General features: G+C 37.8%; 3 protein-coding genes and 1 pseudogene across 3 annotated transcripts; 3 read left to right on the top strand and 1 right to left on the bottom strand.

Moving 5' to 3' along the window:
- Positions 1-44,127: 44,127 nt before the first annotated feature.
- Positions 44,128-45,603, top strand: LOC114312601 (peroxidase 5). Its single transcript, XM_028258844.2, has 2 exons — positions 44,128-44,462; positions 44,650-45,603. Exons 1-2 carry the CDS (start codon positions 44,220-44,222, stop codon positions 45,082-45,084), a joined length of 678 nt encoding a protein of 225 aa, XP_028114645.2. The 5' UTR covers positions 44,128-44,219; the 3' UTR covers positions 45,085-45,603.
- LOC145803850 (peroxidase 2 pseudogene) lies at positions 45,094-45,426 on the top strand (annotated as a pseudogene).
- Positions 45,604-52,289: 6,686 nt separating the features above from the next.
- Positions 52,290-52,856, bottom strand: LOC145803849 (uncharacterized). Its single transcript, XM_082897222.1, has 2 exons — positions 52,729-52,856; positions 52,290-52,674 (listed from the first exon to the last, which is right to left on the bottom strand). The coding sequence occupies exons 1-2, from the start codon at positions 52,854-52,856 to the stop codon at positions 52,290-52,292; spliced, it is 513 nt and encodes a 170-aa protein (XP_082753348.1).
- A 10,512-nt stretch (positions 52,857-63,368) lies between these two features.
- On the top strand, positions 63,369-64,151 carry LOC114286796 (uncharacterized). The gene has a single exon (XM_028230005.2). The coding sequence runs from the start codon at positions 63,369-63,371 to the stop codon at positions 64,149-64,151; it is 783 nt and encodes a 260-aa protein (XP_028085806.2).
- The last annotated feature ends 7,938 nt before the right edge of the window (positions 64,152-72,089 follow it).

The following is a 72,089-nucleotide window of genomic DNA, read 5'->3' as shown; positions in this document are numbered from 1 at the left end:
AGGTGCAAATTAAATATTACTGAACAATCTTTTAATTAATTTTAAACTCTAAATAATTTTTTTTACGGAAGTCCACAATTTTAAAGACTATTAATAATAATCTTAATAATAGTAACAATAATAATAATATAGTTAGTAAGGGGTCATTTTGAAAATTTATTATAGGAGGATAAAACCCTAATGGTGAGATATCAATTCTTTTCTAAACAACCTTAGCAGCAGTCGTGAGATATAGAGAAAAGAGAGAGGAAGGTGTCTTTTGTGAAGGAAATTAAAGAAGGAAAAAGGAATTGTGTAGGTAAATATTTTTATATATAAGCATGTATATTGTTTTCTTTAATTAAGACTATGGTAATCATTGAGTTGCTGAAGTCATTGTTTTGTGTGGATGATAGACGGTGGTGTGAAGCTTGGGGTTGGTGATAGGAAGTTTTGGGTTACAATGGTGGATGGAAATTTTGATCCTAAAATCACAGACTTTAAAAATCAAGAAAACATAGTAAGAGGATGAATTTTAAACAAAAATTTTTACAGTAGATTAATTACATATTGAATTTCATATCTGAATTTTCTCATAATTTTTGGGAGTCAAAATCCATATAAACTAATGCGTTCAAATCTATCCAGAAAACTGATTTAAAACAGGAAGTTCGGAAGCATCGTTCTCTTTGGGTATAGATTCGAAAATTATCAAATTAGTGTCATTAGAACCGGTTACGAGTCTAGTTTCTTACATTTTTGGCCTTTCATTGATTGCTCGTGTATACTAAGAGAACCATTATAGCGATCCTGGTTCTTCCTTCTTCGATTGTTGTATTCGGACTTAGGTTCCGTGGAGTTGGTGGTTGTATATATCTTGTTGTCATCCTTTAATTCCATATATTTGAGTTTTAGGATGTATTGGGCGTGTTTCGAACAGGTTGGTTGAGCTTAAGTCCCACTCCTAGTTGTCCAGATTTTTGGTGGTCCGCTCGAGCAGGTCCATTTGCGCTCGAGCGGAGTTTACACACTTTCAGCATTTTGTGCCTCTGCAAAACTTCTGCAGGTGCGTTTTTCACGCTCGAGCGGATTTCCTTACGCTCGAGCGGGCCTCTTGGCGCTCGAGTGGATTTTCAAAGTCTGAAAAAAAATACTGGAAAGGGGTAATCTACGCTCGAGCGGATTCCCTTTTGTGCTCGAGCGGGTACTTTTTGATTTTGTTTCTTGACGCTCGAGCGGGTCTCTTTTCGCTCGAGCGGGTCCAATTTTTTGTGTTTGACGCTCGAGCGTCCTATTCTCCGCTCGAGCGGGTCATACGTATATCAGATCGCAGCTGGGTCATTTTAAATCACTTTTCAACATCCTTTCTCTCTCTTACTTTTCTAAACCTCCATTGGAGAACTCCTCTCTCTAAAAACCCAACTTCTCTCTAGGTATTGATCTAGTTAGAGTGATCTCCCACCTTAGTCCATTTGTAAAAAGTGTGGAGTTTGTTGTGGGCTATCTTTTGATCTGAAAAGTTCTTGATTTGGAGCACTTTGAGATTTCTACATCTTCTTCCTTTGAGCTCCGAATTTGAGGTAGGGATAACTACTCATTTCTATGGTCTTTGACATAAACTATTGGTCATTTTGATGTAATGTTGAGTTGGGTGATTTTGGGTGTTAGAAATGTGTTTATTGATGTTGCTGTCGATATTTGGGCCTTTGGGTCAAAGTTAAGCAAAATGGGAGAAAGCCCTAATTTTTGTTAATTTGGGAATGTTATGGAAATATGAAATTGAGTTGGAAAAGATGAAATTGGCATAATATGAGGTAGAATGGTGGAGTAGGATTTATTAATCGCTCACTTTTGAAAATGTCAATTATATATCTGTTGAGGCATTTATTACCTGTTTAGAAATAACTTATTTGGGTTATCGGTGGAGGATAGTTTTGATTGTTGTAGACACTACATGATGATTAGGTGAATTAAAACTAATCAAGTTGAGTATTTGAATACATGGGTACCGAATCCCGCGGATGAAATTTCTGTAAAATGGCCATTCGAAAATAATTATACATGGGTGCCGAATCCCGCAGATGCAATTTTCGTAAAACGGCAATTCAAAAATATCTATACATAGGTGCCGAATCCCGCAGACGCAATTTCTGTAAAATGGCAAATCCGAAACATCTATACATGGGTGCCGAGTCCCGCAGATGAAATTTCCGTGAAATGGCCATGAGAAAATAATTACACATGGGTGTCGAATCCCGCGGACACAATTTCTGTGAAATGGTAGTTTGAAGTATTGTTAGCTTGAGATGTAGTCTCGCCTAAGTTGTTTGGCCAGGTTCTAAGCCGTGTTTATAAGTTGAGTTTTGTTATGTTAAGGATTATGGAACTGGATTGCACTGTATGTTGGTTTATATGAGTTAACCATTTATTAAGTGCTAATGTTTTAATTATTGCTCATATTATGTTTAGTATATCTCTATTGGGCGTTGGCTTACCCTATATGGGACATCATTTTCAGGTACAGGTGTTATGCCACATCCAAGGACGTAGCTTGGGAGGCTTGAGGCTGTAGACTTTTTGTTGTTTTGTTTGTATTACATGTATATCAACCCAAGGGCTTATTTGTGTAGAGTTAGTACTCTCATTTTTGTAACCAAGTGTTGACTTGGAAAGTTGTAAGCCTATAGGGCGTTTACTTTTATTGTCAACATGTAATACCTTTTGTAAGAATATTCTGACGATTGTAATATGAAAACTCTTCTATTTATCGTGAATGTATGCTATGATGGGTTTATTTTTGAGGGCGTTACAACCATTAAATTCTTTAAAGTGCTGCAGAAAACAACCTGTTTAGATATAATTAATTGTAGATAATTATTTTGATAAGAAAATCAAGTAAAACCAGTGGGTTTTGTAATTTTCAAAGTTAGCGAATAGATTGAAAAAACTTGTTTAAAATTCTGTTTTATCTTACAGTTACTTTTAATTAGGTTTTGATTTGAACCCATGTCTTGGGTGATTTTAGACATTGAAGAACATTAACTTAGGTATTATTTAAGAGTAATGGTGAGTGGGGTTGAGCTGTGTTAATGCGCTTTAGTGTGGGGTGCTTAGTTTATTGTTCTCTTTAGTATTTTTAAATTAGTAGTGACGTGTAGTCTTCATACTTGGTTCAGGGCACTAGTTGGACTTTCATACTCTATTCAAGGATTATATTATTTCATCTTCAGGTGAGTAGTTTCATGCTACATATTTTTATAAATGTTCCCCTACCCTGAACTGTTGGAAAATTAAATTGTTGTTTCAAGACTAAACTGTTTTGATAAATTATTATATTATCAATGGAATCAAATTATTTCTGAAACATGTGTGAACTTGGCATACTGTGAACTATTTTTTTTGGTCTCATGTTTATAATGGTGAACTACTATGTTTTGTGAAACTGATGTGTATTGATTATTGGGACCATCTGTATATTTTAGTTCAGGGAAATTATTCCATTGTGTGTGGTGTCTCTAGCCACTAGGGAATAGATCCGGGTTGGGCCGTGATGATTCTAGTGCTCAACGATTGTAAGGAAAAGACCTAGGTTAAACTAGGTGACCTTCAATCGGATTGTCTTAGAGAAAAGGACCTGGTTGCCACCCTGAGGATGACTCTTAGTTCGGTATTGGATCCAACGGGCTTATAGCCTTGAGAACTGTGTGGCATGTTACTTGTTATTTCTTGGTACCTAGAAAATTATTGGTGTTCATGTTATAATCTGTTTTAAGTGAAAAATTTCATTTATCATGTTCTTGAGAGACATGAGTATTTTAACTGTTGAACTGTGGAACCTTCTTTTTGAAACAAATTCTCTTTACCAAACTGTATGCCAATCTAGTTTCTGTGATATATATCTTATTTTGAAATTGAATCCTGTTTTCAAAACTGTATTTACTATCCATGTTGCTACTCACTGAGCTATTAGCTGACTTAGTTGTTTATCATTTCTAGGTGATAGAAGGCCTTAGAGTGGACTTGTGGCGTAGTGAGGACTCAATTGCATGGACCTCTAGGACATTCATTTATTTTGTTTTAGATTGTTATGTCAAGTTTGTACATATTTCTTTTTATTCTTGTTGAGGTTCATTTAGGATTATTTTGATATATGGGCAGTTTATATCCCATAAGTTTAAATGGTATTGATTACGGTTGGTTTTGCCATTTATACTTGTGGCATGTCTCTGGATTGAGTTTTGGTTATTTATTATTGGACTATTGTATAGTTGTTCAATGTGATTATGGATTCATGTTTAAGGCTTACGTGTGCCTTGGGCTTAGTCCCTGTGGGCCACGACCGGTCATGCCTAGATTTGGGGTGTGACAATTGTGGTATCAGAGCTATAGGTTTATTGAGTTACATACCTTGCATTTCATCATTTAGACGAGGTCCGAGTCCCTTTAGTCCTTAGTAGTGTATGGTTAAGTTAGTTTTGTTTAAGCTTGTATTGAGCTTTTCTCGATTTTAGTTTGAAGGTTAAGAGTTGGCACCTAGATATTTACATAGATTGTCTATTACTTGTTGGCCTTTGGATGTTTTTATTACCGTGTTTACTCTATTAGGAGAAACAGTAGTATTGGGAGATGTTTGTAGATCTTGTGAGGTAAACTTAGATGGTAGGATTTTTTCAGTGGATTTGATTTCCTTAGAGATGAAAGATTTTGACGTGATTTTGGAGATGGATTGGTTGACGAAGCATCATGCTTCTGTTGATTGTTTTAGAAAGAGGGTAATTTTTGCTATGCCGGGGCAACATGAGTTTTTCTTTCAGGGAGATGGGAAAGGTCTTCTATTTGTTTTATTTCTTCCCTTTAGGCTAACCGAATGTTGAGAAAAGGGTGTCATTGTTATTTAGCTTATGTGGTGAGTACCAGACAGCCATAGCAAAAGTTAGAGGAGCTGCCTGAAGTGAGGAAATTTGTTGATGTTTTTAAGAGGATCCACTTGGTTTTCCTCCAAATCCTGAGGTAGAATTTTCCATTGACTTAATCCCCAATACAACACCTATCTCTAAAGCACCCTATAGAATGGCACCGTTGGAGTTGAGGGTGTTACAAACTCAGTTACAGGATTTGCTAGACAAAGGTTTTATTAGGCCTAGCGTCTCACATTGGGGAGCACCTGTGTTGTTTGCAAAGACAAATGATGGGTCTATGAGATTGTATATTGATTATAGAGAACAGAACAAAGTCACAGTAAAGAATAGATATCCTTTGCCATGCATTGATGACCTATTTGACCAGTTACAGGGAGCGCAAGTATTCTCTAAGATTGACTTGAGGTCAGGCTATCACCAGTTGAAGGTAAGGGAAGAGGATGTTCCTAAGACTGCTTTTAGAACCTGTTATGGGCATTATGAGTTCTTTGTGGGGCCTTTTGGTCTCACAAATGCACTAGCCGCATTCATGGATTTAATGAACAGAGTATTTAAACCCTAACTAGATAAATTTGTGGTAGTGTTTATGTCATGACCCGAACCCGCCCCTATAGATTAAGGTCATAACCGACCAGTAATCATGAGATTACCTATGGCCTCAAACCAAAACAAACATATAGCAATAGAATGAAGGGGCCAAAACGGAAGCAAACTTAAAATTTTTTGTCCAATGAGCTATGCTTACATGGCATGTCAAAACATTTCACATATACTTAATAATAACTCACACTACCTATCAGTAGTTAACATCCTGTATACACAGGATCATTCAAACACATAGTCAGCCATGCCAAAAGCTTATACACATAAATGGTCTATCATGACCAATAGAAGTAGCAAAGAAATACAAAAGATCATAAACAAAGCCTCTTGCGTGAGACACCTGGGCTAATTTCACAAAACTCAGGTTCCTTTCTTAAATTTCACTAAGGGTGGGGTTAAACGTCCCTTTGCTCACCTACATACATATAAATAAGAGTGAGCTAACGCCCAGTGAATAATATCAAAATAAAGAGGTTAATGAATAAGGTTCGTTCATAAATGAATCATACTTATAACGTACAAATTTGAACCACACTTCTCATTCACACCAGATTTACAAATCTCAACAAAGCAAAACGACCTTAGGTCCAACACATCATATCCATATGCAAAATGACCTCAGGTTCAATTCTTATATAAAACAATACGACCTCGAGTTCATCTATAGGAAACGACCTTTGGTCTAGCCAACTCTTTATTCAAAACGACCTTTGGTCCAATTCAAACATATCAAACGGCCACGGGCCCAATTCGAATATATCAGGCGTATCAAACGGCCTCGAGCCCATTTTCTTTATATTTATATCCATACGTATTTCATATTCATGATCATGATCCCTTTTATTCAAACGGCCTTTGGCCCATCACGGTGTTCAAACATATCAAATGACATATTCAAACGGCATTTGGCCCATCTTTGCATTCATGTCTAACGGCCTTTGGCCCAATCATTCATGTCCATCGGCCTTTGGCCCAATCGTTCATGTCCGTGGCCTTTGGCCCAATCGTTCATGTCTGACGGCATTTGGCCCAATCATTCATGTTCGACGGCCTTTGGCCCAATCATTCATGTCCAACGGCTTTATACAAAATTAGGCATATAGAATACTCATTCATATTTCAAATCAACAAATCCATGAAGCTTATACAGAAGTAGCATTCGAAAAGTAACATACTTGAAAATATCTTTACTAAGATATTACTCACAGTGTTCTGCCGGTGGATTTGCCCTCGAGCTCGACCCTACACATTACATAACACATATAGGTCACAAACGATTCAATCCGTTCTTAACTTGTGTATTCCTCTTAGACCTCTTTATTATCTTCTTAATCCATTTATAGTGTTCAATGCATGCCTAAGAGTGCTCAGAAATGGAAGAGAACGGAAAATGAAACACAAAACATCTTTGCAAACTTTATGAAATAGGGTTCCCTGCTCGAGCGTGGCTTTGGCCCCTCGAGCGGACCCTTTAGGTCTGCAAAAGTACTGGTTGCCTCATTTTTGTGCTCGAGCATAAATTTGGACGCTCGAGCTGGAAGTCAAACTACATGGCTCCCCGCTCGAGCGAACATCCATGTCTGCAAAAGTTCTGGGAACTAGCATTTCACGCTCGAGCGGCGCTTTCCCGCTCGAGCGAACACGCCAAATTCTGGAATTTCCAAAATTGTTCTTGATGTTCGAACTCAACATTCAAAGTCCCAAAACTCATGTTCTTGGTTCAAAAACGTGGAAACACAATATATATCATAAGGATATAAGCAATATGAGGCCAATTGTTCAGAATCATGATTTAACTCTCTAATAATTCAACATTCTTCTTGACATGGTCAAAGCTCATGCATTCTAGCTTCATACAAACTCCACATCTTCATGAATTATACATGCATGTGAAGTATAAGCTTCATTTTCAACTTACATAACACAATTGATGATCATCTTCATGAGATTCAACATTATCATACTTGCATGTGCAATTTGGTGCCAAATCCTTAATCTCTTTAGATGCCACCTTTCAATTCCTCATAAAATGCATGTTTGAACTCAAATTCCATTTCAAATAGTACAAATAATGTTCATACTCATGGAGCTTAACAAAACCATGCTTGCATGTATGACTTAGCACTCAATTTATCACATTTCACTTGTTACATGTTTGATTATGCAAAATCATGACAATTCTATACATGCATGTGCATATAAACCTCAAATTCACCAAATTCAACATAATCCGCATTCTTGATTACAATGTAACTTGAATTCATAGAATTACAAACTCAAATCCATGAACTCATGCCCAATTACTCACTTAGGAGCTTTAATCCTCACAAAGGTAGTTAAATCTTGAGTGTAGCTTGCCAAATTCACAACCTTTGAGCCAAATTACATAATTCTTCCTCTCTCTCTCTCTCTGGAACCGGCTCCTCTCTCTCTCTAGATTGTGATTTTCAGCCAAAAGAGAAAATGAGCTCAAAACAATGCAAATAGGCCACTTATATACCTTGGCCTAATCAAATTAATTAAGGCTAAGTAATTGAGCCTAATTTAATCATTCTGAATCTAATTATTTTGATCCGAATCAATTTCTAATTAAATTTCACCGTAGGCTCTAAAAATTAGCTAATCACAATGGCGTAGTCAATTTCGTTTTTTGTAGCCGAGAAGGCCTTCAATTTTTAGTTCAAAGCACAGATTCTAATAGATTTTCCTACGGTGAACAGATACAAAGCCAAAATCACATATAATCATGCAATTAACACCCAAATTCAAATTAAGCACATAATTACAGACATAAACATGATTAATTAACATAGCACAAGACAGGGTTATCACAATCTTCCCCCTTTAGGAAGTTTGGTCCTCCAAACTTATTTTACCTTTAGTCGAAAATAATTCGGAATACTTTTTATTCAACGGTTCCAATCCTCTTGATAGTTATTTTCTTAGTCTCAAAATCAAGCAACACTCTGTTCTCAATTAGTCAGAGACTTACCTTTTTCTCCATACAAGCCTTGTATGGTGCCACACCGAAACTAGAGTGTAAGCTGTTGTCGTAAGCAAAGTCTACCAATGATGGATAGATTTTTCCAACTTCCCTGAAAATCTAATGCATACATTTAGACCATTTCTCCCAAAATCTAAAAAAAAGTTCTTTCTGATTATACATCGATTTGTGGATGGAAAGCGGCGTTGAATCACAATTTAGTTCCCATTGCCTCTTGAAGGCTTGTCAGAGTTCAGACACATTTTAGGATTCCTGTCTCTATCCTGAAATAGAGAGAGATTGAAGTAGCTCTGCCTATATCTGATGTTCAACTTCGATTTGTTGACATCGAAAATATTTAGACACAAATTCAACAATTTCCTCGTCACAGAAGTTCAATTTGGTATTTGGTTTAGTGACTCATCACAATTATCCAAGGCCAATCAAAAGTCTTCAAGAATATAAAGTGGATCTAGATACTGATTCCCGAGTCAACAAAGGTAACATCAAAGCAATTGTAAAGTACAATAATATTGAAGCGGTCAATTTCTAACATAATATACGTGTTCTCAATTCATTCAACAGTTTATAATTCAGTTCAATATTCAATTCCCTGTTCCATCGAGTCTTTCCACATTATCTAATAGTCATCAAAAGCATAAGACAATTCATATATTAATCCCCATGACGTCAAAGACAATATCAAAGTAGTCAATCACATGTTAAACACAATTTAAACATCCTCAAAGCCCTAATTACAGAATACAATGGCACTGAGCAGTTATTTACAAGGCGTACTGAATTCACACACTTTCAGATAATCAAGGTTTTCTAATTCCAATAGTGTTCACAATCAAAACAGTTCACGGTCAGCAGTCACCATAACATGATTTCCCAAAATCCGATAACATTGAAGCAATTATTCTCCCATACAAAACATATTCTGATTAGTCAAAGATAAATGTTCAGTACTGTTCATAATCAAATCGATTTGCCGTCATCGATTCCCATGGTGTCAAACAAATAAGAAAATGGTAATACAGAAGCATCGTTCCTTAAGACACCCAATCACTGGATTTGCACAATTCAGTTCATTTATAACACATATGTCCCCCATAGTTGAAGGTTGGTTCTCAATGGTGTTCATGGTTAGATCAATCTGTTGATAGCCGCCATAAAGTCTTTTAAATAAGTCAAGTATTCCAAACGGATTCAAGTTTTGGGTCTATCAGTTTTCTTGCCAAGAATAATCTGGTTATTTATTCATAAGCAATTCTTAATCCCCTTTAACAAAATCAAATTAGATAGAGGGTCTTATCAAATCAATCCAAGAAAAGGTCTTGTCAAGTTAAATCAAACAAAGGTCCCATCAAATTATATCCAATGAGGGTTCTATCAGACCAAATCAAACAAAAGTTCTATCAGATCGAATCAGATAAAAGTTTTCTCAAATATGGTACATTTGGTTTTGTAAGGCATACTTTGTTTGCTTAGGTACATAGCCAATAGTTTCACAACTATCCTAAGTTCATCAATTCTCAAAGTCATATCAGAGTCATTCATCACAACTGTTCATATCAAAGTATTTCAGGTCATGTACAATATGGCATTGTCTACATAAGTTCATGTGTAGTTGCATATGCATGTAGTTGTTCATATCAGGAGGTATGTATCATAATCAATATAGCAGTTCCCAAATAAGTCTTATATGCAAGTACATGGTGCACAGTAACACATTGAACAAAGTTCCCCGGTTGCACATAGTATAGGATTTGTTACGCAAAAGTTCCAAATCAATCACAAAAGCATAGGTTTACGAGTCAAGCTTAGTATAGTCACATAGTCCAGTCAATTTTCTACCAATCAAAATACATGATCTCGTAATTTATAGAGTTCATTATTTGGGGTGTTCAACTCAGTCACACAATCACATAGTCATAATTCTAGTGGTTTAGTCATTGAAGACAGTAATATAACAAATCACCCTGAGCATAGGTTTAGATGTATATGTGCATGTACAGAGTCAATTAATATCCCAATATGTATTTCACAAATTTCCCAAATGGGGCAGATACATACAGTAAATAAGGTATTGATCCTCTGGGTCTGACCAATCTAGGTACACATATATCAGGTATGAAAGAATGTGTCGAATCGAATCAAATAATATCCCTAGCAAAGATGTACACATGTACCAGTCCAGAATCAGTCAACATATAGGCATTCGTTTATAAATAGTATAGATACCTGGGATAACGGTTGCAGTATTCTGAGTGCTTTCTGGGACAAGTGCAATTACTCTATCTTGATTAGCAGTTCTCGCCATTGGTACGAATCCAGCTGAGACAACGGGTCTATTCACGTTTTGTTCAGTCCGGGGACAGTTCCTTACCATATGGTCCATTTTACCACACCTATAACAAGCCCTAGAAATTCGATAACAAACTCCTCGGTGTTTTTTACCACATTCATTACATGTCGGTGCTGTATTCCTTGTAGAGTTTGAAGTGCGCGATGATCCTGTATTTTGCTTTTTAAATGACCTTTTCTTTGAGAAAAGGCCTTGTCTCTTACTTTTCGGTTTAGAAGATCGGTTCATGTTAGCTTCAATCATCAGTGTTCGGTCTAGCACCTCAACGTATTTTGTGACTTCCAACTCATTCACTTGGTGCTCTTGCACTGGTGGTGGCAAATGTTCTTGTCGTAGCGGTAACTGATGTTGTTGTCTTAAGATCTCTGCCATTTCTTGTACTATTCTTTCCAGTCTATCAAGTCAGGCTGTGGAAGAGCCTTCCAACTCGTATGCCCTTACTTTATCCATGATCTACACAAACTCTTATTAAGCCATGCTAAATACCGAAATGCCCAACACAGAAATAAACACAGATACACATACATACATTCGCATATAGGCACATCGTTATATTCTCATTTTACGTATCATCAAGACACAATTAATTACATACATAACAGATGATTGCATACTTATCAAATATCGCGTTGAACACTTACTAAGTAATTATACACTTAAACCATATCATTTTCCACATAGACACCTATTTGCAGAATCTAATGCACATAAGCAACTTTTCATGATCCGTATGTTCATGTACGTGCATTATAACAAAACAAGACTTGTTGTACACATTAGTGCAACAATTCATATCTCATATAATCACAAGTTCACAATGCTTACATCATGTACTTATCAAATGGATGCATCTTAAGTCTTTTCTAGACACCTTATGGCTCATTTGGACAAGTGTGTGAGTTATTAACTCGTGCTTTGATACCATTCTGTCATGATCCAAATCCTCCCCTATGGATTAAGGTCATAACCGACCAGTAATCATGAGATTACCTATGGCCTCACACCAAAACAAACATATAGCAACAGAGAGAAGGGGCCAAAACGGAAGCAAACTTAAAAAATTTTGTCCAATGAGCTATGCTTATATGGCATGTCAAAACATTTCACATATACTTAATAATAACTCACACCAACTATCAGTAGTTAACATCTTGTATACCCAGGATTATTCAAACACATAGTCAGCCATGCCAAAAGCTTATACACATAAATGGTCTATCATGACCAATAGAAGTAGCAAAGAAATACAAAAGATCATAAACAAAGCCTCTTGCGTGAGGCACCTGGGCTGACTTCACAAAACTCGGGTTCCTTTATTAAATTCCACTAAGGCTAGGGTTGAACGGCCCTTTGCTTACCTACATACATATAAATAAGAGTGAGCTAACGCCTAGTGAATAATATCAAAATAAAGAGGTTAATGAATGAGGTTCGTTCATAAATGAATCATACTTATAACGTACACATTTGAACCACACTTCTCATTCACACCAGATTTAGAAATCTCAACAAAGCAAAATGACCTTGGGTCCAACACATCATATCCATATGCAAAACGACCTCAGGTCCAATTCTTATATAAAACAATATGACCTCGGGTTCATCTATATGAAACGACCTTTGGTCCAACCAACTCTTTATTCAAAACGACCTTTGGTCCAATTCAAACATACCAAACGGCCTCGGGCCCATTCTCTTTATATTCATATCCATGCGTATTTCATATTCATGATCATGATCCCTTTTATTCAAACGACCTTTGGCCCATCACGGTATTCAAACATATCAAATGACATATTCAAACAGTCTTTGGCCCATCTTTGCATTCATGTCTAACGGCCTTTGGCCCAATCGTTCATGTCCGATGGCCTTTGGCCCAATCATCCATGTCCAACGACCTTTGGCCCAATCATCCATGTCCGACGGCCTTTGGCCCAATCATCCATATCCAACGACCTTTGGCCCAATCATCCATGTCCGACGGCCTTTGGCCCAATCAATCATATCCGACGCCCTTTGGCCTAATCATTCATGTCCAACAGCCCTATACAAAATTAGGCATATAGAATACTCATTCATATTTCAAATCAACAAATCCATGAAGCTTATACAGAAGTAGCATTCGAAAAGCAACATACTTGAAAATATCTTTACTGAGATATTACTCACAGTGTTCTGCCGGTGGATTTGCCCTCGAGCTCGACCCTACACATTACATAACACATATGGGTCACAAACGATTCAATCCTTTCTTAACTTGTGCATTCCTCTTAGGCCATTTTATTATATTCTTAATCCATTTACAGTGTTCAATACACGCTTAAGAGTGCTCGGAAATGGAAGAGAACAGAAAATGAAACACAAAACATCTTTACAAACTTTCTGAAACAGGGCTCCCCGCTCGAGCAGACCCTTTAGGTCTACAAAAGTACTGGTTGCCTCATTTTTGCACTCGAGCGTAAATTTGGATGCTCGAGTTGGAAGTCAAACTACATGGCTCCTCGGTTGAGCGGACATTTATGTCTGCAAAAGTTCTAGGAACTAGCATTTCACGCTCGAGCAGCGCTTTCCCCGCTCGAGCAGACACGCCAAATTCTGAAATTTTCAGAATTGTTCTTGATGTTCAAACTCAACATTCAAAGGCTCAAAACTCATGTTCTTGGTTCAAAAACGTGGAAACACAATATATATCATAAGGACATGAGCAGTATGAGGCCAATTGTTCAGAATCATGGTTTAATTCTCAAATAATTCAACATTCTTCTTGACATGGTCAAAGCTCATGCATTCTAGCTTCATACAAACTCCACATCTTCATGAATTATACATGCATGTGAAGTATAAGCTTCATTTTCAACTTAAATAACACAATTGATGATCATCTTCATGAGATTCAATATTATCAGGCTTACATGTGCAATTTGGTGCCAAATCCTTAACCTCTTTAGAGGCCATCTTTTAATTCCTCATAAAATGCATGTTTGAACTCAAATTCCATTTCAAATAGTACAAATAATGTTCATACTCATGGAGCTTAACAAAACCATGCTTGCATGTATGACTTAGCACTCAATTTATCACATTTAACTTGCTACATGTTTGATTATGCAAAATCATGACAATTCTATACATGCATGTGCATATAAACCTCAAATTCACCAAATTCAACATAATCCGCATTCTTGATTACAATGTAACTTGAATTCATAGAATTACAAACTCAAATCCATGAACTCATGCCCAATTACTCACCTAGGAGCTTCAATCCTTACAAATGTAGTTAAATCTTGAGTGTAGCTTGCCAAATTCACAACCTTTGAGCCAAATTACATAATTCTTCCTCTCCCTCTCTCTAGAATCGGCCCCTTTCTCTCTCTAGAGTGTGATTTTCAGCCAAAAGAGAAAATGTGCTCAAAACAATGCAAATAGGCCACTTATATACCTTGGCCTAATCAAATTCATTAAGGTTGACTAATTGAGCCTAATTTAATCGTTCTGAATCTAATTATTTTGATCCAAATCAATTTCTAATTAAATTTTCACGTAGGCTCTAAAAATTACGCTAATCACAATGGCGTAGTCAATTTCCTTTTCTGTAGCCGAGAAGGCCTTCAATTTTCAGATCAAAGCACAGATTCTAACAAATTTTCCTACGGTGAACAGATACAAAGCCAAAATCACATATAATCATGCAATTAACACCCAAATTCAAAGTAAGCATATAATTACAAACATAAGCATGATTAACTAACATAGCACAGGACAGGGTTATCACAGTTTATTGATTGCATCCTAATTTATTGGAGGAGTAAAGAGGAACATGAGCAACATTTTAGGATAAAACTGTAGATCCTTAGAAAGAATAGACTGTATGAAAAATTTAAGAAGTGTGAATTCTGGTTATGCAGTGTATCCTTTTTGGGTCATGTAGTGAGTAAAGATGGGGTATCTGTGGATAGCACGAAGGTGGCAACAATTGTTGATTAGCCACGACCTATTTCTGTGACAGAGGTACATAGCTTTCTAGGGCTTGCTGGTTATTATAGACGGTTTGTGGAAGGATTCTCCTGCATTGCTTTGCCACTTACCAATCTCACCAAGAAAGGGTTAAAGTTTGAGTGGAATGATGATTGTGAGTGTAGCTTCCAAGAGTTTAAACAGAGGTTGACATCAGCTCCAATCCTTGCCTTACCTACAGATGGTGGTGGTTTTGTGATTTATAGTGATGCTTCCTGACAGGGTTTAGGATGTGTGCTCATGCAGCATGGGAATGTGATTGCTTATGCCTCACGACAGTTGAAAGTACATGAGAGAAATTATCCTACACACGACTTGGAGTTAGTAGCAGTGATTTTCGCTCTTATGTTCTGGTGACATTATTTATATGGAGAGTCATGTGAGATTTACACTGATCATAAGAGTTTGAAGTATATTTTCACACAAAAGGAACTAAATTTGAGGCAAAGAAGATGGCTTGAGTTACTAAAAGATTACGATGTGAATATTTTATATCATCCGGGGAAGGCAAATGTGGTTGCAAATGCCTTGAGTAGGAAGGTCGCAGTTGGAAATGTAGTTGCTTTGTCTATTGAGAGTTGTTTGGTGGAAGACATGAGACGTTTGAGACTTGAGGTTGTTACGCTTGGTGATAGGGCTTATTGTAGTCAATTGACAGTTCAGCCGACCTTGAGAGAACAAATTCGTTTAGCTCAAGAGATTGACCCCCAGTGTGAGCGTATTAAAGGAGAGATAACAGAGGGTAAGCATGTAGACTTTGTGGTTAGCGATGATGGGTTGCTTAGATTCCGTAGCCGAATTTGTATTCCTGCTGGTGGTGATTTGAGGAAGGAGATTATGGCAAAGACACATAGTTCTAGTTACAGCATTCATCCTGGAAGCACTAAGATGTATCGGGATCTTCATGAACATTTTTGGTGGGATGGCATGAAATGAGATATTGTAAAATTTGTGGCTCAATGTTTGGTGTGTCAACAGGTTAAAGTAGAACATTGGGAACCCGCGGGCAAACTACAACCCTTACTTATACCAGAGTGGAAGTGGGATCATGTTACCATGGATTTCGTGTGCGGATTACCTCGTACTAGTAGTAATCACGATGTAGTTTGGGTAGTTGTGGATAGATTAACTAAGTCAGCACATTTTATTGCAGTTCGGATGAACTATTCTCTAGCTCGATTTGCAGAGTTGTATGTGATGGAGATTGTTAGATTGCATGGTGCACCTGTGCCAATAGTATCAGATCAGAACCCTTATTTTGTGCTAAGTTTTAGGATGCATTACAGTCAGCTATGGGTACTCGGTTAAATTTTAGTTCAGCTTATCACCCTCAGATAGATGTGCAATCAGAGAGGACTATTCAAACCCTTGAGGATATGTTGAGGGCTTGTGCTTTGGAGTGGAGAGGTAATTGGGATGATTATTTGCCGCTCATGGAGTTTGCGTATAATAATAGTTATCATTCTAGTTTGGGAGTAGCTCCTTATGAGGGTTTGTATAGGAGGAAGTATAGGTCTCCTTTGTGTTGGTATGAGGTTAGTGAGAGGCAAATGTTAGGGCCTGATTTGGTGGAGGATGATACACAGAAAACTATTACCATCAGAGAGAGATTATTGAATGCTCAAAGTAGACCAAAAAGTTATGCTGACCATCGTAGGAGAGATTTAGAGTTTCATGTGGAGGATATGGTATTCTTGCAAGTATCACCATGGAAACGAGTCATCAGGTTCGGAAAGAAAGGAAAGTTGAGTCCTAGATACATTGGTCCATTTGAGGTATTGGAGAATGTTGGTGAGGTTGCGTACTGTGTTGCTCTACCCCTTAGGTTGGCAGGAGTGCATAATGTGTTTCACATGTCTATGCTGAGGAAATATGTGCACAGTCCGTTGCATGTGATAGATCATGAGCCGCTTCAGATTAGAGAGGATTTTTTGTATGAGGAGATGCCTGTTCAGATTTTGGATTCGAAAGAGAAAATGTTGCGTACAAAGGTCATTAAATTGGTTAAGGTACTGTGGCGTAATCATCTAGTTGAAGAGGCGACTTGGGAATGTGAGGATGAGATGCGCAAGAAGTACCCACATCTATTATTAGGATTTACTCAGGTTAGTTTCGAGGACGAAACATTTCTTTTAGGGGAGGAGGATGTGAGAACCCGAATATACAAATCAAGTAAATAATTAAATAATTATTATTTTACAAACCTCAAATATTTATTTATAAATCTTAAGGTGCAAATTAAATATTACTGAACAATCTTTTAATTAATTTTAAACTCTAAATAAATATTTTTTTATGGACGTCCACAATTTTAAAGACTATTGATAATAATCTTAATAATAGTAACAATAATAATAATATAGTTAGTAAGGCGTCATTTTGAAAATTTATTATAGGAGGATAAAACCCTAATGGTGAGATATCAATTCTTTTCTAAACAACCCTAGCAGCAGCCGTGAGATATAGGGAAAAGAGAGAGGAAGGTGTCTTTTGTGAAGGAAATTAAAGAAGGAAAAAGCAATTGTGTAGGTAAATATTTTTATATATAAGCATGTATGTTGTTTTCTTTAATTAAGACCATGGTAATCATTGAGTTGCTGAAGTCATTGTTTTGTGTGGATGATGGATGGTGGTGTGAAGCTAGGGGTTGGTGATGGGAAGTTTTGGGTTACAATGGTAGATGGAAATTTTGATCCTAAAATCACAGACTTTAAAAATCTAGAAAACATAGTAAGAGGATGAATTTTAAACTGAATTTTTACAGTAGATTAATTACATATTGAATTTCAAATCTGAATTTTCTCATAATTTTTGGGATTCAAAATCCATATAAATTGATGCGTTCAAATCTGTCCAGAAAATTGATTTAAAATAGGAAGTTCGGAAACATCGTCCTATTTGGATATAGATCTGAAAATTATCAAATTAGTTTCATTAGAACTTGTTACGAGTCTAGTTTCTTACATTTTTGGCCTTGCGTTGATTGCTTGTGTATACTAAGAGAACCATTAAATTATTTAAAGTGGTGCAGAAAAAAACCTGTTTAGATATAATTAATTGTAGATAATTATTTTGATAAGAAAATCAAGTAAAACCAATTGGGTTTGAAACTTAGGGTATATTAGTTGATATCTGGAGGGTTTTGGAATTTTTCGAACATCGTGGAGTGTGTTTTGTAATTTTCAAAGTTAGCGAATAGATTGAGAAAACTTGTTTAAAATTCTGTTTTATCTTACAGTCACTTTTAATTATGTTTCGATTTGAACCCATGTCTTGGGTGATTTTAGACCTTGAAGAACATTAACTTAGGTATTATTTAAGAGTAACGGTGAGTGGGGTTGAGTTATGTTAATGTGCTTTAGTGTGGGGTACTTAGTTTATTATTCTCTTTAGTATTTTTAAATTAGTAGTGATGTGTAGTCTTCATACTTGGTTCAGAGCACTAGTTGAACTTTCATACTCTATTCAAGGATTATATTATTTCGTCTTCAGGTGAGTAGTTTCATGCTACATATTTTTATAAATGTTCTCCTACCCTGAACGGTTGGAAAATTAAATTGTTGTTTCAAAACTAAACTGTTTTGATAAATTATTATATTATCAATGGAATCAAATTATTTTTGAAACGTGTGTGAACTTGGCATACTGTAAACTATTTTTTTTGGTCTCATGTTTATAATGGTGAACTACCATGTTTTGCGAAACTGATGTGTATTAATTATTAGGACCATCTGTATATTTTAGTTCAGGGAAATTATTCCACTGTGTGTGGTAACTCTGGCTACTAGGAAACAGATTCGGGTTGGGCCGTGATGACTTTAGTGCTCAACGATTGTAAGGAAAAGACCTAGGTTAAGCTAGGTGACCTTCAATCGGATCGTCTCAGAGAAAAGGCCTGGGTTTCCACCTTGAGGATGACTCTTAGTTCAATATTGAATCCAATGGGGCTTATAGCCTTGAGAACTGTATGGCATGTTGTTATTTCTTGGTACCTAGAAAATTATTGGTGTTCATGTTGTAATCTGTTTTAAGTGGAAAATGTCATTTATCATGTTCTTGAGTGACATGAGTATTTTAACTATTGAACTGTGGAACCTTTTTTTGGAAACAAATTCTCTTTACCAAACTATAAGCCAATCTAGTTTCTGTGATATATATCTTATTTTGGAATTGAACCCTGTTTTCAAACCTGTATTTACTATCCATGTTGCTACTCATTAAGCTATCAGCTGACTTAGTTGTTTATCATTTTCAGGTGTTAGAAGGACTTAGAGTGGACTTGTGGCGTAGTGGGGACTCAATTGCATGAACCTCTAGGACATTCATTTATTTTGTTTTAGATTGTTATGTCAAGTTTGTACATATTTCTTTTTATTCTTGTTGAGGTTCATGTAGGATTATTTTGATATGTGGGCTGTTTATATCCTATAAGTTTAAATGGTATTGATTACGGTTGGTTTTTCCGTTTATACTTATGGCATGTCTTTGGATTGAGTTTTGGTTATTTATTATTGGACTATTGTATAGTTATTCAATGTGATTATGGATTCATGTTTAAGGCTTACGTGTGCCTTGGCCTTAGTCCCTGTGGCCCACAGACGGTCATGCCTGGATTTGGGGTGTAACAAGCAGCAAAGGCAAGAATGTCAGTGCATGAGACAGTTTTAGGGCATATGGCTTCTATCTGGGCCTTGGCCTCATCAATCACCTCGAATCCTCGCAAGCTTGGGTTGTTGGCTGGATTTTCTTTCTCTGCTAGTTTTCTTGGTGTCGAATCAAGTAGCACAGAACCATCATAACCCTGAAAAGTGAAAAATTTTAGTAACATTAACTAACAAACGGTGAGTGCGAACACGATGCATTTCAATTCTAATTATATCTGTTGAGTTTTGTGTTTTACATAACAATATAGATAAAACAATAAATTATTTTATGAGAATGAAACTGCAATAATTATATATTAGTTTAGTAAAGGAAAGGATACGCTATACATACCCTAACAAAGCAGTCTTGGAAATACATCCTAATGAGGCGTGCAACAATGCCTGGATTCTTGGAGATGGCTTTGTTCATAACTTTTCGCACAACTGCCTCAACAGATGGACATGTTATTTGATAGAATCCCAGTTTGAGTGGTGGTACTACCACTGGTGAGGCCATTACAGAGATAGAAAATGAGAAAATCAGAAAGGAAGAGATCAGTAGTGTAAAGAAAAACTGTAATCAACTTATTTCATTCACAATGACATTGAAGTAAACAACTACCTATATTTATATACAAGGCTACAACAAACTAACCAGCTAGCTATAACAAACTATAACCAACCATCTAAACAAACACACAACTAACTTCCTAACTGTGTAACCAACTCTAAGCCTTCAACTGAGCTGGTGAACCAGCTGAACTTCCTGAGCTGGCTAAGCTGTGATCCTTAACATTCTCCCGTAAGATGATGACAGAGGAAAGTGGCATCAGTTTGGTTTGAAAATAAGAAAATCTGGAGACTAATAAAGGCTTAGTAAAAATATCTGCCAACTGATCAATGGTGGGAACATTGTGTAACACAAGCTTTTTAGCAAGAAACTGATCTCAAACGAAATGGCAGTCCACTTCAATGTGTTTAGACCTCAAGTGACATACAAGATTACATGCTAAAACTATAGCAGATACATTATCACACCAAAGAAGAGGAACTGCAGGAAGCTGTATAAAATCATGAAGCAACATGCCAATCTAAGTAAGCTCTACAGCAATATGAGCCAAAGACCTATAATCTGCTTCAGTGGAAGATCAAGACGCTATTGCTTGTTTTTTAGTTGACCAAGAAATAAAATTTGAACCTAAAAATACACAATAGCCTGATGTGGATTATCTGTCAACTGAATCTCCAGTCCAATTGGAATCAGAATAAGCTTGAAGATCAAAGGAGCTAGGTGTATAGGTAAGGCCCTGAGAAAAAGCCCCCTTAAGAAACCTAAATAACCTCTTGACTCCAGCAAAATGGCCAACAGTAGGATGGTGCATATGCTGACAGAGCTAATTGACAGCATAAGATATGTCAGGTTTAGTGATTGTTAAATACTGTAAGGCACCGACAATACTTCGATAGAAAGAAGGATTATGAAAAGGGACATCTAAGAGGTGAGACAAACCAGGTTTCATAGAGATAGGAGAAGATCATGGTTTGTAATCCATCATACCAGCCTTAATGAGAACATCTTGAGCATACTTCTTCTGAGAAAGAACATAAGTTGAACCAGAGGTTTCAACTGAAATACCAAGAAAATAGGAAAGATTCCCTAGTTCTTTCATAGAAAATGCCTGATGCATTTTAGCAATAAGAAGCTTAATTTGGGTGGCATCATTCCTAGTGATTAAGATGTCATCTACATAAACCAGCAGAGCAATAAAACCTAAACCAATCTTGCGAATGAAGAGAGAAGAGTCACATTTACTGTTCTGGTAACCCTGTGAGAGCAAAAAGGCTGAAAAAGTAGAGTACCAAGCTCTTGGTGCCTATTTAAGGCCATGCAAAGCCTTATATAGTTTACAAACATGATGTGGGTGAGAAGGATTTTCAAATCCTAGTGGTTGCAACATGTAAACTTTTTCCTCAAGAATGTCATGAAGAAAAACATTAGATATATCTAATTGCTTAATAGGCCAATTGTAATGGAGAGCACGACATAAAAGAATGCGAATGGTGGGCAACTTAGTAATTGGACTGAAAGTTTCTTGGAAGTCAATTCCTTCTTGTTGAAGATAGCCCTTGGCCACTAAGCAGGCTTTATGCCTAGCAATAGTCCCATCAGAATTTCTCTTAACCTTAAACACCTATTTACAACCTATGGCATGTTTTCCAGAAGGAAGGGAAACAAGAGACTGAGTCTTTTGAGCTTGAAGGGTTTGAAATTACTCCACCATAGCCTGTTTCCAAATAGAAATAACCAGAGCCTCCTTGTAAGTGGGAGGTTCAATATCAAGAGAGGATGAAGAGGAAGTAGTTTTGAGAGTGGTCAGGGCTGCTTTGGACCTAGTAAGCATAGGATGGCAATTAGAGGTAGGAAGAGAAGAAGAAGCAAGAGGGAGCTGAATAGAAATAGATTGAATAGGTATAGCAAATAAATGAGGAGAAGAGAGAAGAGGAATAAAAGGCTGAGAAGAGGGAGAACTTAGAGGTGAAACAATAACTATAGCATAAGGTTTAAGAGAAGGAAGCTTAAGTGCTAGTGAAGTAGTGGAAATAGATGAAGACTATAAAGATGTAGAAGGAGAAGGAGAAGACCAGAAGAAAGATTGAAGAAAAGGTAACTGAGAAGAAGACGAGGACAAAGAAGCAAGCTGAGAAAAGGGAAACACATGTTCATTAAACACCATATGCCTAGAAAGATAAATTGTACTAGTTTTGGGATCAAGGCATCAATAACCTTTGGCAAAAGAATGATATCCTAAAAACACACATTCAACAGATTTAGGCTGTAATTTGGTAAGGTTATAAGGCTTGATCCAAGGAAAGCATTGGCAACCAAAAACCTTGAGAAGAGAAAAATCTGGAAGTTGATGAAATAAAGTTTCAAAAGGAGTTTTGTGAGCCAATTTAGATGAAGGCAACCTATTAATGAGGTAAGTAGCACATGTAATAGCATCAAACCACTAATGAATAGGAACAAAAGAATGGTGAAGTAAAGTAATGGGAATTTCAGTAAGATGTCGATGTTTTCTTTTAGCCACACCATTCTGAGATGGTGTATAGGGACAGGAATGTTGATGAACAATGCCTTAAGACACAGTGAAAGCCTTTATTTTGTTATTAAAGTATTTTGCGCCACCATCTTATCTAAGTATCTTAAGGGTTGTAGAAAATTGTTTCTTTGCATAAGCTTTGAATTCAAGAAATTTGTCATAAACTTCACTTTTGTATCTCAAGGGATACAACCAGGTAAATCGACTAAATTCATCCACAAAAAGAACATAATATATGTATTCAGAAGTAGAGGAAAAAGGGCCCCAAACATCATTGTGGATTAAAGCAGGAGGCTTATTTACAGTAGAATTAGACAAGTGAAAAGGTAAGCGATGACTTTTTGCAATACAACAGTCAACACAATTTTGAGAAGCAACAGTAGTGGATGCCTGTGGATGCAAATGTGGTCTAAGATGCTTAAACTTCAAAGCACTAGAATGACCTAGCCTATTATGCCAAACTGTACTAGATACAAAAGAATGATTAGAAATCTTGTGAGTAGCAAAACTGGTGTGAGCTGCTAAGGGAGCAGGAATAACAGAAGAAGTATGATCAACAGGGAATGAAGTAGATGGAAGAAAATGATACAAGCCATGAAAATTAGATCCTCTGTGAAGAAGTTTCTTCGTAAGCTTGTCTTGAATGACAAATTGAGTATCATCAAAACTGATAATGCAATTGTTATCTTTGGCCAATCTCTGAACAAATACAAGGTTAGAAGAGATAGAGTCTGTATGCAGCACATTATTAAGTTTAAAAACATGATGTACAGTAGAAAGAAGGCCTTTACCAGTATGTTGAATGGGAATAGAATTGTCATCTCCTATGGTAACCTGATTTGAGCCTTGATAAGGTTGATAGCAATGAAGATGACTGAGATCATTAGTTATGTGATCTATTGTTGTAGAATCCAAGTACCAAGGGCCTGGTGATGAAGAAGAGTCTATGGAAGAAGGAGACATGGAGGATGATGAGGTAACAAAAGCTCTTGGTTATTGCTGTTAATTTTGATTTTATGAGTTGTGATTCGAATGTGAATTGTAATTTGAAGACTGAAATTGAGGATCCATGCGATGCCAACACTCCAATGCAGAATGACTGGAGCCTCCACAGATTTGACAAAGCTAATTAGAAAATCTACCTCTGCCTCAAGAAGAATTAAATCGATCATAGCCTCGATTACGACCTCCTCTGCCTCCCTTGGTATAGAAACGACCTCGATTGGAGCCAAAATTCTGAGATCGTGAGGAAGAAGAATTGAAAGAATTTGAAGATCCTTTGACTGTGGAAAAAACTACAGTGGACTGTGTAGACTTCTTAAGCTTTTATTCTAAATGAATGGCTTCAGAACATGGCAAAGCAGAGAGATCATCCATGGTGATGATGTCCGATCGAGCACAAATTACAGTTGCAAATGAATCATACTTAGACGGAAGGCCATTCAAAGTAATTAAGACAAGATCTTCATCTTCAATGATAACAGAAGCTAGGGTTAACTGGCTAACTAGATCCTTGATTTTAGAAAGATATGCTTCCATTGTATCAGATTTCTTAGCAACAGTGTTCAATTTATTCTTCAATTGGTGAATATGAGATCGAGACAGAGTTGTAAACCTCTTGTGAAGAGAGAACCAAACCTCAAAACAATGATGAAATTGAAGTATAGAAGCATAGATCGAAGGTGTCACTGTGGCAGTGATACAACCGAGCAAAAGCACATCAATCATAGTCCATTGAAGAAAATCTAGATTTGAAACTGAAGTTCCTGTTGGATCATCGATTGTAGCATTTGGACATGGAATTGATCCATCAACATAACCAAGAAGATTCGTTGCCCTAAGAATATTAGAGAGTTGAGTCTTCCAAACTATGAAATTTGATCCATCAAGTTTGATTATTAAAAAAGAAGAAAGGTTTGATATTAACAAAGTTAGGTTTGAAGGAAGAGAAGAAGATAATGGTGATGCTGATGCCATAGATCTGGTGCTCGTTGAAGTTCAGTGCTCTGATACCATAAAGAAAAACTGTAATCAACTCATTTCATTCACAATAACATTGAAGTATACAAACTACCTATATTTATATACAAGGCTATAACAAACTAACCAGCTAGCTGTAACAAACTAACCAGCTAGCTATAACAAACACACAACTAACTTCCTAACTGTGTAACCAACTCTAAGCCTTCAACTGAGCTGGTGAACCAGCTGAACTGTAACCTGACTGACTGGTGAACCAGCTGAACTTCCTGAGCTGGCTAAGCAGTGATCCTCAACATAGTGCAGCAAGGACTTGGAACCTAGAGCAATTGGGATCAATATTTTTAGAACAGGAGTCCAATCGAAGAAGAGCTGACAAGTATATAGTACAAAGCTGAAGGAGAGACAGCTACTAGTAGAATTGTTAGATATGTTAGATATGGAGATCAATAGTTGACGTGGATCGAGAAGGTGATATAGGAAGCATATATATAGATAGATAGGTGGAGGAGGAGAAAAATGATGGATATCATCACTTAATTCTTAAATGCTTTTATAATGTGAAGGGTTGGGATTGGTTTTACTTTTGAAAGCAAAACATGTGTAGCCGTTGTTAGTATATTATATGTATTATAGTGCATAGTATGTTAGCTGTGAATTATCAAGCTTTAATCATGTTGTTTTCTTAGTGCTTTCTTAGTGTACACTTTCTGCTTTCTTCTTTCGGCTCTCTTTGCCTCTTTGTACACTCTCCCCTCTATAAAAGGAGAGGCATCTTCACATTGTAAAGATACACAGAACATCAATCAGAATACATACAATTTATTCTCTCTGTATTTCTCTCTCTATCAATTTATCTTACATGGTATCAGAGCTATAAGATTTAGGTCTATATTTCTTTCTCGCCGGCGGGCAGTCGGCCGGCAATCTTGCCTTCGCTGCCCGCTGGAGTTTTCTACACATACTCACTTGACGATCTGCGTTGATTCATGATCAGACAGTCCAATTTTGTTGCCGCCCCTTTGTTTCTGCCACCACCGAGCTCGCCGAAGAACTCCGCCGTGCTGCTCTCGCTCAGTCACCAGAGAACTCTTCTGCTCAATCCTTGATGGTGTTGTCATAGCTACACGAGACCAACACATCCATTGACGGATGCCACTAGACCATTTCAACATCTTGTGTATGCCCTTGCAACACTGACATGCACTCAAACTCATCTCCACACCCGCTGGATCTCAACCCCTTTTCAGAGCTGTTCTACAACAGGAGGTCGTCATGATCATCACGATCTGGACGGCTTTGATCCTCTCCCTCTTGCTTTGATCCTCTCCCTCGGTCTCCACACCTCATCAGACAATTGTCTCATCATCGCTCTTCTCATCCTGAGCGTGCTCGCGACCAACCAGCTCGCGCGGCCGGCGCGCCTTACGTCCGTCACCTGCAACCTCACCACTGCTTCCAGTTGTGACGGACCAATGCCGACCATGTCGCTTATGCAACGCGGCGTCGGTCTACCCAGCAGTTTTGCCGATTTCCGAGGACATTGAGGTTATCGTCGGCAACTGTTATGCCTGAACCTACTGTCATTTTTGTTGTCTTTTTGGAGAGCTCGAATGCTCAACAACAATGGCAGATCTTGCAAGTAAACCAGACACGGAGGGAAGTGAGAGAGACCAAATAGAATACTACAATGATAATATTATGATATAGAATAGAATAGAATATTATCAATGGAGATCCACCAACCCACTATTTTATATTTTATTTTATCACATACCCATCATTTCTTTTCACTTTTTTTCCCACCACTTTCAATCAACTTGTCTTGCATAGGCGGGAAGATTGATAAAGAAAAATATTCCAATACAACACGGCACACCACTGGCAATACACATCTGCTACATCACCTGGCTTGGAAACTTGATTCTTTTTCTTTTTTTCTTTTTTTTTTCTCTACTCCTTTAATTCCTACCCCACATCATCTCCTTTTGCTGGGCACTACCTCAGTGCGAGTGTGGCTTCCAAATTTCAAAATCAAAATTTCCAAATTTCAAGATTTTAAGATTGCATTATTTTAACACGGCAGGCTACTTTTCACACATTCACTTCACAAAAAAAAAACAAAACAAAAAATATATATATATATATATATTCTGATTACTTTTCACACATATATATTTTGATTCCTTTTCATTAGTATATATATTTTGATTACTTTTCCTTTCGTGGTAGGACCCGCCCAAACACAACCCTTTCACAATTTTTTTTTTTTTTTTTTTTTTTTTTTTTTAACAAATTTGACAAACTATTTTTCTTTTCCTACCTCTTATTCCCGTATTTATCCTTTTCCTTTTTCATATATATATATATATATATATATATATATATATATATATTTATTCCAACAAACAACAACATTTTTTTGTTTTCATTACTTAATTTATTCTATACTTTAATACATTTTTTCAAAAACTCTTGCTGATTCACATTACCCTCACTTTACTTTTATTTATTTTCTTTATCTTCCTTTTTTTCGTACTCAAAAAAAAAAAAAAAAAAAAACCTATTTACTCCACTTTATTAATCCCTTTGTTTCAACCTCAAATAGGTTTCTATCTTCACACCTATTTGAGTTTGAGGGGGGGTTATACATATATCATGGTGAGCATGGTTACACACCATGCGAACAACCCAAGCCACCCCATGGCGCACTCCTAAGTCGCCCCCTTGGTGCACCACCAAAGTCTTCTACATCGGTCCGGCATGACCCCGTAAACTGTTCCGACATTGATTCCGGTCAGCTTCTACAACGGTCCGGCATGACCCCGTAAACTGTCCCGACATTGATTCCGGTTAGCTTCTACAACAGTCCGGCATGACCCCGTAAACTGTCCCGACATTGATTCCGGTTAGCTTCTATAACGGTCTGACACGACCATACCGTGTCTTCAGCAACAATTTGACACAACCATACAGTGTCTCCTATCCTATTTTATTTTCCTGTTTTGTTACTCTCTCCAAACTCAAGATGGCTAGTACCTATCCTCCTTGAGTTTGAGGGGGGCTGTTAGTATATTATGTGTATTATAGTGCATAGTATGTTAGCTGTGAATTATCAAGCTTTAATCATGTTGTTTTCTTAGTGCTTTCTTAGTGTACACTTTCTGCTTTCTTCTTTCGGCTCTCTTTGCCTCTTTGTACACTCTCCCCTCTATAAAAGGAGAGTCATCTTCACATTGTAAAGATACACAGAACATCAATCAAAATACATACAATTTATTCTCTCTGTATTTCTCTCTCTACCAATTTATCTTACAGCCGTATTGGAACTGCTCCATGTTGAAGATTTCTTCAGGTTGTCTCTCGTTGAACACTTCTAGTTATCACTACCCCTTCATTGAATGAATTGTCTATATATTAATTAATTTCTTCATTGAATGAGTGAATCATATCTGTACATTAAATTAATTGTTTTTATATAAACTTTGATATTCCGTTTGTCCCTCCGTTCCGTACCCTTATATGCCTTTTTTATGTTCTAATTCATTATATGACTCTTTTTAATATAAAAGGATAAAAATAAAGTCAGCTGCCAAGATAAAAGCAAGAAAGATTTTCTGGAGAAATTTAGGGTCCTATTTAGTTTAGTTTTAGAATTATTATTTAATTGTGAAATTGTGTCTTAAGTTTTGAGTTTTTAATCATGATTTGAAAAGAGAAAATTTATTTAATTATGAGTTTTAAATAGTTTTGGAATGATTTATAATTTTTTTGATTAAGCCTCCGTATGGCAAGTTAGGTTAGGGGTTTTTTGGCTATTTTAATCACAAAAGAAAAAATAGGCTATTTTAGCTACAAAAAACAAAACATCACGTCCAACCCATAATCATTACACTCTTCTCTCACAAAAAAAATTAAAAAAGTCAAAAAGTCAAAAAATTCTTCCTAAACCAAGCTTTTTAGCCCAGGCTAAAATAGCCAAAAAAGTCAAAAAGTAAAAAAATTAACCCACTTCCCAAATCAACCTTAATTGATATATAGAATGTGAAAGAAAATGAGAGGAGAGGAGAGAGATAAGAGAAAAAAAATAATTGATTAATTAAATAATAATAATAAATAAAAAGAAAATATATGAATTTTAAAAATAATTTTAAACTATATTTTAAAAATATATTTAATTAATATGTTTCATCGAAATTATAATTTAAAAACAAAATTAAATTTAAAAAAATAAACCAAACCCTACAATTTTGAACATGAATTACATTCCCTGTTTTAAAATATTCAAGTGTGCCGTTTTCTCAGGCCGTCATCGACAATGGATCCAGCTTGGCACCTTGATAAAGTCATGTTGAAAACGTAATTATTTTGCTTCACGTGTCAAATCATGTAACGAAAAGTTTTACAAGTAAAATGTAACGACAAATTTTGAGATTTTTATTAATAAATTTCATTTAGAAGTATTTTAACTCAAGAAATATATGAATGGATTTTTTAATCCATTTAATTTCATGTATGTATAGTTTTATTTCATAAAGTTTTTTTTCTTGATTTACACTATTTTCTTGGACACTTATGCCCTTATATTTAATTTTGATACCCTTATAAATATTTTTTGAACGGCTAGCAATTTTATGATGTGAACATTCATATTTTAAAATTCATATTGGTAGGAATGTAAAATTGACCCGTGAGCGGCCCGAAACCCGCTCGCAAGCTGGGACGTTGATAATGTGAATATTCACAATGACATGTTAACATTCACATTAATAGGAGTGTAAAATTGGCCCACGTCCAGTGGCGGCGCAAAACCAGCCGGCCGCCCATGGACGGCCCGAGGCGGGCCCGGTCCGGCCCGTTGACAATGTGAATATTCACATTGACATGTTAACATTCACATTGATAAGAGTGTAAAATTGGCCCGCGGCCCATGGGCTGCCAAAAGGCCCCTCGCAGCCCTAGGCGGGCCCGGCCCGGCCCGTTGACAATGTGAATATTCACATTGACATGTTAACATTCACATTGATAGGAGTGTAAAATTAGCTCGCGCCCCGTGGCTGCCCGAAACCTGTCCACGGCCCGTGGACGGCCCGGGACGGGCCCGGCCCAACCTGTTAACAATGTGAATATTTACATTGACATGTTAACATTCACATTGATAAGGGTATAAAATTGGCCAGCGGCCTAGGGCGGGCCCGACCCGGCCCGTTGACAATGTGAACATTCATATTGACATATTAACATTCACATTGATAAGAGTGTAAAATTAGCCCGCAGCCCGTGGATGGCCCGAAGCCTGACCGCAGCCCGACCCGTGACATTGTGAATATTCACATTGACATGTTAACATTAACATTGATAGGAGTGTAAAATTTGCCCGCTGCCTGAAGCTTGCCCGCGGCCCGGGGTAGGCCCGGCCCGGTCTGTTGACAATGTGAATATTCACATTGACATATTAACATGCACATTGATAGGAATGTAGAATTGGCCCGCGGCCCGTGGGTTGCCCGACGCTTGCCCATGGCCGAAGGCAGGCTCGTTTGGGTTCAGGCCCGAGCCGATGGGTCGAGCCTCGGGTCGGGTCGATGGGCCTGGGCCTAGCCTCAGGCTTGGGTCAGGCTTGGGTGGGCCTAACCATTTTTTTAATTCTTTTTAATTTTTTCTACCAAAATTTTATTATTTTTCACAAAAAAAGACACTAGGCCTCGGCGCGGGCCGAGCCTCGGACCGAGCCTTGAATAGGCCTTAACCGGGCCGATAGGCCGGGCCGGGCTTCAAAGTGATGGCCCAGGCCCTAGCCTAGGGTCTCGGACTAGGCTTGAGCCCGGGCCCAAACGAACCTTTCTCGAGCCGCGGGCGGGCTTCGGGTAGCCTACGCTCTTTTTGATGATTCCATTAAGTCCTATTTGAGGTAAGAAGACCAAAATACCACTTTCATCTACTTATATTCTATTTAGTCCACATTATTTTTTTATGTTTCAATAAGTTCTATGGGAGACATAATTACCAAAATATCCATAATGTGAATGTTCACATCGTCAATGTAAATGTTCATATCATCAATGCGTAGAGGCTCGGGCCGGCCCATATCGAGCCTCGTGGGTGTCCGAAAAAATCTGGGCCAGCTCGACCCGGCCCACGGGCCAAAAAATTAGGCCCAGGCCCTAGCCTTGGCACAAGGGTATTCAGGCTTTGGACGAGCCGATGGATCGAGCTTAGGTCGGGCTTGGGCGGGCCTGGCCATTTTTGTTTAATTCTTTTTAATTTTTTCTATCAAAATTTTATTATTTTTCACAAAAAAAGACATTGCGCCTCGAGCGGGCTGGGCCTCGGACCGAGCCTTGAATGGGCCTTAAGCGGGCTGATGGGCCGTGCTAGGCTTCAAAGTGATGACCTAGGCCCTAGCTTAGGGTCTCAGATATGCTTAGGGCCGGACCAAAACGAGCCTGCCCCGAGCCGTGGGCGGGCTTCGGGCAGCCCACGGGCCGTGGGCCAATTCTATATTCCTATCAATGTGTATGTTAACATGTCAATGTAAATATTCACACTGTCAACGGGCCGGGCCGGGCCGGGCCTACCCCGGGCTGCGGGCAACCTTCGGGCAGCGGGCAAATTTTACACTCCTATCAATGTTAATGTTAACATGTCAATGTGAATATTCACATTGTCACGGGTCGGGCCAAGCCCGCCTTGGGCTGCGGTCGGGCTTCGGGCCGCCCACGGGCTGCGGGCCAATTTTACACTCTTATCAATGTGAATTTTAACATGTCAATGTGAATATTCACATTGTCAACGGGCCGAGTCGGGCCTGCTGGCCAATTTTATACTCTTATCAACGTGAATGTTAACATGTCAATGTGAATATTCACATTGTCAACAGGCCTGGCCAGGCCCTTCCCGGGCAGCCCACGGGCCGTGGGCGGGTTTCGGGTAACCACGAGGCACGGGCTAATTTTACACTCCTATCAATGTGAATGTTAACATGTCATTGTGAATATTCACATTGTCAACGGGTCGGGCCGGGGCCGCCCATGGGCCGCGGGCGGGTTTCGCGCCGCCACGGGACGCGGGCCAATTTTACACTCCTATTAATGTGAATGTTAACATGACAATGTAAATATTCACATTGTCAACGGGTCGAGCCCACCCTGGCCCGATTCGAATTTTTTCGGACACCCAAGAGAATCGACATGGGTCAGGCCCCTACACATTGACGATATGAACATTCATATTGATGGTGTGAACATTCACATTCGGGGCATTTTGGTAATTATGTCACTCATAGGACTTATTGAAACATAAGAAAATAATGTGAACTAAATGGAACATAAGTAGATGAAAAGAGTATTTTGGTCTTCTTATCTCAAACAGGACCTAATGGAATAGTCAAAAAGAATATGGGTTAGATAGAATAAATCTCTTAGAAAGTGGATTTATCAAAAAAGCTCCCAAAAATTTTATAAGTAAAATATTCTGACTGATCTTTGTTAATTAGTTGGTTTAATGAGTGTTTCAATTTTTCGTTTGTCTAGAATAACACACAAATAACGATCCTGTTTGATAGAATTTTTTTAATTTAAAATTTGATAATTAAAAAGTAAAAATTAAAAGTACTACTTTATAGCTTCTAAATAATCAATATATTTAAGTTATTTTTGCTTAATAAATTATAAGTAGAAATTACATAAAACAGTCTGACACAAATTTTTAAATTAAAATAAATTATAATCACCTCTCAAAAACTGTAACAAACAACCCCAATATCATAGAAGACTGTATGAAATTTGCTTGTGATAGACCTAAACATTATCGTTATGTTTAGTTTATAAATTTGAATAATTTTTTTTTTAAAAAAATAAAATATAATTATATTTTATATACCTTTTCTCTTTCCGTTTTCAAATCTTTTTAGTTTGAGTAAACTCGTTTTTGTATAATTTTGATGAAAAATGTTTTGGAGTTCTAATTCTTAAGTTCTAAAGTCAACTCTAATGAGTTGACAGTGGGCCTCACCTACTGTGATGTGATGTTTTGGTTTTCATTTTTTTTCTCTCTCCTTACCATGTTATTAGTGCTCTATTAAAACACCAAAATTAGTACTCTAACTCATTGCTGAATTTTGACTGACCTAGTAACACGCTTGTCTCTACTCTTCTTGTCATTAACAATAACCTAGTAGAGCAATTACACAATTATGTAGAAAAATGGCCTCCAGCACGTATTTTAAAATTAAGGATTGATATTTATATTCAAAAATTAGATTTAATTTTTAAACTTAATAATGTTGCACACTATTAAAATATTTAAGTGAATTCTTTCTTATTTATTATCTAATTATTCATCAATCATTTTCTTGATACATCACTAAATCTAAAAAGTAGATCTAAAAAGTGGACTTATATATCATTTTCTTTTAAAATTTTCAATTGCTATACATACACATAGTTTAACAACTCTCGCCACGTTATGTCTTGCCATTTATCTCCTTCATCCATACAGTCATAGACAAGTAATGTAAATATTATTTGTTTATTTATTATACGAATCAAATTCATATGAAAAATGATATACAAGTCCACTTTTTAAATCTATTTTATAAACTCAATGATATGTAAGTGATATGATTGGTTGATGATTAGATAAGATATGAGAAAGTACTATTTTTAATATCCTAATTGATTGTTACATCACTAGACTTGAAAATTAAATCTAATTTTTGATCTTAAATAACAATACTCAATCCATATATATAGAGTTATCTCATCATCACATCTCTGTCGAAATAGACTACAATATAAAAAAACAAGGAAAGAACTCACTTCAATTCAATATAGATGGTGGCATGGGGGGCACACAATTAACAACATGACTTTGATCAACTTGCAAAAGCTAATGTTAAGGGGATTACATCAAACTGAGAAAGAATGGGGCGTCCATGGAGATCGAGTAACGAGTATGAGGGGCAATCTAGCAAGCTTGGAGTGGGAGGCTGGCAACCGGTGGTGCGCAGACATGGCGGTCGTGGTGGTGGGGCCCAAAGGGAGAAAAACATCTACTCTGTGTTTGTAGGCAACATACTAGCATCTATGGGGGCAAATGGGCTGTTTAAGATCTTCTCCAACTACGGAGTCATGCTGGATGCGTACATTCCAAATAAGAGAAGAAGATCTACAGGTTCTAGATTTGGATTTATAAGGTATGGTTGTCTGGTAACAGTGGATATGGCTCTGCAAAAAGCACACGGACTTTGGTGCGATGACAAAGCACTAAAAGTCAAAAGGGCTGATTTTGGGAAGTAATATGATCACAGGCAAAAGGAGATTCGTCCAGTATAGCAGTGGAAGGAGAAGGAAGGTCACCAATCTGAGTATGTTAGGCATCACGGGAGTAAATCGTATGCCGATGTGGTCCGAGGCAGGGTAGCTCATTCCAGCTCAACTCGTACTATAAAGGTTCAGAGGGGAGAGAATAGTTGGTTGTATGCGAGTGCTGTAGCAAGATTGAAACCCAATCTAGCGGCTGAAGATCTAAATGATGAAGTACATAGACGTGGTTATGGAGATGTCACAATTAGAAGAGGAGGTGGAAGGCAATTAGTTATTTCCTTTCAGTTAGTTGAAGCTAAGTGGGAGAAGCTATTGGTAATGAAGGAATGGCTTACAGATTGGTGCGAATCAGTTGAGGATTGGAAAGAAGGAATAGTGATTGATCAGGTGAGACAGGTGTGGCTAAGTTGCTATGGTGTGCCACTGGTCTTGTGGAATAATAGTACTTTCTGCAGTATAGGTAGAGAGTGGGGTGTAGTTCTTGAAATGGATGAGGACACGACTAATTTATCATCCTTCCATTGTGGGAAAGTTAAGAAAGAGACAAGATGTATGGACATCATTAATCATACAATTAATCTGGAGTGCAAAGGGGTAATCTACCCTGTTAGGATTTGTGAGGAACAAATTATAATTTTAAAAGTAGTGCAAGAAAGGTGCATTTGCCAATCTTTTATGAGGAATAATAAGAAAAGCTACAGCTGTGATGAAGAAGAAGAAACTATTGCAGATAGAGGCAGCAGGCAGGAGAAAGAAGATGATGACGTGGAAGTATATGTGAGAGCTGAGGTGGGTAAAGGGTGTGAAGTGGCTGCAGAGGATAGGGTGACTGAACAGGTCCCAAATGACATGGAGGAGGAAGATCGACTGAAGGAAATCTCAGTGGTGGATGAGTCAGAAATGATGATGGGAGGGTCAAAGATAGGCGTTGCACGAGAGGAAGGCTCTATAAGGAAGCTCCGTCAAGGGGAGTCAGAGGTGGGTGGCGCACGCAAGGAGGGTAGCTGGAGAGGCGATGATGAGGTCTACACCCCTGGTTTTATAAAAAGTCTGAGTGGGTCTGTGGGGCCTCAACAAGGAATCAACATAGAGGTGGATTTAAATAGGGCCCAATTGGGAACAAGTAAGGAGGGATCGGCCCAAAGGGCTGCAGAACTAGGCAATTGGGTTGTTAATAGCATTCCTTCTAATTCTGATAAAAGGTTGAAGCAGCCTAGTGTAATGTATAACAGGGTGAACTCAGCCCATATACGTAAAAATAAACTAAAGGAGAAAGGAAGAGTAAGTAGAAGCCAAAATATTCTAAAGCAGTGGAAGCACAAAGAGGGAAAGATAGCAATGCAATCATCACTGAATCTAAGAAAAGGGGCAATTTTTCGATCTGCTGTAGCTATTATCTCACTTTCCATGGCCAGCAAGTCTAGTAGAGGTCGTTTACAATTATCAGATGCAGAAGCATCTCTTCAAATTGGCAAAATGTTAGAGGTCGATTGTGATGGTAAGGAGGAGGAGGTGATTAGCAAGCTAGAGGAATTGGAGGCCACAAACAAAGGAAAATGGGTGAGAAGGAGAGGTGAAGAGAATTGAGTCGTAAGGCTTAGGGGGTTTAAGTGTAAAATTGTGTAATGAAGATACAATCTTGGAATGTTAGAGGCCTTAGAAGACCTGAGAAAAGGAGAAGGATCAAAAGAAGTTTGGCGGAAAGGAAAATTAGTTTAGTGATGATTCAAGAAACAAAGAGATCTACAATCACCACTGAAGTAATAAAATTTATCTGGTATGAAGATCAATTTGAGTATATGGCAGTGGATGCGGAAGACAGAGCTGGTGGGCTACTATGTGTATGGAATCCAAAGGTGTTTCAACTAAGTGCTTGCTGTGGTAACTGAAACTTCATTCTCATATCAGGTACTATCTTTTCTTCTTTTAGTTGTGTGGTGGTAATTGTGTATGGTCCTACGGATGTGGTCAAAAGGTAAGAAGTTTGGGCAAATTTTTCTCTGTTGAAGCATCATTTCTTGGGGCCATGGTGCATGGGGGGTGATTTCAACGAAATAAGGAACACTGATGAACGGATTGGGTGTTCTAGAAGAGACTGAGGAATGAGGGCTTTTAATTCTATGGTAGAACAACTAGAGCTGATTGACTTACCAATGCTGGGGAGGAAATTTACCTAGTGCAACTCACAAACAAGGGAGAAATGGAGTAGGATAGACAGATTTCTACTTAATCATGAGTGGCTTCAGAACTTCAATCTCAGGGTATGGGGATTACCTAGGCTGTTATCTGATCATTGCCCTATAATATTGATGGAGGATGATCGTGATTGGGGTCCTAAACCATTTAGGTTTCTGAATGCTTGGGTTCTCCACCCTAGCTTCGTATATTTAGTGGAGCAAACCTGGTCAGAAGCTCAGGTGGAAGGATGGGCTGGCTTTAGATGTTGCATGAAATTTAAAACTTTGAAACAAAAATTAAAAGTATGGAACATTGTTGTGTTTGGAAAAGTTGAATCTAAGCTTAAGGATGCTGAAGAGGAAGCTCATGTAATTGAATTAATTGCAGAAAAGAGACCACTGATGGGAAATGAACAAGCTAGAAGGAAGGAACTAATGGGTGAAATCTCGAGGTTGAACAAAATACTGGAACGTATCTGGTTACAAAAGTCAAGAGTTAGTTAGGCCACACAAGGGGATAGGAATACCAGGTATTTTCACATTATAGCGTGCAACAGAAATAGCAGGAATTCTTTGTGTTCTGTTATGGTGAATGGCTCATTGGTTGAGGAACCTTTGGAGGTTAGACTTGAGGTAAAGAAGCATTTCATGAATCACTTCTCTGAAACTTGGGCTGTTAGGCCTAAACTGGTTGGTCAGTTCAAACATATTGGGGATAGTTTAGCATTGGATTTGTTGGAAGCAGAGTTTACAGAGGAGGAAGTTAGTCATGTGATTAAGAGCTGTGAAGGTAACAAAGCACCTGGGCCGGATGGGTTTAATTTGGCCTTTTTTAAGAAATGTTGGGGAATAGTTAAGTCTGAGATAATGCAATTCTTTAGGGAGTTCCATCAGAATGCCACTCTGGTTAGTGGTTCAAATAGTTCATTCATTGTTCTAATTCCCAAAGTGGATAGCCCATCAAGCTTGAATGAATATCGGCCCATTAGTCTTATTGGTTCTTTGTACAAAATTCTTGCTAAGGTCTTGGCAAATAGAATGAAGCTTGTGATGCCAAGAATCATTAGTGAGTCTCAATCAACATTTTTGGGGGGTAGGAATATTCTGGACGAGATCCTTATTGCAAATGAGGTAGTTGATGGGTGGAGAAAATCGAATAAGAAAGGTCTAGTGTTGAAACTAGACTTGAAAAGGCTTATGATTCGGTCAATTGGGAATTCTTGTTTAATATGTGTGCCAATTTCAGTTTTGGTGAAAAATGGGTGAGATGGATGAAAGCTCGTGCAGCCTCCTCAAAAGTGTCAATTTTTGTGAACAGTTCACCTACCGAGGAGTTTTGCCCACAGGGAGGCCTACGGCAAAGGGACCCATTATCCCCCTTTCTCTTCAATATAGTGGCTGAGGGGCTTAATATCTTGTTTGACAGAGCAAAAGAAATGGGTTTAATTGAAGGAGTTACCATAGGCAATTATGGGGTAAAAGTAACGCACCTACAATTTGCTGATGATACAATCCTGTTTTGTGAAGCTCGGTGGCTGGAAGAGGTAACCGTCAAAAGAATACTTAGGTGTTTTGAACTTATATCAGGGCTGAAAATTAACTATCACAAGAGTGTGATTGCTGGGGTTGGTGTGGATGAAGAGCTGTTACAAGGGTTTGCTTCTCGATTAAATTGTACATATCAAGACTTGCCTCTAAAGTACCTTGGGTTACCTCTAGGAGCCAACCCTAGGAGGAAAAGTACTTGGAAACCAGTCTTGGATAGGTTTAAACATAAATTACCCTCATGGAAGAGAAGGTTGCTCTCGTTTGCTGGGAGGCTAACTTTGATTAAATCTGTTTTGAGTAACTTGCCTATTTACTACATGTCCTTGTTCAAACTACCAGTGGGGGTGGCTAAAGAAATTGATAAAATTCAAGTAAACTTCCTATGGGGGGGTTCAGATCTGAGAAGAAAAGTTCACATGGTTAAATGGGAAGCCATTACCAAGAGTAAAAATTTAGGAGGCTTGTGCATTAGAAGATCTGCAGATATGAATAAGTGTCTATTGATAAAATGGTGATGGAGGTTTGCGGCAGAAAACCACTCTTTGTGGAAGGATGTTATATGTTCAAAGTATAATATGGGGGGTGGAAAGTGGCTGCCACATATGGAAGGAAATATCAGAGTTTCAAAAATATGGGCTGATATAATTAATGCAGTTAGATCTCAGCCTGAATTTTTAAATGTCTATCTTGATAATGCAGTCATTCAGTTGGGAAATGGTAGGAGAGCTCATTTTTGGTTACATAAATGGTCCGGGGAATTGTGTCTTAAGACCGAGTTTCCCAGACTATTCTCTCGGTCCACTGACAAGTATGGAACAGTTTCTGAATTCTACACCAGAAGAGGAGGGCTGTAGGATTGGAATCTGGATTTTAGGAGGCCTTTGTTAGCCTGGGAGGAGGATGAGGTACGTAGGTTATATATCTTAATCAGTACTGTACCAGCTATTCGGGTCTCAAGTCCAGATATTTGGATATGGAAGGCTGATCCAACTGGGTCGTTCTCTGTTGCATCAATGTACACAAGATGTGAATTGTCCTTGGGGCCTATTAGGAATATGGCAGTGGCAGTTTGGCATAACTGTGCCCCTCTTAAAGTAAAATTCTTTGGGTGGTTGGCATGGCAAGGTAAAGTTAAAACATCAAGTTTCCTGCAAAGAATAGGGATCTTAGATGTGAATGCTAATGTGGGTTGTGTCTTCTATCATGATGAGGTGGAAACAGTCAGTAATACCCCTGTTCTATAGAATGCTAATTGGTCCTTAATATGAGTATGATGATGTGTTTAATATGATTTGGTGTACGATTATGTGTAAATATGTGGTTTTGAATTTCTATCTATTCACCGTAGGAATATCTATTTGATTTTTCTACTTTGGAAATTAAATTGAAGGCCTTATCGGCCACATAACCCGAAATTGATTGCGTCATTGTGGTTGGCATAATTTTTAGAGTCTACAGTGAAATTTAATTGGAAATTGATTCGGGTCAGATTAAATTGATTAAATTAGCGAGTTAGTGCTCTATTCTTTGATATTATAATAATACTACAAGAGAGGGGCTTTTAATATGAGCACTACACAATTAATTACTCCCATTTTTGCTTCACTTGGCTGTTATCCACTCTAAGGAGAGGAGAGGGTCGGCTATTAGAGAGAGAGAAGGGAGAAAAATCTATTTTTGATCTTGAAGGCTTGGAAATTTGAAGTCTAACTCTAAATTGGACCATAGATTGAAGAAATTGGGCTTCTAGGTAAGCCATTGACTCTTGAATTCATGAATTGAACTTGTAATCTTGTAAGCTCAAGGTTTATTTGTGATCAAGAGCATGATTTAAATTGGTTTTGGTGAGATTTGGCCATGCATGCATAGAATTGTTTTTAAATTGCCATAAGTGTGCATAATCTAGCATGTAACATGCCAATTAAGCAAGATTTGAAGTTTGATCATGTATGCAAGCTTGGTTTTGTTGAGCTTTATGAGAATAGGCACTATTTGCATCTTTTGAAATGGAATTTGAGCTAAAAGATTGCATGCATGTTTGATTAATGAACTTATATGAGATTTGAAAGCTTGAACCATGAGTTTACAAGAATGTTGGTTTATTTTGAAGAAATGTGACCATGATTTTGAGTAATTGGCTTCCTAATACTTGTATACTTGTGGTAGGTAATGTGTTTGCATGTTTGGGGAACCAATATTTTGAGTTTGGAACCTTTGGAGGTCGTTTAGAGCTCAAGAACTCATTCTGAAAAACCCAGAATTTTGATGTCCGCTCGAGCGGGGGAACGGCCGCTCGAGCGGGAAATACGTGCTCCCAGCACTTTTTGCAGACAAGGTGTCCGCTCGAGCGGGGGAATTCACGCTTGAGCGGGGAGCTATGTAGACAGACCTTCCACTCGAGCGCTCGAGTTCACGCTCGAGTGTAATTTTGATGCAACCAGTACTTTTGCAGACCTATTGGGTACGCTCGAACGGATAAGTCCATGCTCGAGAGGGGACCCTGTTTCCTAAAATTTTGTTCATGCGTTCTGTGTTCTGTTTTCCGTTCTCTTTCACTTGTAAGCACTCTTAGGCATACTTTGAGCATTGTAATTGAATTAAAGAGATAAGAATGAAGCCTAAAGAGATAAGAATGTGTGAATTACAGAACGGATTGAGTTAATTGTGACCCATATATGTTATGTGATGTGTAGGGTCAAGCTCCAGGGCAAATCCACAAGCCGATCACTGTGAGTAGTATCTTAACAAAGATATCTGAAATGTGCTAATTGTCTAATTGCTAATCTTCTTATAAGTCTGTTAATCTGAAGTATGGACAAAAGTATGATATGACAAGTTTGAAAGGCTTAAATGCCAGTTTGAAATGAAAGTTTGAAAGGCTTAAATGCCAGTCTGATATGACAAGTTTGAAAGGCTTAAATGCCAGTCTGATATGACAAGTCTGAAAGGCTTAAAAGCCAGTTTGATATGAAAGGCCTATGAGCCAGTTTGACACGAAAGTGTATATGGGCCGAAGGCCGTTTAGTAATAAATGTGGGCCAAAGGCCGTTTGACACGAAGGTGTATATGGGCCGAAGGCCGTTTGGTAATAAATGTGGGCTGAAGGCCGTTTGACACGAAGGTGTATATAGGCTGAAGGCCGTTTGGTAATAAATGTTGGCCGAAGGCTGTTTAACATAAATGTGGACCGAAGTCCGTTTGATATAAATGTGGGCCGAAGGCCGGTTGATAAAATGTGGGCCGAAGGCCGTTTGATATAAATGTGGACCGAAGGCCGATTGACATAAACGATTGGGCCAAAGGCCGATGGACATTAATGAATCAGGCCCGAGGCCATATGATGTGTTTGGAACCTCAGTTACTTAACTTACATATGTCTATGTATGTATGTATTAGTTAAAAATGCAAATTGAGCCCAAGGCGGTTTGATGTATATTGTTCCAATGTATATTCTTTATTTGATATTATTCGCTCACGCTCATTCATGTGTTTGTAGGTGAGCCGAGAGAAGTCCAAACCCAGCCTCAGTGAAATCTGTGTGGAACAACAAAGGTTTTGGAGAGTCAGCCCTTGCGTCTCACGCACGAGACTTGCCTTCGCCTTTATGTCATTTTGTTCTATGTTGTCATGTCGGCGAAGTTTTTGAGTACATCTATACATAGTTTTGTTTGGTTAACTCAATTTTGAATGATCCTGTCTGTACAGAATTTTATGTTGCTATACTTTCTGTTGTGAGTTATCAACATATGTATGTCTGGAATGTTATGATATGCATATAAGCACAGCTCTATGGACAAAGTTTTTAATTTGCTTCCGTTTGGCCCCTTTTACTCTAATGAGTTTTGTCTTATTTGGTTTGAGGTCGTAGGTAATCTCGTGATTACTGGCCGGTTATGGCCTTAATCCATAGGGGCGGGTTCGGGTCATGACATAGTCTATCATATCTTGCTATCTTGCCCTTTTGCTTGGCTGTTGTGGTCCCACATCATGCAATGGTGGGGTGTACAGTGGGTTATACCAAACTCAGTGGAAAGATTGTTGGATTGGTGGTCATTTTGTAAGATGAAAAAGATTGAGAAACAACTATGGATGGTTGTACCTTTGGCTGTCCTTTGGTCCATATGGAAGCATAGAAACGACTGTGTGTTTAATGGGTTGCAGCCAAAGATTGAAGATCTCTATGAGCTGGTCAAAGTAAGAATAGCTGTGTGGATTAAATCGTCCCCAGTCAAACTGGAGTTCTCTGTCAATGATATAGTCCTTAACTTGCAGCAGGTCCAATATTGTATTCGTAATAGGAATTGAGTCTTGACCCTGGAGTGTGTTTCTACTGGAGTGTATATCAGGTTCAATTCCTGCTGGAGTGTGTATCTGAGGTTCAGGTTCAGAGTCTGTCCTGCTGGACTGTGAGGCTCAGTGGTGGACTATTTTGTGGGACTGCTTTGATAGTGCTTTGGTGTAGTGGTGTGCTATATAAGGTTGAAGGCATTTCTTGTGGTGTTTGGTGCAGGAAAGAGGGTGTTTACTAGGATGAGCAGTAAGACTGGTGTACACTAGTGACAGGAAAGAGGGTGTTGAAGGCATTTTCAACTTATTGGTTTGAGCAGCTACTGCTGGTGGAAGTCTACTGTTGGAAGTTCTGCTGGTGCCCCAAAGGAAATTATGGAAGTCTGCTTGTGGCTTTAGTCAGTTTTAAGGTTAAAACTTTATGCTGTTGTGGCTGCTGTCATTTTTGTTCTGCTGTTTTGCCTCAATTTTGCGTAGATGGTGGAGCTATTGGAAATTGGTAGGTATGATGTTGTAGGAAGCTGGTCTGATATGTGAAGATTGTCTTCTAACCTGTCACCAAAGCTGTTACTTTGGCACTAACCTGATTGGTATGTAGCAGTTAGTTGGAGTACATTGATATGGTGGAGAAAATAAAAGGATGGAATGTGCCTTGTTGTTTGGTAAGGCTAGCCAATTAGATGGTATGTGCCTTGTTGCTGCAGAGCTAAGCCACAAATCAATAGTTAAGAGGGGTAGAAACTGAATCTGAATTGGGCTAGATGGTTCTGCATCAGGACCTGTTCTGCTGGATGACCTGTCCTACTATGCCAGGGCTGGATGATTGGGACCTGATCTGATGTCTGTTGCCTGCGGTGCTTTGATGAAATAGTAGCTTTATGATCTGCTCTGTTTTAGCTGTGGAATAATGATCCAGCAGAGGGGTTGTGCGGTTGAATGGTCTTCAAAGGGTTATGATGTGGAAGGGAAGTAATATTCACCATTAGCTGCGGTGGGTCGCCAACCTCTTTACAGAAAAGTTATTTCTGCAGGTGGATGGCTACTGTCTTCTAGTGTTTGAATGGCTTATGGTGGCTGTTGTGGTCTGTCTGAATGGCTGGTGGCTGATGGCTTGCTGATGGTGAAGATGGGCAACTGATAAAAGATGCAATTACTCTGTGGTGAAATATGCTGCTATACAAGGACTGCTGTCTTGATTTATGTTGATCTGCCATCTAGTCTTGTTTTTGTTGGGCTCAGTTGGTGTAATGCTGCATTGGTGGGCTGGGGGAGGGGTGGAAAACAAGTGTTTTTTGCAACTGGTATTTCAAGGAATGATTGATTGCCTTGTTGCTGCATGTCATTCGCCTCATTATGTTGTTTCGCCTCACTGTGTTTCTACTGTTTGGTTTTTGAGTGTCTTTTATTTCAGTTATTTTCATTGTTTTTGCAGTTGGATTCTCTCCAACTTTGATGGTGTGCTAGCAAATGATAGGGCGGGTTTATCGGTGCCAACCTAGTTGGGATTGGTTTGTTTCGTTTTGATGCTCTTTGCACTCATCGCTCTCTTTATTGATGTAATACTCTTTTAGTTCATCAATAAATTTTTCTTTTGCTGATCAAAAAAAAAAAAACTTGCAGAAGCTAAATCCCTGTCTGTGGACGACCGGCCTGCCTCACTATGCTACATATTTAGAAAGTTTCTTCCCTCTCAAAAGAAAAACAATTCTTAGTTTTTTTCATGTGATGTTATATATATATATATATATATATATTTTTCCAAGTCTCAACTACTTAATAAAAATCAGTTAGAATTTTTACTTGTAAATTTTTTTATTAAGTGATTGGTTTAAAATATCGCGTAAATAATGTCATATGATACTCCAAAACTATTTAGTAATTACCCCAAAAGAATGAGTGTTTATATAGAAAGAAATTAATTAATACATAAACAATTCACTAAATGAAGGGTGGTAGAAGTGTTGAAAGACAGACAAACTCAAGAAAACTTCAACACTGCGTTGTGCAATGAAATACAGCTAATACTACACACGTTTTGATTTCTAAAGTAAAACCAACTCCACCCTTCACATTACAACAACATTTAAGAATTATTAAGTGATCAATCAACTTTCTCCTCCGCCTCCACCCACCCATCTATCTATATATATACTTCCTATATCGCCTTCTTTATGCACCTCAACTATTTATCTCCATATCTAGCAATTACTACTAGTAGCTGTCTCCTTCAGCTTTGTACTATATACTTGTCAGCTCTTCTTTGATCGGTCTCTCTCGTTCTAAATATGGATCCAAATTGCTCTAGGTTCCAAGTCCTTGCACTAGTGATCTCTTCCTGTTTGATTTTCTCATTTTCTATCTCTGCTATGGCTTCACCAGTAGTGGTACCACTCAAACTGGGATTCTACCAAACAACTTGTCCATCTGCTGAAGCAATTGTTAGAAAAGCTATGAGCAAAGCCATTTCCAAGAATCCAGGCATTGCTGCAGGCCTCATTAGGATGCATTTCCATGACTGCTTTGTCAGGGTATGCGCCTATCCTATACCCTTTCCTAAATTAATATATATTATTGTAGTTTCATTCTCATAAAATAATTTATTGTTTATCTAAATTATTATATAAAAAACACAACTCAAAAGATAGTTCGAATTGAAAACACCATTACTTTCGCACCCAACGTTAGTTAATGTTACTAAATGTTTTTACTTTTCAGGGTTGTGATGGTTCTGTGCTACTCGATTCAACACCAGGAAAACCAGCTGAGAAAGAACATCCAGCCAATAACCCAAGCTTACGAGGGTTCGAGGTGATTGATGAGGCCAAGGCCCAAATTGAAGCCATATGCCCTAAAACTGTCTCATGCGCGGACATTGTTGCCTTCGCTGCTCGCGACAGTGCCTTCATGGCTGGACGGATAAACTATGCCGTGCCAGCAGGACGTCGTGATGGACGTGTGTCTTTGAGTGATGATATTCCACAAAATCTACCGGCTCCCTTCTTCAACGCCACACAGCTGGAGGATAACTTTGCCAGAAAAGGATTGTCACGTGACGAGATGGTGACACTCTCTGGTGCTCACTCCATTGGTGTCTCTCATTGCTCTTCCTTCTCCACCCGCCTTTACTCCTTCAATGCCACTCACCCATAAGATCCTTCCATGGATCCAAACTACGCAGCATTCTTGAAAACAAAGTGCCCACCAAGCAACGCCGGTGCTGCTGTCAATCCAACAGTGGCTCTTGATGTTGTAACGCCAAATCGTTTAGACAACAAGTACTACACAGTATTGAAGAAGCACTGTGGGGTACTGACTTCAGACCAGACATTACTAAGCAGCCCTTCAATGGCTAAGGCAGTGATGTACAATGCTAAATATGGTTCCAAGTGGGAGGCCAAGTTTGCTTCTGCTATGGTGCGCATGGGCTACATTGATGTCCTCACTGGCAAACATGGTGAGATTAGGAACAATTGCCACATTGTGAATTACTAATTGATTAAGCTCCCAAGTGTTTGAAAATATTGTATTCTTCATTATTTTCAAGTGATAATTCGAGTGTAAATTAATTCCTGTCTAAAAAAAAAGTGTAAACCAATCACTCTCTTGATTGATGTTGATGATGATTTGTTGTATTCTTTCTTATAATAAAGAGACTATGTTTCCTCACAATTAGTATTTAACGACTTTTCAAGCCTTGCAACATTTACAATTATAGTAATTATTACATACCTCCGAAGCACCATGTTTGCATAAAAAAAGAAAAGAAAAAATACGAGCTAAATCTTCCAAGGCCATAGCTCAATCGACATTTACAATTATAGTAATTATTACATACATCTAAGAACCATGTTTGTATAAAAAAACGAAAAAAAATATGAGCTAAATAATCTAAAGGCCGTAGCTCAATCGAAGTTTGAAACCACTCATTAGTCATCTTAACTTCTAAATAATTAGACAATAAAGGGCAAATTATACTCATCCCTTTAAACGTTTAAAGAAAATGTAGCAAACTCTATATTTTTAGCATAATTGTATTGAGTGCCTTTAAATTTTAATTTATATAACACTTTATCTATTTCTTATCAATAATTTATTAATCAAATAGATTAAAAAAAAAAAAAGGTTTTATCATATCTTTTATGTTGAAATATATATATATATATATATTTATTTTTACACCATCAATATTAGTTTTGATTTATTTAATCTTATCGAAAAGAAATTTAGAATAATTATGTCAAAATTATGAAAAAAGAAATTCACCTTTTTTTTATCGGCAAAATAAAACCTTTTTTGATGAACAAATAACTCATTACATCAAGAAAGGAAAAAAAAAATAAGTGCAAAAAGTATCGTACTGAGACATACCACTCCTAACTAGGTTGACACCATTATGCCTGCCCAATTCTTTGCTAGCACACCATCAAAAGTTAGTGAACTACCAACCAAAGTCAAGAAAAAACAACAATTGACATATCAAAACATCACCAAAATAGCACAACAGCATCCTACCAATCGATCATCTGTTTTCAAAACCAAGAAACAAACAACAATTAGCATATCAAAACAACACCAAAAACAACACAACAGCATAACACCAAAAACAACTTCGTAGCAGCAACAACAATCAACAACAGCCCAAGACCAAGCATAGCTGTAATAACCCTCACCACTGGCTACCGATAAACATTGATTACCATTAAACTGAACTGATCATGATTGATAATTGAACTGATTAAAGTACTGAACTGACTGACTGAAAACTGGAACTGAATTGACTGAGTATGTATGTTAATCTGTATTCTATCTGTTTGACTGTTTGACTATCTGTTCATGTTTTAGTGTTTAACCTGCTAATTGAAGGCCTTATCGGCAGCCGAATCCGAAATTGATTAGTGTGCCTTGATCAATAGAATTAATGTGAATTTATAGTATATTTATCTGAAATTTGATTTAGTATGATTAAATTAGATTAAATATTGATGGATTGCAAGTGTTGGACTTAATTACCATTAGACCACTTAGTGGCCACTACTTCACACATGTTGAGCCTTGTATACACTTAAATCAAAACATTTCACCAGCTCTTGCATTGCTTAGCCGACCAAGAGAGACCAAGAGAGAAGAGAGGGAGAGAGTGAGAGAAATTGGATTCCATCTTGAGTTTTGCTTGCTAATTAAAGTGTAGATTGCTAAATTGAGCTCCTAGTCTTCTAATTCAAGACCTAAGGCAGAGTAATTACCCTCTTGTTTGTGAATTGAGCTTGTTCTTACATGATTCATGTCAAATTTAGTGGATTGAGTCATGAAATAGCTTTATATGTTGAAATAGAGCATAATTCATGTATGCATGTTAGTATTGTTGGATTTTGAGTTGAGTTCATGGCAAATTGTCACATGCATGTCCATGTTTTGAGTGCAGGCCATGTTTTCATCATGTTTGTGAATCAATTGGCTCATTAGAGCATGTTTTGAAGCTTGAAAGTTATTTAAAGATCATGCATGTCATGGTTGAGGATTGTTCTTGAAAAATGGTTTGAAATTGGATTTGAATTAAACACCCTTGGGCTTTGATTTCTCAAAATTGAGCTTTGAACCATGTTATTCTGTGTGTTTACAAATGTTTTCTGGAAATTCAGCCCAAGAGGTCGAGTTTTGAGTTGTTAAAACTTGGTTTGAGCTTGGAGGTGCAATCTGGGTTTTCCAGATTCTGCACTTCCGCTCGAGCGGGGGCTAGTGACGCTCGAGCGGGGAATCCGAGCATCCAGGATCTCTGCACTATTTTACAGTCCGCTCGAGCGGAGGATTGGGCCCTCGAGCGGAGTCTTGTGTCTCAAGCTCGAGCGGGCGTCGAGCGTCCGTCGAGCGTCCGTCGAGCGGAGATTTCACCCATCCAGTACTTTTACAGTACGCTTGAGCGGGATATTTGACGCTCGAGCGTGTACCTTTGTTGCATGACCGCTCGAGCGTGGAAACCTGAGGTCGAGCAGGACTCTGTTTTTCTAAAAAACTCCTGAAACTGTTTTCTGATCACATCTTTGCATCCTCATCTCATCCTAGGCATTCTTAGGCCTAGTTTAAGCATCTTAATGAAGACATAGATGTAGAACACACCGAGGCAAATTAGGGATTAAATTATTATCTTTCCCGACTGTGTAGCTTAGTGTGTGTTCAATCTGTTAACTGTGTAGGGTTGGCGACTGGGGAGACACGCTCTAGCATACTGTAGCCCAAACTCTGTGAGTAACGATTGTGTAAAGATATGTTCACAAATGATTATCTTCTGAACAACTGAACTGTACTGTTTTCTGAACTGATTACTGTTAACTGAATGAATGTATGTCCTATATTCTGAACTGTATTGTGGCATCCTTAGCACCTACTGTTTACTGTTACTGTGACAGAATTCTCTGTCGGTTCCCTTGTTGGAACCACTACTGTTACTGACTGATGGCCATCATTTACTGCTCGGTCTTTTAAGACCTACTGTTTACTGTACTGTTATGCTAATGGATGTACCACATATAACTGTACTGACTGAACGACTGAAATACTGATTTAATGAACTGTTTTCATTACTGTAAGGACATTCATTCTTAACCTCTTTACGTATTATGTTATTCACTGGGCTTTAGCTCACTGCTCATATATATATGTAGGTGTTCAGGCACCAGACCGCGGCTAGGAGCGTCAGGGTTACTCCAGTTTTGTCAAGCCAACTACCATGCCTCACTGCGAGGTTCCAAGCCTATCATGCTAAGGCTTAGGGGTGTTTTAGGACTCTCCCTTCTGCACTGTCTTGCTGTTTTGTTAACCGAATAGATTGTATAGACTGAATGTTTACTGTACCGTTGCATAGGGATTGAGTCCCTATTCTGAATGATTGTATATATATTGTGTATACCTTTTCACTGAATGTAAATATGTTTGGAAAGTCTTTTTGCATGCAGACTGTCACAGCTCCTTGGGCATTGTTTCTTTACTGTTTTGGCTTCCGTCAGACCCTATACTCTGTTTTGCTGTACTACTGTTAAGCAGACCTTCGGTAATCTCGGATTACTAGCCGGTTACGATGCTAAACCCATAGGGCCGGGTTTGGGTCGTGACAATAGCACAGCAACAACAACCACTAGTAGCAACAATAACTAACAACAACTAGGTTCACTACAATCCATCAGCAGCCCCATTACGCCTCACTTGATACATCTCCTGATCTGTTGCAAGTTTGACACAAACTGATTAATTGAATAATCTCTTCCCACCATATTTGACTTCAACCACATAGCCACCCTAACCTTGATAAGATCACATAGCTCTTCACTATTGGGTTGTACCTCATTGAAAATAACATTATTCCTGTGCTTCTAGATAGGCCAAAAGACTGCTACCGGTATTGCTTTCCATATGTAATTCCTATTTTTTAAACTTCCAGCCACTCCACCACTGAAGCATACCTTCCACTGTACCAGGTATGACCTATTGCACTCCCCACCATTTGATTATGCTAGACCGTATTTTCTGCACAAAAGGACAGTGTAACATTAAATGATTTAATGACTCCTCCACTGTTCTACAAAAAGCACAAAATAATCCCACTCTTGTGTTAACAACCCCAATCTTATGTAGAAAATCAATTATCTTTATTCTCTCTTTCCATACCAACCAAGAAAAGAATTGTGTTTTTGGAGTTGCTGCATTGTTCTAGATTAAACCAAATAAACTTTTTCTAGATCCATTATTCAGCTCACACCAGTTGAACGCTGACTTTACATTGAAACAACTAGAACTATTACTGTCACGACCCGAACCCGCCCCCGTGGGTTAAGGACGTAACCGGCCAGTAATCATGAGATTACCTACGGCCTCAAACTGTCGGGAACGTATTTTAACAGAGTTAATGGGGGCCAAACGGAAGCAAAATTAAAAACTTTGTCCATAGAGCCGTGCTTATATGCACATCAAACAAACCATACTCAGATACGTTAATAACTCACATCAAAAGTACGGTTTCACAAAATTCATTACAGACAGGATCGTCCAAAACGAGTCAACCTATAACAGACTATGTACAGACATGCACTAGGTCCTTGCCAACAAGACAAAACATAGGTACATAGTGAAAGGGCAAGGATGGTCTCATGCGCGAGGCACAAGGCTGACTCTCCCAAAACTCCTGTTGTTTCTAGCAGACTTCACTGGGGCTGGGTTTGGACTTCCCTTGGCTCACCTACAAATACATGAATGAGCGTGAGCGATAGCCCAGTGAATAATATCAAATATAACAGTTACATAACAATATGTAGAACAACATGCTCCAAACGGCCTTGGGCCCAATTCATACTTCTGTTTAACAACAAAATATATATATATAACTATACGAAATGCAAGTCAAGTAACTGTAGTTCCAAACATTCTGGCCTTTGGCCCATTCAGATTTCCATTCATGTCAAAACGGCCTTCGGCCCATTCATTCATGTCGAAACGGCCTTCGGCCCATTCATTCTTATCAAAACGGCCTTCGGCCCATTCATTCTTATCAAAACGGCCTTCGGCCCATTCATTCTTATCAAACAGCCTTCGGCCCATTCATTCTTATCAAAACGGCCTTCGGCCCATTCATTCATGTCAAAACGGCCTTTGGCCCATTCCTTCATGTCAAAACGGCCTTTGGCCCATTCATTCATGTCAAAACGGCCTTTGGCCCATTCATTCTTATCAAAACGGCCTTTGGCCCATTCATTCTTATCAAAACGGCCTTCGGCCCACTCTTTCATGTTAAAACGGCCTTTGGCCCACTCATTCATTTATTCTTGTCAGACTTTTGTCCACAATCCCGATTAACAACTCATAATATTTATAGGGGAATAACAATTGGACATTGACAAGTTTTCAAATATTGATATTACTCACAGTGATCGGCTTGTGGATGCGCCCTGGAGCTTGACCCTACACATTTCATGAATACAAAAGGGTCACTAACAGTTCAATCCGTTCTTTAATTCACATATACCTCTTTAGGCTTTGTTCTTATCTCATTAACTCATTTACAATGCTTAACATATGCCTAAGAGTGCTTACAAGTGAAAGGGAACGGAAAACGAATCACAGAATGCATGAACAAAATCCCAGGAAACAGGGTCCCCGCTCGAGCGTAAACTTCTCCGCTCGAGCGGACCCTTAAGGCCTGCAGAAGTACTGGTTGCACGAAAGATGAGCTCGAGCGTGGGATAGAGCGCTCAAGCTGAAGGCCTGTCTACGAAAATCCACGCTCGAGCGTGGAGTGTCCCGCTCGAGCGGACATCCAACTCTGCAAAAATGCTGGGAGCACGATTTTCCCGCTCGAGCGGCCATTACCCCGCTCGAGCGGACCTCAAAAATCTGGGTTTCCCAGATCGTGTTCTTGAGCTCCAAATCGGTTTTCCATCCACATTTCTTGCATGCAATGGTTCAAATTACACATTTACACATGCTAACATGCTACTAATGCAAGATTACAACATTAGGAAAGCTCAATTACATGGATTACATGCATGTCCCAAAATATCTCAAACCCATCATCAACATGCTCAAATTCAAACATTCAAGACTTATACTCCCATGATTTGTACATGCATGTGGGAGATGCTCATCATTCTCAACTTAGATGGTACAAATGGTGATTACAACATGAGCTTTAACCAAAACTCTACATGAATCATGTGTTTCAAGCTTAAACATGCAAATCCAAAGTAATTTCTTACATGCATGAGTTCTAAGACTTCAAACTCAACAAAAATCAACTCATTACATGTTCTTGATCACAAACAACCTTTGAACTTACAAATTACAAGTAAGAGTCCATGAATTCACTTACCTAAGAGCTTCAACACTCAAGCTCTAGCCAAATCTTGAGTTAGATCTTCAAATTCCCAAGTCTTGAGCCCAAATTACACAAATCTCTCCCTTTTTCTCTCCATGGCCGGCCTCTCTCTCACTCTCAATTGTCTAACTCAGATTTTGAGTTTTAAGAGGGCTAAAGGAGAGTGCAATACAAATATACAACAAGCCCCACTAACAAATATTTTAATATAAAATAATGGGGTACTTAATTTATCAATTTAATCAGTTTAAATTGACCAGAATCAAATTCCAATTAAATTTCACCGTAGGCTCTAAAAATTATGCCAACCACAATGGCGTAATCAATTTCGGTTTCCGTGGCCGATAAGGCCCTCAATTAATTTTCCAAAGCAGACTATTCAAACAGATATTCCTACGATGAACAGATAAAATTTCAAACCACATATTTTCACATAGTAGAACACCAAATCATATCAAAATACATAATCACATTATGTTAAGGACCAATTAACATATTACGGAACAGGGGTATTACAATTACCATTCCATCTAATGTTATCTAAGTTTTTCAGGTAAAATGTTGGTCCTGGTCCTAATTCCTCCTTCAAATTTCTTAATTCGTCCTCCTCCCACGCCAATAAAATTTTTCTAAAACTAAAAATCCATTCATCATAATTGCCTTTTCTGTCCACAATTTCTTTTAGTGTTACCATTTTATCAATAGAAACACTAAATAGTCTTGGGTATTTATCCTTCAAATAGAACCTACCCATCCAAGCATCCTCACTGAACTTAATCCTGCTCCCACTCCCAACCCCTATTTCAACATTTTCCATATAAAAATTAAAGAGTGTAGGGTTGGAATGTGCTACTGATAGTATATCAACCCAGATCCTTGAGCTATAACAAGCATCCATATGGAAAGGAAACTATCTCCCATCTTCAGCTCCATACCTTCTACAAATCAGATTCTTCCATAGTGCACCATCTTTAGATCCAAACCTCCACCACCACTTTGCAAGTAGACTATCGTTTACTACTTTAATATCTCTAATACCCAGTCCTCCATGATTTTTACTCATTGTGGTCTCCTTCCACTTCACTAAGTGTAAGTCAGATCCTCTCCATAGGAATGCTGATTGTATAACATGCTAAATACTGTAGGGTTTTACATTGATGATCCAATGCTAGGTTATTTTTTGGGGTTGGATTCTCTAAGTTGGTCATCCAACTTTAGAGAGCGTTTGAGTTTGGTGAACTTATTTTGATACCGATCTCGGTGATTCAAACCATTCATATTTTAAACCTCGTTGAGTAGAATATTAATGTAAAAAATTAAGATGATAAAAATCGATACCTATATGTTTGAATTACATTTATTTTTAAAAAATAGACAATAATTATAATTTTAAGAATAGTTATTTATTTTTTTAATATAAATATGATTCAAATATATAGTTAGTGATATCCAATCATCTTAATTTTTTCATGAATATTCTACTATAAAATGAACTATTTGGATTATCAAGTCGGCTAAAAAATGGGCCCATCATGATAGTCTTCTATTTTTTTGTTATTTATTTGTTTTTTATTGCCAGGGTAAATTTCATTATTCATATTGTGATTTATGGTTAAAAGTATACATGTTAACAACTCAAGAAAAAATATTAAAATATTTTTGTATATAAGTAACATCATTTTGCTAATGATAAATATTTTCATAATGTTTTTTGAAAAATCTAGAAATCCCCTAGATGTTGATTTGTGATTATGTATCAATTTTAAGCAAAATATAACAATCCCAATCAAACAATCAAGACAAAGAGACACAACGATTTTACGTGAAAAAAACCACAATTGGACACCTCCAACTGTGATAAAAAAACCACGGGCAACAGCCACAAAACAATCCACTAAGAAGATTTAAAGGAATTACATAGATATACTCTCAATTACCTAGCGAATCCACGCCTAATTGAACCAACCTCTATGTGCCTCTTCCAACCCGTCTTCATCTCGGAATTGTCTTTACGATGAGCCACCCCGGAATCCACCAAAGCTTCAGGCTCGAATTCTTCATAATCCACCAAAGAACAACTCTCTCTTTTGCAGAACAAAACACAACCTTTGATGTACTCTCTTTAAATCATGAGTTGAATACTCAATAAAACATCAAAGAAAAACTCACAAAGTATCCCCAGATATAAACCCTAGAACCCAAAAAGAAGATCTGGAGTAGTAATCCTAAAATCTGACCCAACACGCGAATTTATAGAATCTGTCCTGCGATCTCCGCTCGAGCGCCCAACAGCCCGCTCAAGCGGCTTCAACAAAATATGCATGTGATATAACAGAGGTCCGCTCGGGCGCTAGAGAACCCGCTCGAGTGCGAAATCACACATCTCAGTACTTTTGCAGGCGACGAAAACTGCTGGAACCAGGGATTCTCTACTCAAGCGCGGGTATGTCTGCTCGAGCGGACAGGCAATTTTGAATGCATTTTTGCATTTTGCTTCGGGGGCGCTGCCCCTCGACCCCGTCGTGGCGCTGCCCCGGACCCGCCAAAGGGCGCTGCCCCCTGGACCCTCGTGAGCTGACCGGGCAGCTCGATCCTCGTCATAATCAGCGAAGTGGCAATCTTGAAAGCATTAGCTTCACAAACTTCTCTGAAAGGCACAATTCGGGTTGGATTCGCATCTAAACACTCATAGCTTCATTGAAATAAAAGTGCGAAAAAAAATACAACTGAAAGGAGTTTTGTCAAATGAGGTTGCCAAGAATAAAACCTAACATTTTTTATAGACAAAATTCACTTTAACTCTATATGATAAATTCACTTTCACTTTAGTTTATGATAAATCATAAGATTCGTTTGGGAATAAACTGTTTTAGTAATTTTTTATTTTATATGTAAAATATAAGGTAAAAAAAAATTAGTATGTTTAAGATACTTTTTTTGATAGAACAGATAAACGAAAGTAAATAGTAAATAAACGAAAGTAAATAAATAAACTAAAGTAAATAAACTAAATTAAAATAGATAGAATATTTTAAATAAGAACAGATAAGCAGAAATAAAATAAACTTACAATCGTTTAAATTAACTTACAATCGTTTACTGGAAGTAATCAAAAAATACAGAATTGTTTACTGGAAGTAACTGGAAAATGCAACTTCTACATGCATCCTTAAAAACTGAATTTTAAAACAACAAACTAGATATTTCACAAAAACTGAAAGAAACTGAGAAAGAAAATTTTGAACTCTTTCCAACTCTAAATTGGCCTTGACTGAGGCGCTTCTTTTATAAGAAAAGTGGATAACTGTTAAGCTTGTGCACTGGGAACTGTGAAGCCCGTGACTAGAGCTGTGAGGCTTTTAACTTCAAAAGTTAGAAAATATTGTGAAACTTGTGACTTGAAAAGCCTGAAAATAAGAGGCACATGGGTGCTGAGAGCATCTTTTTGTGACCGAGAACTTTTGTATTTTTTTTTTTTACTTGCGGTGAGGAAACATGACTACACAGTTGACTGATGGGGAATCAATATATATATATATATATATAATCCAATGAATTTTTTAAGCATATGGATCCTGAGCATCTTGAAATTGTGGACCATATGGATCATGACTGGTTGAGGCTTTAGAAGAGGTTGAATCATCCGAGGCCTTATCTTCAATTTGTGACTTTGCTTGGGCCATCAATAATTTAGCCATTTGGATCAATTCATCACTAAAGATTGACTTGGGCTTGGAGGTTTTGGATTTGGAAGGTTCAATGCTAGTTGATGGGCTTCCAAGTCTGACTGTAGTGAGAGGAAGTGGGCTTCCTTGTGTGACTGAAGCATTTGGGTTTTGTTGAGACTTGACCACTACAGGAGTTGGGGCATGAATGTTAACTGGAAATTCTTGCTGGACTTGTTCAATAATACGATGGGCTTTGAATGCATCCCACCATTTAACAAAATATTGATGACTGACTATGTTATTGGATAGGTTGTATTGCCATTTAAAAATCCAAGGGACTTTATATTTGGACATAAAATGCAGTAACCAAGGAAACTGACTTTTACGCTGGCCGAGCTTGTAAATTGAAGAGAAGTAATTGACTAGTTCTATGAACTCAGAATGGATTATTTCTGGGATGACACTATGCTGTGACCACCATCTTAGGAACCAAGAAGGGAATTTTGATTTGAATTTGTGGTCAAATAAGAAAAACCAAGATTGACTATATGACTCATTTTGATGTAGGAGGATTTTGAACCAAGCATCAATGTAATCATAGTAACTATATTGTATATCATGGTTGGAAAGGTCTCGTAGTAGAAAAATGAGACCCCATTCTTCCATGGAAACAATATTATGAATATACAAGGAATGGTAAATGATTTTACTTGTCTAGACTCGATCATAGATAGGTTTAATGACTATTGACTTATGGTGGAAAAGAATATCCTTATAAAAGGTTATTGACTTATCGGGATGGAAAGGAATGAAATACCATCCATTAGGGAAATAGGATTTGACTAATTCAAAAACATTGTGGTTATTTTTGTGGACTGGTTCTTTGTAAAAAAGATTGAATGATTGTTTAAGAACATAATCTGTTCTTAGTGTAGACTTGTTAGGAGGCATTGGCGTAACTGATTGGCAGGCAAAAGGGTCTGAAGCCAGAGCCGAAGTATAACTAGGTTTAGGAATATTACCAAGAATTTGGTATCGGTTGACTAGATCAATTGGAGGTGCAACAATGGGTTGACTAGATGACACAATGGCAAGAGATTTTGTAGTAGGTTTGTGGCTTCATATCTGTAAGAAAAATGGCAGAAGTAGATTAGCATCCATTGAGGACATCTAATCTATCCATATGAAAGTTAACTAGATTAGTGTAATGAGCAATGAAATCACAATAACTTCTAAGCTGATTGAATTGAAAGTAAGGGTCTTGATGAAGGTAAGGGTCATTTTGTAGTGACTTTAAATATGATATTTTAAGCTTATAATAGCGAATAGGTTTGCGGTATCTTGTGACTTGTAATCTGTTTGTAGAACAATAAAGAGTAGGCATGATGCACTATCCTCCCTGTAAAATTCTCAGTTAAGGAAATCAAGGATAGAATTTTGACTAGCAGGAATATATTCAATATCAAAATAAAAAATACTTAAAATGGATTGCAATTGAGCAAAAATATGTTTACTAGCAATATTTTGAATATCTTTTTCCAAAACATATTTAGCACTTTTGCAATCAACACGTAATAGAAATTTTTGATTTAAAATGTCATCTTGAAATTTACCAATACATAAAACGATAGAAAAAATTTCTTTTTTAATAGTACTATAATTTTTTTATGCTTTGTTCTAAACACCAGAATAAAAACGAACAATTTGTTTAGATGACTAGTGAGTGTTTTTCTGAAAGAGAATGCCACCTTAATGAACATCAGAAGTATTAGTCTGAATAATTTTGAATGAATTTTCAGTAAGAATGCCAAGACAAGGCAAGGTCTTGACATATTTTTTGACTTGTTGAACAATAGCAGTGTGAGTAGAAAACCAAGGAAGAGGATTATCTTTTAACCTATCAAAAATGGGTTGACAAGTTTTCCTAAGGTCTTTGTAAAATTCAGCAATGTAATTTAAGGAACCTAAAACCGTTTTAACAAGGTTTTGTCTAAGATTTCATCAGGGAACTTAGAACCAAACTCAATAGATCAGCTGATAGGAAGAATAGTACTTTGGTGGATATTATAACCTAAGAATCTAACTTTAGTTTGGAATAGCTTAATCTTAGGAGCAGAAATGACTAGACCATTATATTTGATAATATGAAGAAAGGAATTAAGATGTTTCCAATGTTCATCGAGTGACTTAGAGAAATGAGGATATCATCTATGTAGACAATAGAAAAATGACTAAAGGGGTTAAAATTTTCATTCATAATGTTTTGAAATTCACTAGGAACATTTTTTAATCTAAAGGGTATTGACATTCCATTCGTAATGGCCAAAAGGTATAGTAAAGATAGTTTTATAGCGATCATCAAGATGAATTTGTATTTGTCAAAATCCACTTTTAAGATCAAATTTACTAAAGATGACAGCTTAACTAAGTCTTTTAATGAGATCTTTTTGTTAGGGATTTGATAGCGTATTCATTCTAAAATTTTGTTTAACGGTTTATAATTAATGACTAATCGTGGAACACTTCATTCAAGTTCAACATTTTTATTAACATAAAAAGCAAGGTAAGACCAAGGCGACTTACTATTACTAATGATGTTATGTTTTAATAATTCATTAATCCCTTTTTTGCACATTTTCACCAATTCATGATTTATTTGAATAGGTCGAGACCTAGTAGGAATTTGTCTTTCATAAAAAATTTTAATATAAAGGAGTGTAACTACATATTTTTTCCTATGCCAAAAAGCACTAGGTAAAGTGGAACAAACAGTATTTTCTAATTGATTTTTAAATTTATCAATTTTGGATATAAGAATTGGATTAGTCAATTGAGTTTCTATTCTTTTATATTTTACTTCTTCTTTGAGAAATTTGAGTTGTTTAGTTAATCGATTAATAGATTGGAATATAGAATATTCTTTTAATTGATTTAATTCTTTGATTTCAAGAGGAGACAATAATTTAAAAGTTGCTGTTTGACCAAATGCTTGTGTGGTTATGCCATGGTTAGTAGTGGTAAATGGATATAGTAAAAAGATAAACGGAGTTCTTAAGATGACTTTGTTGGTCATATTTCTGACTAGAACAAAGGATGTTTTAAAACAAACATTATTTTGACAAATATATACTTTGGGTAATTTATATTTAATATGCATTTGACTTCCATTAGCGGAAATTAATTCTTCACTAGTTTTATGATAATATTTTGTGGGAATTAAACCTTCTTGAATACAATTTAAATCAGCGTCGGTATCAATGAGGTCTATGACTTCTATTTTAAAGTCATTAATAACTAGTTTGACTTTTGAATGTCATTTTTTAATATGAATTCTATTAATAATATTTAAATGATGACTATCATTGTGATTACCACTATTAGATTTAGTTGATCAATTGTCAAAGAGGACATGGCTAGGATTTGGACTAGAACTAGATTCATCAGTGGAAGTATCATTATTATTTTGGAAATCATTAAGATTTTTATTGATTTTTAATATTATAATTTCTTCTTCTAATGATTTGCCTATAGCCTTTAACTCTTGACTGGTTAGTTTAATTTGGTTAATCTCATTTTGTAAATCTTGTAAAGTGGTTTCTTTATATTTATTTTTTTAGAATCTTTCTAAAGTAGTTGTGAGACTAATAATTGGTTTATCTTGATGATATTTTTTTTCTTTATTTATTAGTAAAGATTTTAATTTATTAGTATATTTTCTTTTTAATTCAGGATTTTCTAATTTTCTAATTAATTCTATTAAATAATCTTCTTGTTGTTGTGATTTAGTAAGAACATTAATTTGTTTACAGTAAGTATCATTACATCCTAATTTAATCTCTCCGTCGGTATTCTCACTAAGAGAGTAATAAGTAGAAGTATCACTTAAGGGAGTGGTGTCACTGGATGATGGACTAGAATAAACAGGAGATTTATTTGGGGTATTAGTTATTTTAAATATGTCGAATATTTGACTTTGATGTTCTTCAGTAATTTATAGTTGATTAAGCTTATTCTTAAGTTTTTCTTCAAGTCTACATTTATTAGAATAATGACCATTTTTTCCACAATTGTAACAAGTAACATCTTGGGTAGATTTTGACTTCTTTTTAAAGTGATTAGTTTGTTTGTGATATGTCTTTTTTGGTTTAGCATAATACTTATCAGGTGATTTGGTAGGTGAATATTTCTTCCTATATTTAGTAGAGTATTTGTGTGAAGATCTCTTGTTATTTGTTTGCGTCGTGATAGTGCAACAGAAGGTAGACCGTATTGTTCGCAGAAATTTCCTATTCCATATTTAGCTTTATGTTTATCTTTAGCAGATTTTTGACGAAGTTTCAGATTTATACACATTTTTAATCCTTCTTTTTAAATTGTACTAATGATTCATTATAAGTTAAATTATCATATTCTATAATACCAGTAGGTTGGCTAAGAACATCTCTAATCTTATGGGCAAAAAGACTCGGTAATCCATTGATAAATTTCTCTTCCCAAAATAACTTAATGTAATCCTCTCTAAGCATGACACGAGAGGTAAAGACATCTTTATATCAACGAAAACCACTTAAAGTAGGGCAAGTGAGATTACTAAGTTGATCATAGATGCGAGAATGTATATTAGCAGGTGTTCCAATAAAATGTATGACTATAGTAAATATTAAAGTATTAAAACCATCAGGTTTACTTTATCCTATATCTTCATCAAAGATTGGGAAATCATTTTCATCTAATTGTTGAGCATGTTGAATATTTTTACGTGTATCAGAAGTTAGGTATTTATCCCACTAAGATTTGAGCATACCGGTAAATCCGTAGGTAAGTAGAGAGACTATTTCAGGTTAAGTGTAATCAGGATAATTATTAAGGTATTTATCCACTTTGCTTATAAAAGAAACTCCTCAGTCAAGGCCAATTTAGAGTTGGAAAGAGTTCAAAATTTTCTTTCTCAGTTTCTGTAAATTTTATAGTTTGTTGTTTTAAAATTCAGTTTTTAAAGATGCATGTAGAAGCTGTATTTTCCAGTTAGTTCCAGTAAACAATTTTGTATTTTCCGATTACTTCCAGTAAACGATTGTAAGTTAATTTAAACGATTATAAGTTTATTTTATTTCTGCTTATCTGTTCTTATTTAAAATATTCTATCTATTTTAATTCAGTTTATTTACTTTAGTTTATATATTTGCTTTCGTTTATTTACTATTTACTTTCGTTTATCTGTTCTTATTTTCTTTTTGCTACTTCTGCCTCTTTTTGGTTTGGTAAAAAAAAAAAAATAGAAAAAAAATTAAAATTTTGATTTTTTTTATATAATTTGTTGAATTTTTAAATTTTGCAATGACTTTTTAATTTTTATATTAAAATTCAATTATTTTCTAAAATCAATTCTATCAAATAAAAAATTCTAATAAAAGGGTATTTGTAATTTTTAAACCAGAAGAAATAAATCAAAATTTGAAGTACATTTTTAATTTATCATAATTTTATTTATTATTAGATATTTGAATTATAAATTAAATAATATTATACAAATTAATAAATTTTATAAATATTTTTCATTTATAGATATGACACTTAGGGGTTGTTTGGCATCTATAATAATTAGTACACTTTTTTTTTTTTAATCTTTTTTTGGATCATATCTTTCTATTTTTTTAATACATCTTTTTATAAAAATTCAAAAATTACACTTATTTTGAGCAACCAAACAACCCTTAGAGCATCCACAATATATGTGTTAAAAATGTGTGTTAAAGTGTGTTATATGACAAAAAGTAATAATAGTGGGACCCAAAAATGTGTGTTAAGAGTTTGTTAATTTAGTAAGTGAATGGTGATATAATAGATATGTTAAAGTGTGTGTTAAGGGATATGTTAAACAAAATATATATATATATATATATATAGTTTGCAGTTTGCAGTAGCTGGTGTGGAGACAATCGAATGTCTGGCCAGTCAACCAGTCAGACCCAATTTTATTTTTTATTTTTTTATTATTATTTGAAGGGTCCAGACGTTCAGGGAGACAATCGGCCGGACATCTGGACGAATGACCCACGACACTTCCCTCTTTCTTCTTCGCTGACTAGAACGCTAGTTGTAGTTAACAAACATTTTATCATCGGACACTAACATTGCCCTTAGCAGCACCATTGCAACACCAAACAACACACTTGGCTGGCCAAAACTTTGCATCTGACATTAAATCATCCTTAGTGTGTTCATTGTGATGCTCTTATTATATTATTATTGGAATGACTTTTGTTTCAGTTTTAAAAGTTTCATTATTACATAATACACATCTAGTGGTAGGATGGGTGGAGGCACGATTAGGGATGATCATTTTAATTCAATCGGTGAGATTTGTTTATATTTGTTTGAATGAGACAGATTTTACCTATTCTGACACTTATGTAGGGTGGGACTAGATTATGTTTTGGTCACATGCAACGGGGGTAGGGGTAGGGGCGAGGGCGAGGGCGAGGGCGGGGGCGGGGGTAGGGGTGGGGGCAGGAGCAGGTATCGCTTCTCCCAATTCAAATCTAACTCAATATAATTAATAATATATAAATAATATATATATATATATATAATTAGATATAAGAAAATAATATTAAAATTCTATGATTTTGTTTAAATATAAATAAATAATAATCTTAAAAATCTCATTGTTTATATATGTGAAAATAAAAAAAAAATATTTAGTATTTTAAGAATTTAAATGGCTTTTAAGTTTTTTGACTATTTGAAATATGGTCGGATATTCGCGGGTATCAGGTATCCGTAAGGGTAGGGATATGATTGAAAAATTCCATTTGTAACGGGGGTGGGACGGGGTTAAGAAATGGCAAATCCGCTCCAAATTCACCCTGTAACCATCGCTAAGCATGATACCCCATTTAAAAAAAAAAAAAAATTAATTTATTTTAATTTAATTGAAAAAGATATTAAAAAAAATATACTATTAATGAAATAACATTCACCATTTCAAGTAAATGATTATTTCATAAAAATGCGTATTGAATAACAAATCTTATTTTATTTTTATTTCAATGAATCAAACACAAGGTGTTTTGGAAACACAGTTATAAGCTATTTTTTTTTTACTTTTAACTTATTTTGAGTCACATCATCTCTCACATATATATATATATATATATTTAAAAATTCAAAAAAATTGAAAATTTTAACTTTTAACCATTTTCCTAAAACATCCCAAAATCTCCAGGTATTTCATCATTTAGGCCTCGTTTGTGAACAAACTTTTTTAGTAATTTTTTGAATTTTTAGCTAAAATACGATGTACAAGAACTAGTATGTTTGGAATAAATTTTTAATTTTTTACGAAAAGATGTACAAAAAATAAAAAAAAAAAAGAAAATATTTGATTTTTTTATATAAATTGTTGACTTTTTAATTTTTTTAATAATTTTTTAACTTTTTAACTAAAATCACTACTTATCAAATGAGATCTTACTCTATCTAAAATTCAAATATCATGATTTAAAAATAAGAATTGAATTTTTCCCAAATTTAATTATAAACTTCAAATATCATGATTTAAAAATAAGAATTGAATCTTTACCAAATTTAATTATAAACTTGAGCGACTGAGGAAATAGTGAGACTTACGGCGAGTTGCATTTTAATGATTTAAATTATTTATTATGTAAAACGAATCTTGGCGGCCCCACTTTTTCCCGCGCGCGCTCTCTCTCTCTCTCTCTCACAGTCCAACTAACTCCGTCCGTCGTACTCGTCCATGTTAAAGCGACTGTCACGTTTCTTGTTTGCTCACAAATCCTCATTCTCTCTACAAACGAATTCACGTTCCTCTCTCTCTCTCTCTCTCTCTCTCTCTCTCTCTCTCTAAACCGCCCTGCAAAACAAGAAATCACTGAAATCAAATGGAGGTCACAGTGACGAAATGCGAGGAGCAGGACTGTGACTGTGACCTCCACTACTACTACGATGCCTACACAGTGTTCGTCGGAGAGCATCGCATCCTCACCATCTCCACCGCCAACTACATCACCACCACCAGATGGATCAAGGAAGTCCAGAAGACCTACCGCCACAAGCACGGACCTCTCATTGTCGGCGTCTGCGTCGACCGCCAAAGCCTCAATTTCACAAGCAATGGCCTCGAAGACTCTCCCTACGATCTCCTCCAACTCTGCATTGGCTCTCACTGCCTCATTTACCGCTTCTCCGACCCTTACTGTTACCGTATCCCCAAATCTCTCCAAGAGTTCTTCGATGATCGTCGAGTCATCGCCGTTGGTATGGACATGGTCTCTGTTGCGAAGAAGCTCGAAAGGAACCACGAAATCAAGGTTGCGAATCCGATGGATTTGAATTCTATGGCGGTGAAGGGGCTGAGAAGAGACGATCTGGATCTACTGCACTACGGTCTCAATCGATTGGCCAGGGTCGTGTTAGGGAAGCACGTTTACGTCTTTAGGCCTTGCCGATACAAGGTGGAGTGGTTCCAGAAGTACGACGGGGGCAATTACAACTGGTACAATCCTCACCTTTCTCATGAAAAGGTGAAATTCGCAACGTCCGAGCCCTACCTTTGTTATCTGATCGGATCTAAGCTTCTTGATATGATGAACTGTTCATCTTCGGCTTCTTCTTCATCCTCGAAGAAGAAGACAAAGAAGAAGAACAGCAAGAAGAAGAAATAGCAGATAGACGTACGATCCAAAAATTGAGTGCACATGTGTCTCCTCTTTTAGAATAAATTTTCCAGTAGACTTAGGGTTTACTAAAGCTTGGTGATATGCGTTATATCTTTAGTCAGAGAACTTTCTCTTTTTAGAGTACTCTACTCTCTGTTGAATAATGAAACTTGGGGTTTAAGACGAGTTTTGTGAAGCTTTGATTGAATTTGGATGATAAACTTGTAAGATGATCTTGCTTATTCGTTAGTCATTACATGATCAAATGAAGATTAGTTTTCCTAATTTTGTTTTTAATAGTCTCATAGTAATTGTTCCTCAATGTATAGCTGAATGAGTTGATCAATAAATAATAATATCTCCTGGATATATATGCTTTAATGAAGCCAAGGTGCAGACGTCCCCCAAACGTCTTGGGAGGGTTTCATTTGGGGTCACTACAGCTCAGGACTCTAAAATTGTCACGGTTCTAAATCTGAACCAAATAGTCCAAATCCGGCAAATCGTTTTGAGAAAAACAGATTTTTAGAAAAGAAGTGCCAAACATGAACTGCTTTGCCAGATACAGAGTCGCCACCTAAATATTTTATTTTGGGAAAATTTAGGAAACCCTGACTCGTTTGCCTAAGGCCACGTGTCCGTCATCACCAAAGTTGCCTCGGCTCGGGAACTTGGGTACGATTGCGGAAGGTCACTTCGTGAGCACCCCCGCTCGCCCGATCAAAGATCAGCCTCTACTAACCATGATATCTATTTTTGAAAACATTATGCGTTCTTATTTCGGTTATTAGCCTAGATTTACTATGTGATGCGCACAGCATACAAGTATAGACTGGGTCGCCTGAATTAGAACAAAACATTTCATGTTTGTTTGTTTGAAAATGGTTTGATGGTGCTACTCGCAAGTAGGCTAAAACGTGGATTTGCCACCCTCAGGTGGGCTTAGAAAATATGATTTTGCCACTATCTAGTGGGCTTAAAACATACATTCGATGAATTGTTTCAATCCAAATAACCCAACCTTCATCCACAGGCATTCATGCAGTTTATATCACATAAGCACATAGCCTCATGGTAAGCATGCTTCATGGCAGTCACTCACACGCATGCAAGGATGCTAAAGCATAAAACTCACCGAGTACTCCAAGCCAAAACAGAAGCTTGGTTAGAAACCATGCATGATCCTAAATATACAGAAATGCAATGCAACACATGCAAAATGCAACTATAGCAGGCTCGGCTATTCTAAACATGGCATATGAGATGCAACAGCTAACAAGTACTCAACTTGGAATTGAAAATACAATGCAGTTAATATGATGCGCCGAGCCCGGTGCATGCAATACAGATGAATGAATGAAAACATGCTATCATACTGTATGCTAATTGAAACATGCCCTAATCTAACCATCATAAGCAGGTAAATAAAAGGGAAGAAAGACGTGGGGTTGGAAGACATACATCACACTCACCCACACTTATTACAGTATTGCCCTCGCGCAGAGGGTCCGAAAGAATAATACAGTCCTGAATGAATAAATAATACAGTCCCGAATAAATACAAAAATCCTAATTAATTTACAAATTAATCTAAGAAAGCTACAAACTGGCATGCAAGCCGGGGACCGCCTCGACTCTGATGAATGATGTATGTTTGGGCTGCTTTGTGCAAAAATCCATTGGGATGTCCCAATTAGCCTCTGTTTTGCAATTATTCTTGGAAAGCGCGCCAAGCTCCAGAAGGTTGCTAATTCTTGATTTGCTGCAACAGAGAGCAGGAAAGGGGCATAGCAATGTATTTTCACAAATGTATGCATGTCTCGATCCTCGTGCAACCAATCACGCATCTTGATGCATGATGGCCAAGGAGTCGAATTGCACAACTCACTATGGAATGAATGCACATGAAAACACAATGAAACCTAGACTCCATCATGGATAATCCGAAGTGTCGGTGACTGGGAATTGAGACACGTTCCGTCACTCGAAGTACGAAACGTACCTCGTTTCCCGTGCTCGGACTAACTCCTACCCCAAGCACAATGCAATATGCATGAGATGCATGAATGCAACTAATATACAACTTAGCATGTACAATGCTATGAAATGGTATACACGATGCACGAGGTAACATAGCATACACAATGCGCTAACATACAACCTAGCACACGCAATGCTATGAAATGAGATGGCATACACAATGCAAAATGGACTTATACCAACATGAGTGTACCTCAGCCACACTCACATAAGAGGCCATGAGATGAAAATGAGACAACTCAAGATGCGTGCACGCATGCACGCAAACCGAGGACCGACCCTAAGGCACAAAATGCCACTCTAACAAGACATGGCAAGGCATGAAATATGATATGCTAGCATGCAAATTTCAGAACTGAAATGCGACACAAAACAGCCCCGAATCATGACAATATAGTACTCGATGCATGAAATGGTCCCGAAATGCAAGATTAAGCACATGAAATGACTTGTAGCTACATCAAGCATGTATTATTTGCTCATGACATGTGAAGACAGATTCAAGGAAGCCCAAAACAAGCATGTTTGCAGTTCTAAGCAAGGCCAAACAGCAAACACAAATAGGGCAAAACTAGCATGCAAAAACGGCCCTAAATGTGAGATAAAGAAGTGAGTCACAGCTGCAGACCTCAAAAAGATTAGGGCCCTTCAACAATGTTGGAGACGGGCTCAAAATATGATATTTTACAGTTTATAACAAACCCCAAAAACCAGTACAGGTATGGCTAAGATCTCATGCAAGAAAAGGGCCAAAAGATGGACAAAGAAGCAAGTAGTGGTTGCTGGCCTCAAACACAAAGGGGCCCTTCAACAATGTTGAAGACGGGCCAAAAATAATGCGCAGTTGATGGCCGGACTCAAAACAGTATGCATGCAAGCCTAAAATACTACTCAAAATAAGGCCCAAAAGAGAGATATAACTCAAAGTATATAAAGGATGCCTCAAACAGTGAAAAACCCTTAATGAAACATGAAGAGGGGGTCAAAATAAGGTCATTTGTAGTTCGGACCAGGACCCAAAAACAGAAGCAAAAGAGGCTAACAAATCATGCAAAAATGGAGCTAAAAAAGGGATATAAAGGCAAGTGGAAGATAGAAGCCTCAAACAGCAATGAGCCCTTCAACAATGTTGAAGAAAGACTCAAAATAAAATACTTTTCAGTTCATTACAGAGCTCAAAACAGTTTATACATAGGCCAAAAATACTACACAAGAAGATGGCATACAAGGGAGATAATGAAGCAAGTGCAACAAGGAGGCCTCAAAAAGTGAGAGGCCCTTAAACAAAAGTGAAAAGGACCTCAAAATAAGCCTAGTTACAGTTAGGGTCGGAGCCCAAAATAGCAAGCAAATAAGGCTTAGAAAGGATGCAAAATATGGACCAAAAAGAGGGAAATAGAGCTTACCCTTGTAGACTAAACTTTGGCACCCTTTTGGCTTGAGATGTAGCACTCCTAGGCCTTGAAGAACAACCTCCAGCTGCTGGAATGAAGGATGGAAGGGTGGGGCTATGGGTTGGTGAAGAAATGGTGTAGGGTTTGAGAGGTTTGAAGCTTGGAAGAGAGGGAGATGGAGGTGTATGTATGCAAAGCTCTTAGGGCAATTTTGTTAACCCTAATAACAGAGCTGGAGCCCCTGTTATATAGGCAAAAAGGGGGGAAAAAATGGTGGAAAAAATGGAGGGAAAACCAACCAAGTTTCCCTTCAAAAAGCAGCCCCCCGGATACAGAATTTGGGGGGAAAACAAATGCATATTTGCACTGTAGATGATGTAAGGATTTTGGCCGGCCAGTTATCTAGGTTGCAGGTGGTCGACCGGCTACCTCCCATGGCCGGCCGGCCAAGGGTCAAAAGGGTCAAGTGTGATTAATGGCCGGCCGCCACAGAAAGAGAGCCTCTGATGTGTGCACAACACAACCCTGTGGTTAAACACTGAAAAAAGTGAACCTGGAGAGAGAACAACCCACGTCAAGGAGGGGTTCAAAAGGGTCAGAAAGGGTTACTGGCCGGCCACCAAATATTGGTGGCCTCCCAGATGCGTACATCACAAATATGGGGTTTAGGGTTCAAGAAAATGGCCCAAGGGTGTTCAACATTGGCTTTGAAGTGAGGAAAATCGGGCGACGGAGGGCGATGAAGGGATAAAGTTGGCTGACAGAATAATTACTGGCCTCCCACCCTTCTACGGCCTTCTTACCAATGAAACAGAGGTCCCTGCCAAAAATGAACCAAAACCGATGCAAAATGAGGGTTCGGGGGCCGAAACGCGCAGTTCGGGGCCCCGAAAACTGGCTGTTAGGCACCGGGAGTGGTGTTTGACCACAAAGTTGGCTTCCCGGGCCACAGTGTCCCTCAAAAGGGAGCAAATAAGATGTATGCCAAAAGCCGGAGCAAACGGAGATAGTTAAGTGGTCCCGAACCGAGGCACACGGCCAACAATTCCGAAAAACCGGAAACCGGACTCCAAACGGGCAAAAATGGCCTACGACCACAAAACGTAGCCTACGGCCACTGAGAGATGGTCTACGAGACCTCTCCCTCCCTTCGCGAACAGAAAACAGAGAAAACCGAGCTTGGTTCGCAAACTGAGGCAAAGCACAAAAGAGTCCGGAAGTCCGGAGACAAGGCTCGCAGCCGAGACTCCGAAACCTCTGAACGAGCACGATATGCAACATCACCAAGCACTCAATCGGTGACGTCTGAGTCTTAAGGTCGGTCAAAAATGGGGTGTCTACAGTTGCCCCTCTTTGACAGAACTCGAAAGTCATAAGTGACGGGAGTGAATGTCAAAGCCCAGAGACGACCCATTTTTGACAAGGCCGAAGACTTAGACAAACAGGCGAGATAAACAGAGATATGCCCGTAGGCATGCCCGCAGGCAGGGGCAAAATGCAACTGATAATGCAAGAAGCCAAAGGTAACTCAAGGTCATGCAAATGCAGCAAGCACATATTCATGATAGATGCAACAGTTTTAAGCGAGAATGCAAAGCAACAACTATATTTCATGCAGTTAAGAATGCAGAGAATTATTCAATTCTCGTCGCGTCTCACACGGAGAAGATACGATACTTGCGCGATTCGTCTGGTCGCACCAGCCTCAAATGAACCGTACATACAGTATCGTGCCTGATGGTGTTGGGGATCTCTCGCTTCTTCTTGGTTGAACCAAAGGTACTGCTTTTCTCCCTAACTATGGTCACAGCTTTCCCTATTCTCCAACAGGGTGACAGATTAGGTTGGATTAGTATCCAGAATTGAGGTGCATACAGATGCTATCTCAATCTATGGGGCTGCCATACAGATTTCATGCCGGAGATATACCCCTGGGTATTTAAACCAAACTTTAGTCTCGGAAATCCCGAACCTTTGCGTTCTAGGCATAAGCCATTCGAACTCTAGTTTTCATCGTCTCAGTTGGTCTCCTAGGAACTCACCGCAAACACAGGCAGGTGGCTATTCCAGACCACCAGAAGTCGTTCGGGCACGACAAACACCAAAGGAATTGTATCTTTAGAGGATTTAAGGTCTCCTAGACCGGAAAGTGCACAAGACGGTGCGAATAAATGCAGGTGCGATGCGCAAAACAACGCGAATGATGATGCAGGATTTAAGGTCTCCTGGACCAGGTAAGTGCACAAGACAGTACGATTGAGGTGCACGAAATAGCGCAATGAGATGCATGCACAATGCAAGACTTAGCACACAGCTTACGACATAGCATTCCATTCAGTTGGCACACAGCTCGCAACACAACACTTTGTTCGTTTGGTCCACCGCTCACAACACAATATTCTGTTCATTTGGCACGCAGCTCGAAACACAACACTATGTTTAATCTGGGCACACAGCTCTTTCGGGCACACAGCTCATTCGGGCATACAGCTCATTTCGGGCACGTAGCTTATTTTGGGCACACAGCTCATTTTCAGGCATACAGCTCATTTTCCAGGCACACAGCTCATTTTTCGGGCACACAGCTCCTTTCTCAGACACACAGCTCCTTTTCAGGCACACAGCTCATTTTTCGGGCACACAGCTCCCTTCTCGGGCACACAGCTCCTTTTCAGGCACACAGCTCATTTTTTGGGCACACAGCTCATTTTCCTGGCCCACAGCTCGCTATCTGAGCACGCAGCTCATTTCCGGGCACACTACTCGTTTATTGGGCACACAACTCCTTTCTTCGGGCACACAGCTCGTCTCCGAGCACACAGCTCATTTCGGTTTGCATTTTTTGAACACACAGCTCAAGCACTTAAATTTCTGAATACGCAGCTCATACACTTTGTCGCGATCACGCAGCCCACACTGATCGAGAGTTGAACACGCAGCCCAAACACTGATTCTCTAAACACACAGTCCAAATTGAAGGTGAACACGTAACCCACACTGATTGAGAGTTGAACACGCAGTCCAAACACTGATTTTCTGAACACGAAGTCCAAATTGAAGGTGAACACGCAGCCCACACTGATTGAGAGTTAAGCATGCAGCCCAAACACCGATTTTCTGAACACGCAGTCCAAATTGAAGGTGAACACGCAGCCCACATTGATTGAGAGTTGAGCACGCGGCCCAAACATTGGTTTTTTGAACACACAGTCCAAATTGAAGGTGAACACGCAGCCCACACTGATTGAGAGTTGAGCACGCAGCCCAAACACTGATTTTCTGAACACGCAGTCCAAATTGAAGGTGAACACGCAGCCCACACTGATTGAGAGTTGAGCACGTGGCCCAAACACTGATTTTCTGAACACGCAGTCCAAATTGAAGGTGAACACACAGCCCACACTGATTGAGAGTTGAGCACGCAGCCCAAACACTGATTTTCCAAACACGCAGTCCAAATTGAAGGTGAACACGCAGTCCAAATTGAAGGTGAACACGCAACCCACACTGATTGAGAGTTGAGCACGCAGCCCAAACACCGATTTTCTGAACACGCAGTCCAAATTGAAGGTGAACACGCAGCCCACACTGATTGAGAGTTAAATACGCAGCCCAAACACTGATTTTCTGAACACGCAGTCCAAATTGAAGGTGAACACGCAGCCCACACTAATTGAGATTTGAGCACGCAGCCCAAACACTGATTTTCTAAACACGCAGTCCAAATTGAAGGTGAACACGCAGCCCACACTTTCTTAAAATCTGAACACACAGCTCAAACTTGTTGTCGTGAACACACAGCCCACAGCTTCTCGAAATCTGAACACACAGCTCAAACTCTTGCGGTGAACACGCGACCCACATTTTCTTAAAATCTGAACACACAGCTCAAACTTGTTGTCGTGAACACACAGCCCACAGTTTCTTGAGATCTGAGCACATAGCTCAAACTCTTGCGGTGAACACGCGGCCCACATTTTCTTGAAATCTGAACGCACAACTCAAACTTGTTGTCGTGAACACACAGCCCACAGCTTCTCGAAATCTGAACACACAGCTCAAACTCTTGCGGTGAACACGCGGCCCACATTTTCTTGAAATATGAACACACAGCTCAAACTTGTTGTCGTGAACACATAGCCCACAGTTTTTAGAAGTCGAACACGCAGCTCATTCATTTCATTTGCACGCAGCTTATACATCACACTTTGAATACACAACTCACATATTTCATTTGTGAACACGCAGCCCACACATTTCTCTTCTGAACACGCAGCTCATTCACTTCATTTGCACGCAGCTTATACTGAACACACAGTTCATACACTTCACTTCTGAACACACAGCTCATTCACTTCAGTTTGAACACGTAGCTCATATACTTCATGTTGAACACGCAGTTCACACACTTCAATTCTGAACACACAGCTCATATACTTCATGTTGAACACGCAGCTCACACATTCCTCTTCTGAACACGCAGCTCATATACTTCATGTTGAACACGCAG

The sequence above is a fragment of the Camellia sinensis genome, chromosome 12 (assembly GCF_055761805.1).
Source record: "Camellia sinensis isolate YWXY chromosome 12, ASM5576180v1, whole genome shotgun sequence".
NCBI classification, from domain to species: domain Eukaryota; kingdom Viridiplantae; phylum Streptophyta; class Magnoliopsida; order Ericales; family Theaceae; genus Camellia; species Camellia sinensis.
Note: the sequence above shows the minus strand (reverse complement) of the source record. Positions and strands in the feature narration are given on the sequence as shown.

Bases quoted from the DNA above. Each gene is read 5' to 3' on its own strand.
- LOC114312601 (XM_028258844.2), top strand. From the start codon at position 44,220: ATGGATCCAAATTGCTCTAGGTTCCAAGTCCTTGCACTAGTGATCTCT. The intron at 44,463-44,649 runs GTATGCGCCTAT...TTTACTTTTCAG, and splicing joins TCCATGACTGCTTTGTCAGG to GGTTGTGATGGTTCTGTGCT.
- LOC145803849 (XM_082897222.1), bottom strand. From the start codon at position 52,856: ATGAGTAAAAATCATGGAGGACTGGGTATTAGAGATATTAAAGTAGTA. The intron at 52,675-52,728 runs GTATGGAGCTGA...TGCTTGTTATAG, and splicing joins AAGAATCTGATTTGTAGAAG to CTCAAGGATCTGGGTTGATA.
- LOC114286796 (XM_028230005.2), top strand. From the start codon at position 63,369: ATGGAGGTCACAGTGACGAAATGCGAGGAGCAGGACTGTGACTGTGAC.